The following is a 72089-nucleotide window of genomic DNA, read 5'->3' as shown; positions in this document are numbered from 1 at the left end:
ATTAACCTACCTACTTACCTACCTACCTGCCTCCCATACTTCCATTTCTACCTACCTACCCACAGTACCTACCTACCTACTTCCATTTCTACCTCGTCCCCCTTCTACCAACTGGCTACCTACCTACCTACCTCCTTCCCTCCCCCCTCCCTCCGATGCAGACTAAACTCTTGAATAGATCCACCATAATCCATCTTCACAGTGGCACCAAAATGGCCGCCTTGTCCCTGAATGATTATATACACCACTGCAGTAGGCTCAGACCATCCATTATACTAGATTATACCCGGAATAATCCCCCCTGCTATATACACCGGCCAATGGTGTGAATATCCATGCACGTCTCACTCGACTAAGGTACTGAGATATTAAAATTCAAACATATAAATTCATTCACATATATATTCATTCACATATAAATTCATTCACATATATATTCATTCACACATATATTCATTCACATAAATTCATTCACATATATAAATTCATTCACACATATTCATTCACATATATATTCATCCACATATAAATTCGTTCACATATAAATTCATTTACGCATATATAAATTCTATCTGTCTATTGCCAGACGCCATAATCCCGTAAGGGGTGGCCGTTATTTTTGAGTTAGTTGTTGTACGGGGAGGGGCACTAACCCTCTGCCAACCCACTTGCTGACACGTAGGGAACATGTATGGGTTGATTATATGGTTACCACCCGGCGTTGTAAATGATTTCCCGGCTTACAGGAAACCATTAGGCTTGTCACTCAATGTAAAGTCACCTGAAATTGAAAAGTGACAGGAATGATGAGAGAAACAGGAAGAGAAGAGGACAGACACAGAAAAAGAGTGATAATGATGAAGGCAGAAGTAAGCAGCACAACATCAAGTGAGTGGACGATGGTGAGAAATAGGAAGAGTGGAGACAGACAAAAAAAAGTGATAAAGATGAAGGAAGAAGTAGGCAGCACTACATCAGGTGGGTGGATGGTTGCCACCACCTACCACCAATATATAAATTCATCCACTTAGGCTATATAAAATCACATATATAAATTCGTTCACATAATATTCATCTGATTTATATACTTATTCATTTCTTATTCACTTCTAATTCATATCCATTCATATCTTATTCATGTCATGCATTAATTCATATATTATTCAACATCGATATTGAGTTACAAAATTATTTCACAGCGTATCCAGGTGTTTTAATATAGGTAATAAAGAATGTAATAATAATAATAATAATAATAATAATAATAATAATAACAGTGATAATAATAATGATGATGATGATATTAATAATAATAATAATAATAATAATAATAATAATAATAATAATAATAATCCTGCATCCATATAAGGGTTTGCTGTGACAATAGACGAGAAGAGAGGCGATGAAGGCTTGTATCTATCAGTCACTTCTATCTATTTGTTATCCATGTATCTATCAGTCAATCTATCTATTTGTTATCTGTCTGTCTGTCTGTCTGTTAATCCGTGTCTATCTCTTTATCTGTCAGTCTACGTATACCCGTCTATCTGTCTCTGTCCATATCTATCTATCTGTCTATCTATTTAACCTTATCTAGCTCTATCTGTCTGTCTATCTGTTTACCCTTATGTAACTATCTATCTATTTATCCTTATGTAACTATCTATCTATTTATCCTTATCGAACTCTGTCTATCTGTTTATCTATTTTTCTCTATCTGTCTATCTATCTCTGACTCCTTCCTCTTTACAGAAAACGCTTACTCACGGATTTTCTTTCTTTTTCCTCTCTTTAATTTGCTCTACTTTATTTCTCTTTGTATCGCCTACCTTTCCCTCTCTCTCTCCCTCTCTCACTCTCATCTTTAATTTCACACAACGTTTGCTTCCCCCTTTCTCATTCTCTCTCACTAATAATCTCTCTCTCTCTCTCTCTCTCTCTCTCTCTCTCTCTCTCTCTCTCTCTCTCCTCGTTCCATCCTGACTTCCTGCCTGCCTACCTTCTTACCTTCCTACTTACCCAGCTACCTACCTGCCTGCCTGCCTGCCTGCCTGCCAGCTAGCATACCTACCTACCTACCTGCCTACCTATCTACCTACCTACCTACCTACTACCTACCTACCTACCTACCTACCTCTCTCCCTTCCTCCCTCCCTTCCTGCATACTACCCACCTACCTACATACATACCTACCTACCAGCCTACCTACCTACCTACGTACCTACCTACCTACATACATACATACATACATGCACACATACATACATACATACATACATGCATACCAGCCTACCTACCTGCCTACCAACCTACCTACCTACCTACCTACCTACCTATACACATACATACATACATGCATACCAACCTACCTACCTACCCACCTACCTACCAACCTACCTACCTACCTCCCTACCCACCTACCTACCTACCCTGCCTGCCTGCCTGGAGTGGCCTGGAGGGAACACCATGGCAAGTGTTTTACGAGCAAAATTCTATACAGTTATTGTGAGGGGAGCAAGGAATTACCCTCTCTCTCTCTCTCTCTCACACACACACACACACACACACATGAATTATAGCTACATACTTCATTATAAAATATTGTTTACCATCATTACAGCTAAAATACAGCTTAATAACAGTAATAGTGGATTTTTTCTGTATTACTTATGCATGCCCGAAAAAATTTACGGGACCAACTTTTTTTTTTTTTCACGTAAGAAAGAAGGAACCCAAGGCCAGGAGCCGCAAGATTGTCCCCTCCAAGAAAACAAAAACAAAAACATGATAACAGAGCCAAATTCAACATCCGTTCCTTTCATTTTAAGATAATATTTCCATCACAGACTCTTTAAAAATACCATTATCTTTGTTTCCATACCGTTTTTGGGCCCACAGTCACCAAAAAAAAAAAAAAAAAGTCGAAAAACATGATTTGCGCTTATTTTGGCGTCGCGTATTTTCGAGTTTCGCGCGCAATCGCCAAAATTTTGGTTTTGGAACGTTCCCTTGAAATAAACGAACAGACGCACAGACAGACACATACATACATAGCCTGACTTTATTATTATTATTATTATTATTATTATTATTTTATTATTATCATAGTTTTGTTTTGTTGTTGTTGGTGCTGGTTGTGATATTATTATTATTATTATTATTATTATTATTATTATTGGAACCAGTCTCACTTCACCGTAGCGCATTTTTCGAACCTGACAAAGATCCGTAACCCCTCTCGGCCCACCTGATGGCCAAGTGTAGTCAGACTGGAGGGTAGATTTGACTAGTAACCAAGGAGACTCATTCCTACCCCATAACTAAGGTTAATCTTATGTACCACGACTTTTTATTCAGTATAGTAGTAGTAGTAGTAGTAGTAGTAATAATAATAATAATAATAATAATAATAATAAGCTTCTGGCTATAACAAGAATTATAAGTAACACTTCGTACCGTCAGAAGTTATGATAATAGTTGTGATGGATTCTTTCATTAGTAGTAGTAATAGTAGTAGTAGTAGAAGTAGTAGTAGGAGTAGTAGTAGTAGTAGTAGTAGTAGTAGTAGTGTTTTATTCTTGCTACCATCAAGCATTGTTAAATAGGTTAGGGGAAACGTCTAAAAGCGAAGGTGCCTGTAACACTCATAAACAAAATGAAATTAAAACCGCTTACACACACACACACACACACACACACACACACACACACACACACACACACACACACACACACACACACACACACACATATACACACACACACAAAACCGCTAACAAGAACTTCATCCATTTTCTATTCTCCTTCCTTCCACTTAAATACCGTTCTAACACATCTCCAAACCCATCCAAATTAATACCAAAAAATCAGAATTCCCACAAACCCATTCAAAAAAAAAAAAAAAACCCTCTCCCATAGCACTCCATCCCCCCGACAATCCCTCATCTTACCCCCGTGCATAGCCAATCGCTGCGTACGCCCCAATCAGTGCGTATTGTTGCGTAGGGGGGGAGGGGGGTCGATGGCAGTGGTGATTTCCTTTTTTGCATATGTTTAAAATTGTGTTGGGGGGGGTTGTGGTGTGTGTATGTGTGTGTGTGTGTGTGTGTGTGTGTGTGTGTGTGTGTGTGTGTGTAGGGGTGATTTGTGACGTGTGTGTAGGGGGGATTTGTGATGTGTGTGTGTGTGTGTGTGGAGAGCGAAGTATGACAGAGGTATGTTGTGGTGTGTGTATGTTGGAGGTTTTGTATGTATGTATGTATGTAAGTAACTACCTCTTCAGCTGAATAAAATCGTCTTTCAGTAACCTCAAAAAACACCAGCTTTCACAAAAATTAAAACTGAAATTCCCGCTAAAGAAACAGTAAAAAAATTGAACACAACCAAAATCACATACAGTAGGAGTCAAAAGTTTGTCTAATATTTCATCTCTAGATACTTTCCTCTGCTGGCTAACACTCCTAGGCTGTGAGAGGCTTGGTGTGTTTCTCTGCCCGAAGGTTATTTTCTGTGTATGTGTGTCTGTGTATGTATGTGTATGTGTGTATGTATGTATGCGTGTGTATGTATGTATGCGTGTGTTTATGTATGTTTGTATGCGTGTGTTTATGTATGTATGTATGCGTGTGTTTATGTATGTATGTATGTATGTATGCGTGTGTTTGTATGTATGCGTGTGTATGTATGTGTGTGTATGTATGTATGCATGTGTTTATGTATGTAAGTATATGTATGTTTATGTATGTATGTATATATGTGTATGTATACGTATTGTGTATATGTGTATATATGTATGTATGTATGTTATCTGTATGTATGTAACAAAACTGATCTCCAACAAACATTTTTAACGAAATTTGACAAACGTAACCAGTGGAGGGTCCAAAAGATGACAGTTTAGTGCAGATGGATGTCCTCTGAGGGGGTGTTTTGGCCGTGCTCCTGGGAAGGCTTCGGTAGTGAAATGTGGATGGAATGGTGCGTAGAGTTTTGTGGTTTTATAGTGTGTGTGTGTGTGTGTGTGTGTGTGTGCGTGAGAGAGAGAGAGAGAGAGAGAGAGAGAGAGAGAGAGAGAGAGAGAGAGAGAGAGATGAAACTACTAAGAGAAGGACGGAAGAAGGAAGGAAGGCAGAGAGAGAAAGAGGGAAGAAGGAAAGAAAAGTTTAGAGAGAGAAAAATGAAAGAGGGGAAGGAGGAAGGGAGGGAGGGAGAGGAGTAAGGGAAGAAGTTAAAGAAGAAGAGAAGGCTGGAGGGAGGAAGGACAGGAGAAGAAAGAGAGGACTGAGAGAGAGGGAGAGAGAGAGAGAGAGAGAGAGAGGGAGGGAAGGAGGAAATTGAGAAAGGAAGAGAAAGAAGGGAGAGAGGGAAAGAGACAGAAGTGAGAAAGGGAGGAAGAGAAATGAGAAAGGGAGGGAATAGAATGAGAGAGAGGGGAGGGAGAGAAGTACAGGAGCGAGGGGTGAAGAGAGGGGAGAGAGAGAGAGATGGAGGAAAGTGAGAGGGGAGGAGAGGAGGGAGGGAGGGAGGGAGGGAGGGAGGAAAGGAGGGAGGAAACTCACTCGCCACGGTTGGGAGAACTTTCAAATTGGGTCATTTCTCCCGAGCCTTAAGTCGATTGTGCGGAGAGAGAGAGAGAGAGAGAGAGAGAGAGAGAGAGAGAGAGAGAGAGAGAGAGGAAAAGGGTGAAAAGGAGGGAAAAATATAGAAAGCAAGAGAGAGAAGGGGGGGGAGGGAAAGGGTGAAAAGGAGGGAAAAACTTAGGAAGCAAGTGAGAGAGACAAACAGACAGACAGACAGACAGACAGAGACAGAGAGAGAGTATGGTTGTAAATATATATAAATCGCGTAGATAAATATTGCTTCTACCTTCTAATCCACAATTTAGGATGAAATAATAATAATAATAAAAATAATAATAATAATAATAATCCTCTATTTTTCCTCGCGTCCAGACACATTAAAAAAAAAAAAATTCTTATTGAACTTAATTATCTTAAAACCAATTTCTTTTCCTTGAGAGATTATGGTAGTGTATGATTTAGTTCTTATTTTTACTTTCCTATAAAATTTCCTTGACACTTTCTGGATATTTCGAAGGAGGGGAAGACCGAGGATGAGGTGATGGGATGGGGTGGAGTGGAGAGTTTGAGAGAGGGTTGCTTGATGGCGGAGGACAGGGTGAAATGTAGGGAGGGAGTCCTGGGTCTAATAGATAGATAGATAGGTAGGTAAGTAGATAGATAGATGGATTAGATGGGAGGGAGGGCGAGAAGTGAAAGAGGGAGAGAAGTGAAAGTGAGAGAGAGAGAGAGAGAGAGAGAGAGAGAGAGAGAGAGAGAGAGAGAGAGAGTTAGAGAGGGAAAGAAGTGAGAAAGGAAGGGAAAGTAGAGAGAGAGAAGGGGGGGGGGATGAGAGTTTGGGAGTGTGTATATTGCCAACCCTGACCCCCTCATGGTTGGCACAGCTCTACCACTCTTATTCCTGTCCGAGGCAGACGATTTTCTTAAGCTGAGAGTAAGAAAATGAGTCTGAGAGTCTTGTGGCAGTCACTATATCCCTCTCATGCACGGGATAACTCTTCTGCTTTCCTTTGTGCTCCTCTGTATTTTGCATTCCCTTCTCCACCTCTCCTCTCTCTCTCTCTCTCTCTCACACACACACACACACACACGTCTCCTTCCCTATACTTTCATCAGTTTTTCTCGTCTCTCCTTTTCTTTTCTCCCTCCATCCCTCACTTCTCTTCTTCATGCCCTTTCCTCCCTTTCTCTATGTTTCTCTTCTCTTCCCTCTCCATTCCTCCCTCTTCCTTCTCTTCTTTCACTCCCTCCCATTTAAACTTTCCTTTCTCTCTTCCTTCCTCTCCCTCTTCTCCACTCCATTTCTTCCTCTCCTCTCCTCTCCTCTTCATCTCCACTCCTTTTCGTTCTCTCTCCCTCCCCTTTCCTTTCCTCTTCCTTCCCTCTTCTCCTCTTCTCTTCTCCTTTCTTCCTCCTCTCCCCATCCTCTACTTCTTCTCTTCTTACCCTCCTCACCAAGCTCCTCTTTCCCTCCCATCCTCTCCTGCTCTTTCTGTCTCTCTCCATCTCATCTTCCTTCTCTCCCTGTCCTCCCTCCGCCCCCCCACACCGTTTCTTTGTGGTATAAAACGTCCTGACAAATTATCTTATTAGTGAAGCCGTGGCCAGCAGTGAATAGAGACGCGTCCTCCTGCCTGAGTATTGAGACCATCTATCATAAGGCGCCCGCGGTGTTCCTATCCCTGCCGCCAGCTCTGACTTCGGCTTATTTTATTTTATTTATTTATTTATTTATTTTTTGTTATTTGCGTTTGAGTTCCCCCCTTTTTTTTTGTTTCCTTGTCTCCATTTTCTTCTTCTTTTCCTCCTCTTCCTCCCTCTTCTTCTTCTTCTTCATCTTTGTATTATTATTATTATTATTATTATTATTATTGGTAATAGTAGTAGTAGTAGTTGTTGTTGTTGTTATTGTTTTATTGCTGTTGTAAGTAGTAGTAGTAATAGTAATTGTAGTAGGAGCAGTAGTGATAGTAGTAGTAGTAGTAGTAGTAGTGGTTGTAGCAATTGTTGTGGTTGTTCGTTCGTTCCTGCCGTGGTGTCGACTTTGGTTGTTAGTGTGATTTTTTTTCTTTATTTCGTCTTTTTTTTTCGTATTCCGTTTGTAAATTTGCCCAGAGATTTCGATTTTGGTTATTGATTTCATGTGTTTTTTTTAGTTTGTGGTTTTGCCTTTATTTATTTATTTATTTATTTGGCGTGGTGTTCGGGTGTATTGGCTATGGTTTTGGCGTTTTTCTGTTTTATACTTCGCGTCTTTACTTTTTTCGCGGTGTTCGTGTCTTCCGGCGATGGTTTTGGCTTTATTTTTCGGTGTGTGTGTGTGTGTGTGTGTGTGTGTGTGTGTGTGTGTGTGTGTGTGTGTGTGTGTGTCCCAGCCTTGACTTCGGCTTTATTATCTCCGTACGTTTTGACTCTGACTTTGGCCTTGTTTGTGTTCGTTTGTTCCTGACTGTGCCTTCGTCTGATCTCTCTCTCTCTCTCTCTCTCTTTCTCCACACACACACACACACACACACACACACACACACACACACACAGGTTGTAATACACAGAATAAATCGCTTAAGGAGGGGCACTGCGGCACCTCCAAAGCCATTTACAGTAAGACAGAGAGAGAGAGAGAGAGATTAACATAAGAATATAAGAAGAGAGGATTACTAGCAGGCCAGTTACCCCATGCTAGGCAGCTCCTAGAAGAGTAACTGAACTACTAGAATGAGACAAGGATAGCAAAGAAGAAGGCTCTCCCCCGCCCTCCAAACCCTCCAGTGGAAGCCGGCAGGAAAAAGTCAGAAAGAACACCACGCAGTATAGAAAAACTGGCGTGGACATTTTATAAGAAAGTGTGAAAGGAGAACCATGGTCCTTGGTTTACGTTCGATAGGAAATTCCGTAACACTGTTTTCTTGGCGATTCATTTTGCATAGTACAGTGTGATATTCCCTTTTATGATATTTACTTTGCATATTACACTCTGATATTCTCATTTATAATATTTATGTAATTCAAATATCGATGTTTTCCCCTTAATAACACACAAGAGGATACAAAGTCGTCATATGCAGGTTAAGTCGCTGAGGAGGAGGCGCTGAGAAATATCCGAAGCCAACTATACCCTGATCACTTCAGCTTGGCCTAAAACTGCTATTTCTCCATCTTGAATGCTGAGTTATAACGTTAGTGATAGTCACGAAGAAGTGCTACGGAGAGGAAAAGGTCATAGCATTGACTGTATACGATTTTTTTAGTTTATTTATTTATTTATTAATTTATGTATCGTCGTTGGGCTACGGGAAATAAGCTGCAAAGGGACGAAATTCTGGGCCAAGTTGAGATGAAAAGAGTATAGAAATATGAAGGACTCCGGTAAGCTGGCGTATGGAGTTTTTTTTTGTTTTCATTTAATTATTTTTTTCTTTTCTCTGTTTAGCTTCCGTAAAAAATAAGAAAAAGTGAAGAAAGAAAAGAGAAAAGAAAATTAGGTCTATGCCTACGCCCGTTTTCTTTATTTTTTTCCCTTCCTTTGTTCATCTTAAGAGAGAGAGAGAGAGAGAGAGAGAGGGAGGGAGGGAGGGAGGGAGATCTAAGCCGAAGCCCGGGCCGCCAACCGAACACAAACAAGTGAGTGTAGCCAAGCGCACAGCCTTACACGAAAACACAATTGTGACGCGTTAGGAGAGGGGAAAGGAGGGGGGGGGGAAAGAGAGGAGGGAAAAGAGAGAAATTGAGAGAGGAAAAGGGGAAAGAGAGGTGGAGGAGGAAAAGATACGGAAGGAAAAGAGAGATTGAGAGAGGAAGAGGGGAAAAGAGGGGTGGAGGAGGAAGAGAGAAGGAGGGAAAAGACAGGCAGTGAAGGGAAGATAAATTTAAAGGGAGAGAGAGAGAGAGAGAGAGAGAAAAGAGGAGGAAGGCAAAGAGGGAGAGAGATACAGATGCCGGAGAGAGAGAGAGAGAGAGAGGGAGAGGGAGGTAATATATCTCCGGTTTCTTTGACTCTCTCCCTCTCTCCTTCCCTCCCTCACTTCCTCACAGACCTTTCCTCCCTCCTTCCCCACCTTTTTATCACATTCCCTCCCTCCCTCCCTTCCTTTCCTCCATCCTTCCTTCTTTCCTTCCCTCCTTCCTTCCTTCTTTCTTTCTTTCTTTCCATCCTTCTTTCTTTCTTTCTTTCCATCCTTCCTTCCCTTCCTTGTTTCATTACTCCCTTACCCACATTCTCTCTCTCTCTCTCTCTCTTTAAATTCTCCACCTTTATCCTAGCTTCCCATATTATTATCTATACTGATTCATATTAAGTATTGCAGAGAGAGTGATGGCAAGAATGCAACCGTGTCGCATGCTGGTCAAGTATGAATGAGGAAGGAGTGTCGGTAGGGAAGAGTAATGCATGTGAAAGTGGAAGTGTGTGTGTGTGTGTGTGTGTGTGTGTGTGTGTGTGTGTGTGTGTGTGTGTATCATTTCTAGAACACATGATTGGACATATTACCGCTACGTACCCAATTTAACCCTTTCACTACGAGGTCCTTCCTAAACACAATCGCTTTGAGTTAGCGAGATTTAAATGCGAAATACAAGTTAGCGAGATTTAAATACGAAATACGAGTTAGCGAGATTTAAATACACGAAATACGAGTTAGCGAGATTTAAATACACGAAATACGAGTTAGCGAGATTTAAATACGAAATACGAGTTAGCGAGATTTAAATACGAAATACGTCGTCGGTGTGAAGGGTTTAAATGCCCTCAACGGTTGGTGTTTGAATGGTCACTAAAGCAAAATAAATAAATAAATAGATAAATACAATGAACCTACCCACCGAATTTCTAAATGTTTCGACCCCTTTCATTGTGAGAGAGAGAGAGAGAGAGAGAGAGAGAGAGAGATGGCTGGGGGAGAGGAGGGCGATAAATCTAAGTAATGGAGAGACTCTAAGTTACGGGAGAGAATGGGGAAGTGAGGGAGGGAAAGAGTTAGAAGGGAGAGAGACAGCGGAGGAAGGGAGGGAGGGAGAGAGAGAGAGAGAGAGAGAGAGAGAGAGAGAGAGAGAGAGAGAGAGAGAATGGGGGACAAAAAATTCTGGCGCAAACTTTACAAGGGAGTGATTTTTATTATCGTTATGGCTGGGGCCCAGAGCATAGAAAACGGAGAGAGAGAGAGGGAGAGAGATGTTGGTTCTCGTTATTTTGTGTACAAATTATGACGATCGAAGTAATAGTAGCGTAGTAGTAGTAATAGTAGCTGAAATAGTAGTAGTGGTAGTAGTAGTAGTAACAGTAGTAATTCTAGTTGTTTGTCTAGCATGGATCATTCGGTTTGCTGCCAGAAGACATTATAAACCTCTCCACATGCTGCACAAACACTTATACATAATACACACTTTGCATCTCTCCCTCGTCCTTACTCCTTTACCCCCTCGTTCTTTCTCTGCATTTATTTCAACAGGAGTCTCTTTGCTTCCCTTAATCGATCTTTCTCACCCTTTTCCCTTTCTTCATTCCGTTCCCTTTCCTCTCTCTTCCTCCCTTTCTTATATCTCCACCTTTGTCTTTCTCCTCATACTTCTCACCTGTAATCCTCACCTTATATCTACTTAATTTTTCTTTTCTTTCATTTTCTTTTCACCATATCCTCTCATCTTTTCAGTCAGGATTTGAATGAAGAGAGATATTTACAAGTCGGTATAATTTAATCACAAATCTTTAAATAGACCTAATATACATAACTTTATACAAACGTCCCGGTGATTACATACAGGAGAGGATGAATGATGTATGTATGGTACTTACAGAGGTAATACTGTACAGTGAATATACATAAATGCTGATGATGGGCAGAGATATACAGTTTAAATACATGACGTGGCACATACATAGGGGAAAATGTGTGTGAGTATGTATGGGTGTAAAGGAACGGATGTTGAGTATACGTGAATCATGGTGTATACAATCAATACATATGAAGTGAACATGAAATACAGTAGTCATGAATTTAAGTCTACATGAGCAGAAATATACATGAATTTCTGTGTACATGAAGCTATACATAATTGTAAGTAGGCTATACATCGACAGTCATACGTCATCAGGTATACGTGCACACAGAACACGTGAATGCGAGTATACATAATAAAGATTTACACGAGCAAGTATACACGGACAAAATATACATACATACATGACTCTATCACTTGCTTTGGTGTTTGTAAGGGAGTACACACAATATCCACATTTATACCCCCAGCTATACAGTTCTCACGGGCGGGGAGAACCTGAAGGCGTTGTTCTCCTTACCCTGTGGCGTGGGTGGAAGGGCTTGGGCGGGAGGTGGGGCGTAGGAGGCTGTATACTCGTGGGCGTAGGCGGCAGAGTCGTGGGCGTAAGGTAGATCATGAGCGTACAGTGAATCGTGGGCGGGATGCAAGGGCGTGGCAAGGGCCATGGCGAGAGCTGCGGTGTAGAGGTGGGGCAGTGTGGGCGGAAGGTGGGTGGGGAAGAGGGCTGGGTGGTGTGGGTGGACGGGCAGGAGTGGGTGGGGTGGGGGTGGTGGTGGCAGGGGTGGGTCGGGGCGGGCGTCGCTGGTAGCAAGGTTCTCGATAGTGTAGGCCTGGCGTTTGGGCGGGGCTTGGACGGGCTGGGCGGGATGGATAGGGTAGGCCAGGTGAGCCAGCTCGTGGGCTAGGTGGGTCATATCTGGTCCATGGTGAGATTGAGAGAGGTCCATGGCCACATCCAGGACTTCGTGGGCGTGGGCGAGGTGCTGCTGGAGAACGGGGTGGGTATGTGGGTGTGGGTGTGCAGGTTCTGGCGCCTGCACCCCCACCTGTGCCTCCGCCTGCATCGCCTGCTTCTCTGGCTTTGGTATCTTGAATCGCTTGCGTCTCCTGAGGAAGCTGCCGTTCTCAAACATGTTCATGGCGGAAGGATGCAGCGTCCAGTAGGCCCCCTTGCCAGGCCTGTCTGGCCGCCGCGGGATCTTGATGAAACAGTCGTTGAAGGACAGGTTGTGCCGCAGAGAGTTCTGCCACCGCTGAGTGTTCTTGCGGTAGTACGGGAAGTTCTCCATGATGAACTTGTAGATCTCCGACAGTGTACACATCTTCTCCACACTGTTCCAGATGGCCATGGCGGTCAGCGAGATGTACGAGTACGGCGGCTTGGCGTCGCCGTAGCTCTCGCGGCACGGACGAGGCATTGTGTGTGCGTGCGTGTTTGTGACCTGGCGTGACCTATGACCCTGCGTACGTGTGTATGTCAGGATGGCGGTGAGGCCAGTGAGGACTGGTGGTGGTTGAGGCAGCTTTAAGAGGCCTGTGTGAGCCGGACGGACCAATGGCCACGGCCCCCGGGGATGACGGACGCTTGTAATTGGCCGGGAGAGCGTGGGGCGGAGCGACCCCCAGTTTTTGTGGCTGTGATAGGCGCGGGAAGAGGGGGAGGCGGGACGGGGAACACTGGACGGACCCGCTCACTCTCATCTACACAACCTCATTAACACCACAATGAGAAATATTCACCCTTCATTACTCAACTAAATTTACCTCACTATTTACTCACACTTTTTTTCTTTTTTCTGGGACCACCACATCTCCACCACCAACACCACATTAATCTCCCCAGTCTCTTCAAAGGTGCCGCGCCTGTCAAGTGGAGATTTCGGTCCCTTGAGATCTTCGGCTTAGGGGAGTTATGACACCTGCGAGGGATCAAGTCCGCCACGAGATGCGACTTCGACCCCGCCCACACAAACACACACTTCGGTCTTGGCACAAAAGGTGGGATTATTCCGACCCTGAGCAGTCCTTCTCCCCGGAAATGCCTTTGTTTTGTTTTGGGTGCTGAGGTGGCGAGTGCTGCCCTTTGTGGAGGTCTCCAGTATGCTAACATGTGGGTTTTGTTGTTGTTCTTTGTGTATGCTTGGATACTTATGCATACAGTATAATCATTCATACACAAACCCATACGTAAATATTTGTACAGGATTTGTGAATGCGTTTGAATATATGTGGATAAATTAGTATACTTCATAATTAAATGCACAATAACCTCTCCACTATAATGATCTATTGCTGACTTTTTTTTTTTTTTTTTACTCTTTCTATACCTTTTTATTTGGCATAGGAGTAGGAGCCTTCTCGGAATGACAAGGACTAGATACAGCTTTCATTAATCCTACTGGGCACTCTACACGGAATAAATCGAATGGTGGCAGCAAGATTAAAGTAGTTATCTCAGTAAAAGGCTAATAGGATTTATGAATGTTATATCTTCAGTGTACAGTCCCTGTCAAAAGGCATCGCGTCTCCTACTGTTCTTTTCACGGCCTTAGAAGATCGGTGTGTTGGATCCTCAGCAACTGGCGATGATGACTTTATTTGACCTCAGATCAGTGTTGTAAGCGTATGCAGCAGGAAGCAGAAGCGACAAGACTTTTGATGCCCACTGTACATTGATACATTGGCTTACATCATAGTTATACAAACATAAATTTACAGTGCAGTGGTTTGGAATGGGTTGTTAATGTTCAAGAAACAGTTTTAATTCATTATTTTTCCCTTTCAGGTTTTACTATGGTTGTTACACTTTGCCAATTAACAGTTGCATTAACAAGATGTAACTTTAACTACAATTATGTAACTTTTCTCCCTTCACACTTTCCTATAAAATATCCACTGCAGTTTTGTGTACTACGTGATGTTATCTCTCATTTTCTTTTGCCGGTTTCCGCTGGAAGGTTTAGTGGGCGGGGGAGAGCCTTCTTTGCTATCCTTATCTGATTCTGCTTAAGTCACATTATTATATGAGCTGCCTATCATGTTCCAACTGGCCTACTGCAGTTACCCTTTATTCTTATGTTTTTATGTTCACACACACACACACACACACACACTCACACACACACACACACATATATATATATAAATTTATATATTTATATATATATATATATATATTTATATATATATTGAACAGAGAGAGAGAGTGAGACAGAGAGAGAAGGGGGTGAGGGAGGGAGGGAGGAAAGAGGGTAAAGTGAACAATGAGAGGCGGGGAGGAATACTGGACTCTCTCTCTCTCTCTCTCTCTCTCTCTCTCTTTCTCTCTCTCTCTCTCTCTCTCTCTCTCTCTCTCATATTAATCCTTTATTTAGTCACTCTTATATAGCAGCTCCTTAGCATGGGCAAGCAGGTGAATGCAAGTTACCTTTTTTTGTCCAGTTGTAAATTTATATGTTATTGTATTTTTGTACTTCCTGTCCATCTGCTTGTCTGTCTACAAATGTATTGTTACGGTACCTGTTATTAACCGTGCCTGCCATCGTGTGTGTCATGTGCGTGAAACAGTGTCTGTCAGTTCTGTGGTTAAGCCTGTCACTGTTGTATGTATTCAGTCATGGGTACACCTGTCTGTCTGATATAGTTGTCTGTCTGTTAGACCATTAGTGCTTGGTCAATACTCTTCTGTCAGTTGATCTTTCGTGTATGTCAGTGTTACTCTGTCATACTGCCATGTATCTGTCTATCGATATCTGTATTTTTGTCTTGTCTATCGATATGTCTACCTTTCTGTATATATATATATATATATATATATATATATATATATATATATATATATATATATATATATATATATGCGCGTAGATCTTTGTATATATGTCAATGTTTGTGTATGTTTTTATTTCAGTTCGTGCATTTAACCAGTACCATTAACCAGCAGTAATTAAGATGCAATCACAAGCAGACGATAATTATGATAAAGTTATATGCCATTAATTACGCATAACTAGAAATTTCTCAGTGTACTGTATATTCAACATTCCATCATTACCATTTTTTTTTTTTTTTTGCGATATTCGCTATTAAGGTTGCACAATTTAAAAACACCATTTTATCTTCGGAATAATGCTTTAAAATATTTCTTAACGTTTTTTTTATGATCTCTTTTTTGTCAGTTTATTGCACTGAATCAAAATAGGATATGTAAAGTAACAATGCAGCTTCATCTAGCGTTAGTAAGGTCGCATTTGGACTACGCGGTGCAGTTTTGGTGTCCGTACTGTGGAATGGATATAAATTCATCAGGAAATGTACAGAGAAGAATGACAAAAAATGATACATGATGTTTTTTCAGCCTTTCATATGACGACAGACTGACAAGACTAAATTTGTACTCACTCGAAAAGCGTAGAGTAAGAGGAGATTTAACTGAGGTGTTGAAGTGGATGAAGGGAATAAATAGGGGAGATATTAGCAAGGTACTTAAAGTGCACATACGGGATGGAACTAGAAGTAACGGTTTCAAACTAGATATATTCCGTTTTAGTAAAGAGATAGAAATTGGTTTGGCAGTAGGGTAGTAGACGAGCGGAATAAGCTGCCTCGGTCGTGATGTAGTTGCTGCCCCTTCCATTGAGAGCTTCATTCATAAGCCAGACAAGTACATGACAAGTACGAGTTGGATATTAAAAAAAAAAAAAAATCACTTAATAACCAGCACTAAATCATTCTTTTTCCTCTTCAGGTTTCACTACGATAGTCTCTTTCTCCATTCGCACGTTCCTATCAAATGTCCACGGCAGTTTTTCTGTACTGCGTGGTGTTATTCCTCACATTTTCCTACCGGTTTCGGCTGGATGACTTGGCCCGGGAAGAGGCTTTTTCTTGCTATCCTTGTCTTATTGTATTAGTTAAGTCACACTCTTGTAGGAGCTGCCGAGCTTGGGCCAGCTTTCCTACCACAATTTTTGCTCTCTTCTTATGTTCTTATTTTATGGTAATTAATGCATGCCAGAGAACGACTTTCATAGAGCTCTCTCTCTCTCTCTCTCTCTCTCTCTCTCTCTCTCTCTCTCTCTCTCAATTATCAATAGATGAAAAATGAGGAGAGAGAGAGAGAGAGAGAGAGAGAGAGAGAGAGAGAGAGAGAGAGAGAGAGAGAGAGGACCAGGAAGAAAAATTACAAAATAGAAGTTCAGAAATTCCTCCTAACTGCAAATTGAGGTTTGGAAAGACGAGTTTAAGCCAATATTCTTCTTAGTTAGCTACGCTCCCTTCCCTTCCCTCGTCCGAATCATGGCGCTGACTTCGTTCGGATAATAATTAATACTGAAAGAGTATAATTATCGATTATTTTATCTCCGATGCGAACTGAGCTCAAATATAGTATAGAGTTGTGTACCAAAACCGGGTTCGTTGGATTTTAAGTGATGGCTGAAAATTCTGGGTGTGTTATTAGAACCGAAGTCGGCCCTCGGGAATGGGACTCCGCCCAGCCCCCTAAATTGCGCGGGAAACCATGGTCACTGTTTTAAAAGTCGCTAAGTACCCAATTCTGACCTCAGTATTGTTCGGCAGCTGTTTCCTCCTTGTCCCTCCGCCTCCCCCCTTCTCCCGGGCCTCCTCTGGAACCACTGTGGAGGCGATATATGTGGTTTCTTAAGTACATTCCTCCGCGCTCAGAGTCGGTAAACATTTATACGGAGGGTCCCTGAGATGGCTGGAAGGGTTCGACGGTTTATCGCTCTCCAACTTTTTTTTTTTTTTTTTCATTCATACTGTAGACATATTTGTTAGGGGAAACTTATAGCTTCAGGGTATTTACTTTTACGAAAGATTCTTGAAGTGGCCTGAAGGGGATGATGGTATATATTATTTTGCTTTTCAGTTATTATGTTCCTCTTTAGGTATACTTTTTCGGGATAGCATCTTATAGTTAGGATATCTGTCTGTGTATTTATTACCAAGACACCTAATCCCAGAGTTTATTCAGAGTACCCGTGAAATAGGATCGTGTTTTAGTTTTCTTAGGAGATTACTTAACACCTGTTCCTCAGTGATTTATTTCGTCTCTTATTCCATAGTATTCTCGTGTATATTACTGATTCAAACTAAGTCGATAGTAACGTCTTGGCTTGGCTGACGTCTTGGGTCATTCGTGTTGTCTCCAGGCGATTACATGCATAGTTAGAGGAACAGAACGGAAGGGTTGAGAGATAGAGATACAGTAAGCATCATACAAGAAAATAGCAAGGAGTAATATGCAAAATAAATCGCTAAGATAGGGGTGTTACGAGGTCTTCTAAGCCAGTGAGAATACGGCTCCTTATTCTCAACTTATCACCTTCCCTTCCACCACTCCATACTGCCCTGCCTCATGTTATTTAAAATTAGTTTTGATAACTTTGTAAACCCTTTCATGCTCACATAACGTCACTCAGAGGGTATCAACTGGTCACGCCTTAAATGTCGGGAGAATAGCCTAGCCCTGGTCCCCTACGCTCCTGGTGGGACAAGAAAAGAGTGAATGAGGGTGTTGATCTAGGTTCTTGTCAACTAATTGAACCTAACCTAACCTAACACAGCCTTACCCTACCTAACATAGCCTAACAAATCCATCCTAACCAAACACTACCTACCCCAGCACTTGACTTAACCTATCGCAGTGTACAGATACGCTGATAAGTCAACTTTACGACTGTTATTACCACTATTACTACTACTACTACTACTACTACTCATAATATTAATACGATAATAATAACTATATTAAAAATGGTGACAATAATAATAATAATAATAATAATAATAATAATAATAATAGTATTAGTATTATTGTTGTTGTTTTTGTTAAAATGTATTAACTAGTGATATATAAGAAAGAGCAACGAGGAGTAAGTCAGTATATAATGTAACTCTCTCTCTCTCTCTCTCTCTCTCTCTCTCATATCCCTTTCCTCAGGCATTGTTTATTCTCATTATCCCTCGGCGCTCTTTCCAAATCCCCTCCCCCTCCCCCACCACCTCTCCTTCCCTTCCCTCCTCTTTCTTTCCCCCTCCTCTCCCTCCCTTCCCTCTTTCTCTCCCCCTTCCTCCCCCTCTCTACCTCCCCAGCCCCTCCAAGGTGTGAGTCAATTAGGGATGAGGTCGGTAAAGGTGTGAATGGGTCTTGCTTCCCGCCCTCCCACCCTCACCCGATGCGCTTCTCTTTGCTCTTTTGTTTTCCGAGTTGACAGACAGCTTGGCGCCTTAAGTAGAGGTGTTGCCTTTTCGGAGTAATTTTTCCCTTTTTGTTCTTTCTATGTTCTTTCATAGGTGTACACGTGCGTCTCTTAAACTTAGTGTTTTTTTTGTTTTGTTTTTTCACTTGTACAGCATATTTACCTTTTATTTAGACTGATTGTTTGATTGAAATGTTTGAAGACTTTGATTGTTCATGTTGTATGTTGTAAGATTTTCATATAAGAAAGCAGTAAGTCATCTAGACGAATTAAACAGTAAATTGATCCAACAGTTTCGGGAAAAATTTGCAAGTTTTTTGTGTAATTTGACAATAAAGACAATGGGTGTAACTTCCAACTGTGCAATTAAGGACGGAGTTTAATCAAGACACAACAAGAATCATCAATCAGTCAATCAAGATAGTAATAAGATTAATATACCGCATTTTTGCATACTCGAGTGTTGAAATTCATTAGGGCGGTATTCTCATGCAATCGTAGGAAGCTTACTAACACATCCTTACCGATTTATTTCTGGTTCTGCTCTGTTAGTATATTCTTGTGTGTTATTCATGCAGTCTGTGGCGATATTACAAACATAAGAAGCAAAAAAAAAAAAAAAATCATACATTAATGGGTAGTTTAGAAAATCCTCTAGAGATAGCAAAATATACTTAATAGATACCTCACCGAATTGCACCTTTCTTTCTGCGGGTAATACGTGGAATACTACATAGAATACAATACTGTGGAATATTGTATAATTCATCAGCATTCCCGCACAGAAGCCGTAAATAGTGAATCCAAAACGAATACAAAGAATTAAACAAAAAGCCTTACGGGAAGAATCAATAGTATCCATGAATCCAAAAACTTTATTAATTACAGCGCCTGAAACGTAAAAATGCAAATAATATTCAGGCAATGCGATATGACAACTTTAAATTGGCGCCAAGCAGTCTGGGAGGGCTCTTGACGTCATCAGTGTGGGTGTGGTCTGAGGCTCATCACCACCACCGTGCTAATTGCCTCAGCCCCTGCGTTATTAACACCCAGAGAGAGAGAGAGAGAGAGAGAGAGAGAGAGAGAGAGAGATTAGATCAAGCATATTTTTTATTTTCACTTAATATGGTTATTCTTATACATGGATAATTTACAGCATATTGTGACAGCAGAGTGAATGGTTGGCGAAGTATGTACAATTTATAAACATGACATAGAAAGGTATATAAATATGTTCCGTGCAGGATGTTCTATCTATCTATCTATCTATTGCCAGACGCCTCAATCCCGTTTGGGGTGGCCACAAACAAATCGCCTCCAAGTCGCCCTGTCCCCCGCCATTTCACTGCCCTGCCCCCAACTCACACCCCCCTCTCTCATATACCTCTCCACCCCATCCCTCCATCTCATCCTTGGCCTCCCCCTCCCTCTACCCCCCTCCACCTCACTCACATACACTCTCTTCGTCAGTCTTTCACCCTCCATCCTCTCCACATGGCCAAACCACCTCAGTGTTAGGAAGTGTTATAAACCACATACTGTAATAGCTTTTATTTTAGCTTCTTTTTCAGTGTGAAAAGATTGAAGTGTACTATATGGCTGCCTTGCCTAATTACTCATATATATATATATATATATATATATATATATATATATATATATATATATATATATATATATATATATATATATATATATATATATCTTTATATCGCTGTATAGATGAGAAAATATTACACAAAGCTAAAAAGAAAAAATATTTGATATTATTGGTTTGTTCTCGTAGCCCAATCACACGTGTGTGTGAATATATATATATATATATATATATATATATATATATATATATATATATATATATATATATATATATATATAATATATATACACACACACACACACACACAGTATATACACACATGTGGAGCGAGACACGAAGTGAAAGGGTGACGAGAGGGGAGAGAGGGGGGACAGAAGATTAGAGAGAGCGACAGGAATGGAGAGAGACAGAATGGGAGAAAGGGAGATAGAAGGGAGAGACGGAGGCAGGAGAGTGAGGTAAGGTGAGTTGAAGTCCTTAATTCATCTCTCTCATGCCATATTTTCACCGCATTCCTTACCATTACATCACTTCAGCAACTGACGTTTTTGCCACACACTAAAAAGCTTAAGTCTGCACTCACTAGAGAGGCGTAGAGTAAGGGGAGACTTAATTGTGATGTTTAAGTGGGTGAAGGGAATACATAAGGGAGATATTAGCAATGTACAGTACAGTACTTAAAGTGAGCATACGGGATAGAACTAGAAGTAATGGTTTCAAACTAGAAAAATTCCGTTTCGGTAAGGAAATAGGTAGAAATTGGTTTGGTAATAGAGTAGTAGACGAATGGAATAAGCTACCATAAGCATATGACAATTAAAGGGTGGTTATAGAGAACATGAAATCTTATAACCAATACTATAATTCATTATTATTCCTTTTCAGGTTACACTACGATAGTCCCTTTTTCTCCTTTCACACTTTCCTATAAAATGTCCACGCCAGTTTTTCTATACTGCTTGGTGTTCTTTCTAACCTTTTCCTGCCGGCTTCGGCTGGAGGGTTTGGAGGGCGGGGGAGAGCCTTCTTTGCTATCCTCAGGACCTCATCTCATAGTTGTTCAGTTACTCTTCTAGGAGCTGCCTAGCATGGGCCAGCCGGCCTACTCCAGTTCTCCTCACTTCTTGTTTTGATGTTCACAGATGCTTGAGTACAAATTTAAGTCATATGCTCTCTCTCTCTCTCTCTCTCTGTAGATGTGTGTGTGTGTGTGTGTGTGTGTGTGTGTGTGTGTGTGTGTGTGTGTGTGTGTGTGTGCGCGCGCGCGCGATTGCTGTATCTTATCCATGTATAAAAATAACCATATTAAGTGAAAATAAAAATTTCATATAATTATGTAATAGCAATCTCTCTCTCTCTCTCTCTCTCTCTCTCTCTCTCTCTCTCTCTCTCGCTCTCTCTCTCTCTCTCTCTCTCTGCAGGTGGTGATGATGAGCCTCGGACCACACCCACACAGATGACGTCAGGGGTCCTCCCAGGCTGCTTGGCGCCAATTTATTACAGTTGTCATATTGCACTGCTTGAAAATGATTTGCATTTTTATGAGATTAAATATTTCTAGATCCTCTCTGATTATGTAGGGATACTATTGACTCTTGTATTTTTCCTGCTATTGATGTTAGACTTACCGCCGCCTCATAGCCGCAACTGATTTAACATTTTCTAAAAAATACCCCTTACGTCTGTTTTCCTCCACGCCTCTGGAACTACTCTCAAACTTAGTGATTAAATAACGTTGCAAGCGGCTGACGTAATTCTTCCTTGATTTTTGTGTATTATTTCGTCCGGACCTGGAATTTTTTAAAGATTTGGCTTTATAATTTCTATCAATACCTCTTCCTTGGCGTTTTTTTTTTTTTTTCTTAATACTAATTATACTGTCTCCGTTATCATCGTAAATGACCGTTGCTTGAGGGATCAGGTCGAGATTTTTCTTGATAAACACTGATACGAAATAATTATGAAGGATAAAGCATATCTCCTTTTCTTCAGTGATGTTATCTATTTTGTTCTAAGAGGTCCTAGCCTATCTTTGTACTTCGTGCGGTTCAGTTGATAAAAAGTTTATTTTTCTGATTCAGAAGGAATCTTAGAGTCAACCTCGCTTTGCTTTCTGTATCACCCTCTTTACGTTCCTGTTAAAAATTGAGTCGGTTTCGTAACTGTTCCTTTTTTTATTTTCGGTAAATTCCCGCCCCCCTTTTTTTGCCTATTATATAATTTAATCTGTTGTTTAACCATCTCAGCTCTGAACTATTCGTTATAAACACATTTGAAGCGATGTGGCCTTTTGTTTTCTATATACGAACCCATTGCTTTTCTCACTGACTGAAGGACAACTTTGAGACCTCACCTGAATTTATCTCATTTCCTGTCCTTCACCTCTGTCCTGACCCTCCCCACTGACCTCACTCTCCTCAGCTTGCCCATGACTTACGGTTAGACTGGTTACTTCAGGGATAGTGACGGCACCAGTGAAAGACTTTACCGGATTCAAAGGGTTAAGATCAGCTGTCTCTTGTTCTAGCTGTTTTTACAGGAAAGAGATGGTAAAGGTGTGGACAGACGCTAAGAGGCTCCTATGTCAACAGAACTTAGCTCCTTAACTGAGGCTTTTGAGCCTGTGGCGGGTTGTTAATCCATTGTCACTGCATTATCGATGTTTATCTTCCATAGTTGCTCCCCTAGATACATATGTTACCTGCCGACTCACAAAGGGTGGATGGACACCTGAATCAAGTGGCATCATCAGGATTTGAACTTTGACGCCAGCAGCTATAGTGCTAACCATTCGGCCACTGCTGCAAGGAATTTTCTCTTGTCTCTTGTTCGTCCGCCAGAAACAATTCTCAGATATGAGAGAAAGCATATTGTAAGTTATTTTGTTTTCCAGAAAGGTAAAAAGAAAGAAGAGTGCAGAAAATTCACGTTTCTTGTCCTCCCTGTACAGTAAATAAGTTAAAGAGACAGGCCCCTGGAGCAGCCTTCTTGTAGCTCCTGAGGGGATAATGAAGTTTCCTTAATAAGAACATTAGAAGAGAGGACAACTGCAGCAGGGCGGTTGGCCCATGCTAGGCAGCTCCTAAAAGAGTAACTGAACTACTAGAATGAGATAAGGACAGCTGAGAAGGCTCTTCCCCGCCCTCCAAACTCTCCAGCCGAAGCCGGCAGGAAAAAGTTAGAACACCACGCAGTAAAGTAAAACTTGCGTGGACATTTTATACGAATAATTAACGTCGTTATTGGGGAATAGTAACTTGAACAAGGAAAGTTTCAGGAAAAGGTGATGAGGAACATCAAAATTCCATCGAGGTTGAGGATGGTAAAATGGTAACTTGATATTTAATCAAGAATTCATCGTGTAAGTATTGTACAGTACGCTTTTGTCAGTAAACATTTGCTCGCGGAATTTTGTTTAGTTAGATATGTATTATTAAGTTTTCTGTTGCATGAATTATAGAAAATGGATTACATAGGGCACGAAGGTGACTATTCGCACGGTCATATTTCAGTTGTACGGTTACATCATTACTTCATGCAGCTTATCATTTTCTGAATAAAAACAAAACTTGTTTTTTATTGTTTACTTTTACTGGATTTTTATTAGTAATGATGCGAAGTAAGACATTGTGTAAATAACCATTGTACCTACGTGAAGTCGGTGCGATTAACCGTACGTCGAGTGTACACAAACACAGGCGAAGGGTGGTGGTCGGGAATGTAGTGATTCACCATATTACATCTTGTATATCGCCAGGTTAGTGTGGAAAACGTATGAATTGTGTGTAATGTGAGACCTTGTGAATGTAAAATCAGAAACTTAGGTGACAGGAAGTCGGAAAAGTTGTGTAAGCATAGACGAGCGGAAGTGGGTCAGGAGTGGAAAGGGAAGCTGTAATATCAAGGGAGATAATTGACACATAGTAGCCACATAGTTCTTACTCACTTAACGTTTTACTGACACATACCAAATTGATGCATAGTTATATGTGGATTTATGTGGAATAACTGAGACAAAATTGAGAGGTGAGACTGAGAGAATGGGAATATGGATGGGGTATATGTGTGGGAGTAGGTGAGAATAAGGCAAAAGAAGAGTTTGTGTTGATGCATGCAAGAGATGGAAGGAGAATACAAGAGAGTATGGATCCATTGGGTCAAGGATTGTGTGGGTAAGATTGAAAGTTGGACTACAAATGTGGGCGATTGTGTGTATATGCGCCAATGCAAGATCGTGAAAGAAGAGTTCTGGACAAAATTAATGTGGAAGTGTGCATGGAAAGTTTGAAAGGAATGAGAGAGTATTTTTGATTGGAGATATGAATGGAAAAGTAGGGAATGTGAAGGTGGATGGAGTAGTTGGAGAGGGGTGTGCCTGCAGAAGTGGATGAGAATGGCAGTGCTCTAGTGGACATTTGTGCAGGGAGGGGGTTGCTGATAGCTAATATCCCCTGTAGACAAAAAATAATCTACAGGTATACATGGCAAGTGATAAGAAGGGTGAGATGGTGAACTGAATTAGCGGAAGGCAGTGACTGATTGTGTGTGTGTGGATGATAGAATGAGAATGTACCGGTATGTAATGAAAGCAAGAGCATACAGAGCTGGGGGAGTGGATGTTCGGACCAACACTTGGTGGTGGTGAAAGTCAAGGTTCAAATAATATGGAAGAGTAGGAAAACTGAAGGACAGGAGGAGTTGTCCATACAAAGAGGGTAGAAGGGTTGGAAGAGGATGGAAAAAAGGCAGAATATAAGAGGGAAATGGAGAAGCAATTGGGTAAATATGATGTGGAGGAGATGGGGGACATGGAAGGTGTGTGCAAGATACTCATAGAAGAAATATGTGCAGTGTTTAGTCCCTTAAACCTGAGGTCACACTTTAATGACCTCGTCCCAGGTCTTTTTTGGTCTGCCCCTCACAACTCCACCCCTAATATTAACGCTTCTCACTTTCTGCACTCATTTATCATCCCCCATCCTCTCCACATGCCAAAACCACCTCAGTTTACCTCTCCTTATCACAGCACCAATACACTCCAGTCCCATCCTACCTCTCAACTTTTCCATCGTAAACCTCGCCCCCCCAGGCCTCGCACTCAGGGTGCACTGCACATCCACCTAATCATTGTCACATCTGTATGTTTGAGCCTGTGAATATCCTCTTCCATTAATGTCCAGGTCTCACAACCATGTGGCATTACACTCCTAACACATGGTAGGAATACGTCCATGAGGAATATATTTCTGGGGAAATGGGCCCAAGGAGGAATATAGGCTCTATGGGTAAACTGTGGGCCCAGGGGTCTTCTTCCACAGAGGGAGTGGTCATCCATGGCTCCAGGCATTGTTGGTATTGACAGTCATAGGGTTTTACTCGGGAAGTGCTTGGTACCCCCACTGTTTATTTTATATAGGAAAACTGGAGTGTTAGGGGAGAAGCAGCTATGGCCAAGTAGAAACAGAAATACCAGGAGATCCTTTTGGTGTCAGGCAATAGATAGATCTTACCCATTTAATGTCTTCTCACCCCTCATAAAACACTCATGCAGTAGAGAGATCAAATGATAGACCTGCCATATTTATGACTGGTAGTGGCATGGTGTTGATTTTAATGAATTGTGGGTGGCATCCTGCCTTTCACCCCATGTGATAATAGGAACAATATCTTTTTACTCAGACATGATCAGTGCTCTTGTTTCAAGGTGAAGGCTTCATGTAAGAGTGCTGATTAAATCTGCCTCACTAAAAACAGGGCTAAAGTAATTAAATAATTTACATCTGTCTTCTCCCGCAGACACTACAAGCCTCCTGTCTAAGTCGCAAAGATGAATGCCACACGCAAGCCTCCCCCACCCAACAAACCTTCATCACAGCTCACTCGGGAGGAAAATGAGACCATTTTTAGGCTACTCGGAGCAAGATGTCAGGTCAGTATTGAAATAGGTGTTGATTATTATATTTCATGTAACACCAGACTATATTATTCAGCTGAGATTGGGTCATAAAAGCCAATAAGTATTACCAGTATCACTATGAACACTCTAATGATTGGTGCAGCTCTAATACAATACAATCCGGTATTTCTTTCCAGCCAGCACTTTACAGTATTTTTTTTTTCTTTAGTTCTCATGTACTTACTGATGCATCACCAAATATTTCTTGTGAATAACATAACATAGTACAAAATATAGCAGTATATTTTTCCTCTGTATATGCAAAACACTGTACAGTATACTGTACTGTAGAGCAGCCTGTATAGCAGTAGGAAATATCACTACAGTACCAATATAATATGATGATCCTATCTGTGTACATTGTTCCTGAAGATTCTCATTGTAAGTTGCATGGAAGCAGGAAAGGCATTTGGTTACTTTCCTTCAACATTAAGCTCACTGGGACACTTTTGGAGCACAGTACAGTTGGTGTCCTGTGTCAGGGAAGATTGTAAGACAGTATTTTAAACATTTAGTCACAGTATTCTTTATTCTTGCTATAGCAACAGTATGTGTGTGTGTTTAGAACACAAGTGAGCTAAATCATAGTTTTTCTTTGTACCCTGGTGAATGCAAGGCAATTTAAAGGTAAAATTGTACAGCATGTACGATGAGTGTATGGGAAAGTGGGGTATAGAAGCTGGGACTGGCAAGGGATAGAGTTAGATGAATGCATGTATGGCAGAACACGTTTCTTTAGTTGACTGACTTGCAGATGTATGTGAAGTACCGTAGTTGTATTGAAAAATAAAAAGTATGTGCGGATGGTTATAAATGTAAAGTGAAAATATGAATTTGAGAGGCTGTAAATGATCCATCTCACTGATTATGTTGTTGATAATTCTCCCACTTCTGTATTTTCTTTGTTTTTTGGATCCCACCTTACCCCATATGTAGGTGGGATAGGTCATGATGATGACAGTCAGTTTTCTTGGCAGACGTTGAGTACAGCAGTAGTGCTGGTGTTTGCTACAGATGGGCCACACCACAATATTTGGCACAAGCGACACTGTGGCGTGGCAACTTTTACTAAGGATAATGTGCGTCGTTCATACTATATCCAGGTGGGTGAAGCACCTTTTTCCCTTTACTTTGAGAGACATTGTATCATACATGCCTTTGTGAGCTCTGTACTGTTAGGCCTGGTCCTCTCTTAAAATTGTGTCGCTTAACAGTTTTTCATTATACAGTTGATGATTAGTTAACATCTGTTCTTCACTTAAAATTGCCCATTATTCGTTTTGAAGTTTTTTAAAGTCTGTCTATCTATCTGTCTGTACCCAGATACCATAATTAAAAAAGAAAAAAAATGAGTGTTTCTCTTTGTCTTTAACACCCCCAGTCATGAACTAGAAACATGTCTCACTTAAAACTTGTATCACTGTAAGTAGCATTTTGGTTGCCCAGATCCAAGACTTTAACACTTGTTGCAGTTGGTGCTTTTGGATATTTTATCCAGGCTTTCACCAGAAGATTTTTTGTTCAGCTGGAAGATATCCTAGTATCAAAAATCATCAGCAACTGTCTCAAGTCCCCTATTCTGTGCTACTGGTACACCTAGGAATTTATTTTGGTTATCACCAGTTGATCTTGCTCAATCAAAGGAAGTCCCAGATGCCTCTTGCCCAAGTAATAGCTTACTTACACTGAGGGTAACAACCATGCCATCATGCAATGGTTTAAACCCTTAGGAAGTGGACTAAGGGCTTTTCTGTCTTGTAAAAATGCTGCCAGGGAAATACGTCTGTCTCCTACACTTGGCCTTTTTTTTTTTTTTTTTTTTTTTTTTTAACTCCAGGTGTTAAAATTCAACTTTGTATAGAGCTCTCAAACTGGAGTTAGGTCTAGCCTTCAGTACAGGTGGTCTCATCTGGGCCAGATAACCAAAATAAACATGCATTACTATATTCAAATGGGTTAATGATCTGGACTAAGGTAGCTGGCCTCAGGCCTCCCTACTCTCCAAAAAGAGAAACATCATCATCATCATCATCTAATCGTGTGTTGCCCCACGAGGAGAGTAGGAGCCCAGAGCTAGGCAAGTTAGTCCTGACATTTACGATGAGAGTGACCAGCCTCACTCATCCCTGAATGTCATTATGTGAGCAGGAAGCCCCACCCACCCATTGGATATAAACCTGCCTAGGTTCAATCTGATTGGAGTGCCTTAATTACCTACTAAACCACCAGGCACCGTAATTTGGTAACATGGCTATCACTCAGCACAGTAAATGGTTTCCTGGTGTACAAGAAACCATTAGGCTTGTCACTCATTGCAGAGTCACCCATAGGCAGAAGGAAGAGGAAAGAATGAAGGAAACAAAGACAGAAGAGGGAGAGTAGAGTCACCCGTAGGCATAAGGAAGAGGAAAGAATGAAGGAAAAAAGACAGAACAGGACGAAAGAAAGGAAGAGAGGAAAGGGCAGTCACCCGAGAGCAGCACTACATTGAGTGAGTGGATGGTGAACGCCTCCACCTACCACTAAAGGGGAAACAACATATAAAAACACTGGATAGATATGGGACCATCAGAACCATAATATAGGGCTTCGCTGAGGTCAAGAATGAAGCACCTTACAAATGAGAAACCTTGGTGAATATCTGACAGGAAGGGCTACTCCAAGAGAGACCTCGGCCTGTTAAAAAGAATTAGTTGTTGTTTTAGAAAAGATTTTAGGAAGAGCTGATTGCACCTGATGGCTGCTGCAAACACTGATTGTTGGAACACCACCTGCAGCAAAAAGGTTAATAAAAACTACTTAACACCTTTTTGGATATATGTAAAGTTACTGCACTTTTCCTTGTCATATTTTTAACCACATTTTCCCCCTTCTCAGGTGTACGATGTGATAGCAGGCAAACGTGTGTTTGAACAGGAGCTTTACAATCAGTTCACCTACTATGCCTCCATGCCGTTCTTTCACCAGTTTGAGGCCGAGGTAAGATTGGCTTTCCTTCTGTCTTCAGGCTCACCCCATTCCTACCTACCAGCCACTCCCTGAAAACAATGTAGGTACATATTTGCTCATTCAGTTATCATCATTCATCATCTAGTCAAGTGTTGCCTCATGAGAAACATAGGAGCCTGGGGCTAGGCAAGTTGGTCCTGACATTTAAGGTGAGAATGACCAGCCTCAGTCATCCCTGAGTGGCATTAGATGAGCAATAAACCCCAGCTTCCCTTGAATATAAACCTGTACAAGATTAATCCAATTGGAGCACTTTAGTTACCCACCAAACCACCAGGCACCATATTTTTTATTTTTTTCAATACGGTGTTAAAAAAGGAACCTAATGGACTGCAGTATCTAACTCGGACCCCATATTACTTGGACAAAAAAATTTGGTGAACTGATTTGAGAAATGAGCATGAGTTGATGTATTGCATGCCATCTAATGTACACTTTCCCTAGACAAAATTCCCATAAAAATCACCATGCACATTACTGAAGGTCATGGTTTGGGATAGACCTGTGGGTTGAGTTGACTGGTGCCCACACACCTTTGTTCACCAGAATGATGAAAATAATGATGAAATATGAGAGCCAAGCCCACCAACAACCAGAACCAAATCAGTTGATGGCCCTACTAATTACTGATATGGATTTTAATAATGCAGACTTAGATGAGTGTGCATTATCATAAATACATCATAAATAAACAATAAACTAAGCATTCTTTAGGCTAGATATTCAAACACATGGGGCATGGAGTGATTGCACTACATCAAGTGCATCAGTAGATTATAAAGAAAGGTCAGCTATCCTCTGCTAGCAGATGCAAGGCAGAGGTGAAAGATTTGTATATTCATGTATTTACGCTTTAATTAAATCATTTAATGGAAATTGTTTTCCCTGACAACTTACTGGTGTATGTTGAGTATGAGTAAATAGTAAATTAAATTGGGTACTGTAAATTTTATTATTGCCAGGCTGTCTCCTTTGTGTTATGTAACATGCATAGCTAGTCACCTGCTGTCTACTCATTTCCATCTATGCTTCTCACTCTCATTTAATGAATAACAATATTCGTAGTGCCTGTAGCTGAATAAGTATTCAGTGTGATTGAGACTGGTCTGTGGTGGAATGTCCTTTTATTGATTGCAGATCCATGTTTAAAGTGAATTAATATTTTTTTAATACAGACAAGATGAAGATGTATGGGAAAGATGTCATCTAAAAAGACTTTCGGCACTAGACCTAAGCCTGCCCCAGATGTAAACAGGTGTCTGTCTATTCAAGAAAAGGCTGTTTGAAGTTTATTTGCTGTAACCAGGGAAAAAACACATTTTATGGTTTTTGAGGCTATTAAAAAAAAAAAAAATGCTATGGGAAAAGCGGTTACTTAGGAACGTATATCAGCAGGTGTGTCTTGTATAGTACTGTATAGGTGAAGATTTTAAATGACCGAGGTGGCCATGATAGCTCTATCTTATGGTAAAAAACATAATTTTTCTAACCTTTTCTCATGTTTTAGTTTTCTGTTTGTAAAATTATTTGGGAGAGTGTCCTGCATGCTCCCTTCTGCATATTGCAGTATGCATTAACAAAGAGTTAGTCCCAGACCAACTAAGTTATGAGTCTTATCCTGCTCTTTTTAGTACCCCTCTTAATTTTGCCTTGACACTGACTTTGGACAAAAGTGTCATATAATGCTAGCTCATCCCACTTACAAGAAAACCATAAACATAACATCATAGCTATGATTTTTTTCTGTTTTGAGGTCAACATGGTATTCAGAGTTTCCACATGCCTTTCCCAGTGTTTCTCAATGTTTGCTCTGTAATAACATTCCTGATAACAAAACCACAAAATAGATAGCCTTTATCACCCACCCATCCAGATTCATCTGCCCTCTAGTGTTGATCATTTTATGTGAGGTGATGGGGAGTTTTGAAGGAAATTCCTGCTTTTGGTGTCAGTTTGTGGTTTGTTTGATTTTAGTAGACTCAGGTGATGCATAATGTGAAAGCATTTTGTAAACTGTTGCATAATATTTTTAAACTGAAGAAACTAATATTTATTAAGAATACAGTGAATCAAGTAATATCCTTTTTGAGTGGTATATTTTGTAAAATGACACCATAATTAATATACAGTATTCTAATCTTTGTTCTCATGCTTATCTCCTAAACCTTGTAAGTCTTTTCCATGTATTTTTATTAACACAAGAGAACTACTTGACATGCTGTCTTGTGTGTCTATTGTATAAAAAACAACAAATCTGGTGAATGTACAAGTGATAACAACAGAGTGCAGAAAAGCAAGCCACCCATTTGTAGCATAAACATCATGACCATGCAGCGTTGTATAAGTGATAGTATTCTCTGCTGTGCATGTCCTGGTATGGCAGAGGAAATGGATACAACTGATGGACTAACAGTTGCAGTTGGACATAAATCCACTCGCTTGTCTGTTCGTGAATCTACTCGTGAATCAGCAGACATTAGGTTGCGATGGGATGGAGAAGAAAGAGATATTCCGTTGATTGTTAAGCTTGTCGCTGAGAGCCTGGGGAAGATTGCCAAGAAAGAAAGACCAGTCCACTCACTTCGTGAAAGGCGAATGGGATTCATTGGTCTGCCACAGCTGCAGATCGGCATGCGACTCGGACTGGTTCGAGCCTGTTCTCGTTCCCTGCCCAATTTAAATAGGGTCAGTGTAGAGGATGTTCTTGTTGCCATAGGTTGATCTGGACATAAATTGATGGACTGCAGACTGAATTTACCTTGTATCTGCATTCCACCATCTTTCCTTTGGGGGATAGGGAGGATGTTGAGGGATATTTGTAGATCCAGCTGTGTACAGTTACCACCACATGAAGGTGTCCATGCTAAATAATAGTTCAGAGGATATGCAGTAATAACGAGTAGAAAGTGATTACTGGGAGGAGAAGAGAAAAATTAGGGATAGAGGAAAATAGAGAAGTGGTGAAGATGTATAATAAGAAGAGAAAGATGTGAGCAAGAAGAAATGCTCTGTAATCCTTTACTTGGGCACAAAAGATCCATTAAGTAAATAACTAAGGTAATGTGACTACCGGTATCATTTTAATCAATTTAGGTGACATCTTTTTAAACTTATTTTCTAGAGTCTTATTAGGATAATGTAAAGGTATGTGTCTTCAGAGAACATGCTGTCAAGACTGTGCTCAGAGTCAGATACAATAAAGAGAATGTTTCATGAGGTCATAATTAAGAGATGGTCAGTTGGCACATTTTTGTGAGTAGATTTAAGTGAGTAAATATGAGTACAGTACTGTACATCTTTACAGTACTGTTGCTCATACAAGGTAAAATTGCCTATACCTTTTTAAATTTTATTACAGTGTTCCTTGTGATGTCCATTTTTGTCACTATTGTATGACTTAAAAATTGTTCCCTGTTCTGTCTTCCTTACTCTTTATATACAGTAGAGATGCATATATAATTTGTGGTATTGTTTAGTATTATTGATGTATCCTTTGATTTATCTTTCTATCACACTGTTTTCTTCTGAGTACCCCCAACCCACTTCCCCCAACAGTACACAGCTGTGTCAGAAGAGTCCCCTGGCTGCTTTGCCTTTATAGTACTCTGTCTCCTTACTTTAGTTTCCCTATTTCCATGCATTCTGTAGCTTCATGTAAATCATGCATTTACATGATTTTGCATCATATTCTTTTGAACACTACAAAGTACAGGAGCTAGTAAGATACTGGACAAAAATGAATTAATGTGAGTACCATACAGTCAGCCCCATTGCACAAATAACATTGTTGTGCAGATTATTATCTGGTTATTCTGATTTTTATCCGGTTATATTCTGCCCCTCCCCCCTTTTTTCAACTTTTCATTATTTATAGTCACCCTACCTTATGTTATATGAGTTTCTTCAGAAGCATGCTACTTCCACAGGACCACATGATTGGACTCAACTTTGCAGATGAGGGCGAGGCAAGTGCATTCAATCAGGCCATCAGTGAGCGTCTGGCGGCCAAGCAACGCAAGAAAGAAGGTAAAATAAGAACAGTATTGGGTATTCTGTTGTATTACAGTTACTGGTTAGTCTTTTCTGGATGATGAAGCCTTTTGTGTAAATATATTCCAATGCTTCCTGCCTTGATGTAGATTATTTCTATCACCCTTACTAAAATTTTCGCATTATAATAAGAGTCAGGAGATAGCAATAATAAAATTGTAAAATAAGTTTTCTGATTGAAGGGGTTCGTCTCATCCATTCTCACCTCACCTTTCATCATTTTGCCCAGATTCAGAGCTCCATTGTGAGAGTGGACTGTAGCAACGTTCAAGACAGGCGCAATACTCTCTCTAAATCTTACCACAAAATCATCATCATCATCATCATCATCATCCAATCCTACATTGCCCCATGAGGAGGGTAGGAGCCCAGGGCTATGCAGTTGGTCCTGACATTTAAGATGAGAGTGACCAGCCTCACTCATCCCTGAGTGGCATTATGTGAGCAATAAACCCCAACCACCCCATGGATATAAACCTTCACCGGCTCAATCCGATTGGAGCACAACAATTACTCACTAGACCACAAGGCGCCAGTGTTTGGTTATATGGTTACCACCCAGCGTAGTAAATGGTTTCCTGGTGTACAAGAAACCATTTGGCTTGTCACTCAGTGTAGAGTCACCCACAGGCAGAAGGAAGAGGAAAGAATGAAGGAAAGAAAGACAAGAGGGAGTATAAAGTCACCTGTAGGCAGAAGGACAAGGAAAGAATGAAGGAAAGAAAGACAGAAGAGGAAGGAAGGATGGAGAGGAAAGGGCAGACACCCGACAGCAGCAATACTTAACCATATATATCCTTACCTCACTGCACCTCAGTACTCCCCACCTTATGTCACATTACCTCCATCCCAGTACAGAGTCTTCAGAGTGAGCAGTAGCAAGACACAAGACAAAAACCCTCACCTTATCTCACTTCACCTCACCTCACCTCACCTCACTTCTTGCCATATTACTCCCATCTCAGAGCATCTTCATCAGAGCAAACAACAGCAACATTTGAGGCAGTTGCCCTCACCTAGTAGAAGCTAATCTAGCCTAACTCCAGCTGATCATATTTCATCTCACCTCACCTTGCTTCATTTTACCGTGTCTCAGAACGCCGTCGTCAGAATGAGCAGCATCAACATGCAAGACCCAGTCCCTCACAGCAGCAGCAGCAGCCACAGCTTCAGCAGCAATCACAGCAGCCATCCTACACCCCATCCTACACTGGGTACCAGAGGGATAACAGGAAGAAGGCCAGTAAGAAGACTACCAAGAATAGGAGCAAGTTGAGGTAGGAGTTACTGTGTCATCATCACCTTTATTATGTTCATTGTCTTAATATCATTGTTGTCATCATCATCATCATCATCATCATTGCTGTTGTTGTTGGCATCATCATTGTCATCATCATTTAATGCTAAATTTTTTTACCATCCACTTACGATGTAGCGCTGCCAACTTCTTCCTTCACCATTACCATTCTGTTTCTGCCTCTTATCATTCTGTATCTCCCATTCCTTCCTGTCACTTTTTATTACTCATGTTTCCACTTCAAGTGGCTCTACACCTAGCGACAAATATTGCGTTTTCCAGTAACCTAGGAAATCATTTACAGTCCTGTGTGGTAACCATATTTCCCGATGACAGGGTGAAGTGGAGCCAACTGGGGTGCCACTTTTAACTATGCATCTGCCCACTGCATGATTCACCCATACATTAATGCAGTAAGCTCATAGTCAGGTCCATCAAATAAATATAACACATGAAGAACTCAGAACTTACATAACATGAAATGTAGGCCCTGGCCCAAAAATGACATTTTGTACCATGTACGAAGCTATTTAGAAAGCATGAGGTACATGATAGCACTGAGAATCATTGTGTACCTCCTCCCCCATACCAAGCCTACAGTTCATCATAAGTACAACAGGTGTGTTTATTAATGTGTTAGGTTTCCTTATGAATGGTTTGTACTTTTAAAGTCAATGCAGGGACGATTAGGGCAGGCTTGGGGGGTCATTAGTAGTGACACTGGGGAAAGTTGGGATGAAATCTACTTTTTATATACAGTAAAAGTCCTTTATTCCGACCACCAATAATCCAAATATCCCAATACTCCGAATTTTTCGAGACACCGCTGTAGTTTTAAAGAATGCTGTAGTGATAAGATAATTTTAGGTGCATTAATAAATTTAAGTTATTGGGTGAAAATTAAGTGAATTACAGTAAGCTAATGTTGAGTGAATTGAGTGAAAATTAAGTGAATCAAGTGGAATTTTTCTCTGGGCTTTATCTATGGATTTGTTTGGCTTGGACTTGCACTTGGACTTGGATGTACTTCCCTGCATCTATTCAGCTACATTTATATGCATTTCCAGTGAGTAAGACAATAACCCATATCATTTTAAGTGTTTATTTAATAACCATGTACATATTTCTAATGTTTTCAGAGGTCTCTCCCAATAGTCCGAAAAAAACAACATTTCGAAAGTCCTCAGTCCCCTGCCTTTCAGATTAAAGGACTTTTACTGTATCTTCTGTCATTCGTATAACACAGAATTTCTATAATGTGGTATGAGGTTAGAACCATAATGTCACAGTACCACAATAATGATAATCAGTGCCACTCAGGGATATGTGAGGCTGGTCACTCGTCTTAAATGATAGGGCCAACTTGCCTAGTCCCAGATTGGCATGCTCCTCATGGGGCAACACAGGATTAGATGATGTATGTATGTTATTATTCATACAGATATTATAACCATCCATCCATCCATCCATCATCCAATCCTACATTGCCCCATGAGGAGCGTAGAAGCCTGGGGCTAGGCAGTTGTTCTCGACATTTAAGATGAGAGTGACCAGCCTCACTCATCCCTGAGTGGCATTACATGAGCAACCAACCCCAACCATCCCTTGGATATAAACCTTCACTGGCTCAATCCGACTAGAGTGCAATAATTACCCACTAAACCACCAGGTGCCAAAATTTGGTTATGTGGTTACCACCCAGCATAGTAAATGGTTTCCTGGTGTACAGGAAACCATTTGGCTTGTCACTCAGTGTAGAGTCACCCACAGGCAGGAGGAAAAGGAAAGAATGAAGGAAAGAAAGACAGAAGAGGTAGTGTAAAGTCACCCATAAGCAGAAGGACAAGGAAAGAATGAAGGAAAGAAAGACAGAAGAGGATGGAAGGAAAGAAGGATGGAAGAGAGGAAAGGGCAGACACCCAAGAGCAGCACTACATCGAATGAGTGGATGGTGAGCGTCCCCACCTGCCACAAGCAGGATGAAAAAATATTTAGCTCTTTTAATACTGCCCTAGTCAAATGATCAGTCTAATTTGTTTGTCCTATGCAGCAAGGAGGAGATAGGGATGCCAACTGACTTCAAGCACATTACTCATGTTGGCTTCAACCCTGATACTGGCTTCTCCCAGTTCAACGTTGATGACAAGCTTCAGGTCTTCTTTAATATGGTTAGTGATGTTGTCTTCTTACATTTTAATATATTTGTAAAGCTATTTCTGAATGCCTGAGATTCATTTGCTGTCAGTACAAATGATTCCTACAATAATACCAATATTATTTTAAATTTGTGATAGTGTTCATTGCAGGATAATGGTGTTAACTGTTGTTGTGTTTGATGTAGGGATGGTTACATATTTGAGCTTAGTATTGTTGTAGCTACAGTTTACCATATTGTATTGTCAGAATTGTAGTTGAGTATACACTCAGTTATTTTTTGTTTGTTTATGCCATTATGTAGTATATGATGAACTTAAGACAGGGTATTTGATTGATATATTAATTTCTGATATAACACACTGTCGGCAGGTTGGTGTGAGTCCACAGCAGCTACGTGACACCCAGACACGAGAGTTCATATATGACTTTATCGAGCGCAATGGAGGTGTCGAAAAGGCTGTGCGGGAGACTCAGCGATACTCCTCCCTCCCCCACCCTCCTGGCTCCTCTCACCCTCCATCCTCATTTGCCTCCACTCCCCCTCCCCCTTTACCCCCTAATGCATCACTATCCTCCCCTCCACCACCTCCCCCTCCAGCTAAGTCAGCCCCTCCTCCCCTTCCCCCAAGCTCCCGGTCTGCACCCCCTCCTCCACCGCCCAGGGTAACCAACCACCACCCACCTCCCCCACCTCCCCCTTCATCAGCACCCCCTCCCCCTCCCCCGGTCCACCACAGGGGATCCATGCCTCCTCCACCAGGGCAGGTCATGGCAGGTAAGTGAAGTGAATACAGACGATCTAGATTACAAACAGGGATGAATTCCATAACCCTTTGATGGTGATCCATGATCCCTCCAGATAATTTTATTCTGCATAGGGGAGAATTTTGTAGTGAGGGAGTAATTGAAGGGTATATCTAACCCTTCCAGTTGAAAAAAATCTCTCTTAAGCTGAATAACATTATTTGACAGTGTTAAGGATGGGATAAGAAGATGTCAGTTGGTGGAAGAACTTAGCATCACAACTTTTTCTATACTATTGATACTGTAATTTGGGAGAACTGACAAATTAATATGATAGGTAGTAAGGGAACTTAAATAGGAAATACCTGGTATATGTATAATTGTTGTAGAGTTAAATTTAAATTTAAAAAATTAACTTATTACAAGGACTTACTGTATGGTTTCCAATGTCGGTTCATCAGCCTCCCTACCCTCCTGGCCTTCCCCCCCCCCCTTTTTTTTTTTTATATAACTGGTTTGTTTTTAACTTGCAACACTGGGACACTCCCACAACTTGTTTAGTAAGTTTTGGGTCTGTGAAATTCAGTGAGCCATAGTTATAAGGAAGGAATGACTATTCTTAGTTGCTACTGTAATCAGACTGACAAGTGGAATGGGATTAGGAATATTCATCAGGATTTAAAAAAAAAACAGTTGAGCTGGGATGGTAGGCCAATGAAATTTTAGAACAGTCACATTATATTAGGTTTATGATATATGAAAAATTTTGCAGACCATATGTTGCATCTTTTGATTTACCCATATCAGAACATTTAAACCAGGTTATACTTTTAAAGCACCTCAGAACGGCATATTTACTACCTCAGTGAAATGCTTACTATGCCCATGTTGTAAGGCTTGGAATATTTGAGGGATGATGTACAAGAAGCTCCTGTTGTAAGTTGTTGGTTATAATGTTTTTAACCCACTTCTTTAATAATACAGTAATCCCTCTAATATCCGGACGCCCAATAACCGAACATCCCCACTAACCAAACCTTATCGTCCTGGGATCAAACATTCCCAAAATGGTCCGAAAATCCAAAAAAATTGGAAAAAAAATCGATTTTTTGCCGTCCGTAATTTGAACTTGCCGCGCGCGCCGCGTGAGAGCATTGTTTTGGTTCGTCATTCCTCTGACGTCCGATAGAGCGCCGCTGCATCCTCCCCACTTCCCGCCTGTCTCTCACCGCGACAAGACCTACGCTCTTCGTCATGGCTGCCCACGTGCTCGCTTTTGTGGTGGTGCCGTACTTGCTGCAAGGCCTCCTGCTGCTCTCTGCCCTACTCTTAGTGTGTGTGATGATGGCCCCGCCTCCTGAGAAAAGGAAGAGAGTGGTGTTGACTCTGGAGAAGAAACGGGAGATATTGGAGAAGGTTGATGCGGGTTGGTCTTCCTCTCGCATTCTCCGCGAGTTCAACCTGGCCCGGTCGACTTTGTTTGATATCAAGCGTTCCCGAGACAAGCTCATGCAGTACACGGCTGACTTCTCGTCGAGAAGCAAACGCAACGTGGAGAGGAAGGTTATGTTTACTCCCAAGTATGCAGAGATCGACCGCTCCACGTTGATTTGGTATCGACAGCAACGTGCAGCTGGTGTGATGGTACGTGGAACGGAGCTGAAGGCTGCTGCTGAGAAGTTTGCAAGGCTTCACGACGCCCAGACTTCAAGGCATCCGAGGGTTGGCTCTTCGCGTTTCAATTTGCGACATGGCCTTACTAACCGTAAAGCACATGGCGAAGCATTGGACGCTAACGAGGATGGAGTGGACGAGTTTCGGCACAAGGTGAAAGGCTTGATCGACAGGGAGGGCCTCACTCTCGGTCAAGTCTATAACGCTGACGAAACTGGCCTATTCTATAGCTCGGGTGCCAACGAACACTCTCGCCGATGAGACGGAGAAGCGTGTACCTGGCCGCAAGCTTTCTAAGGAACGGATATCTGCTTTGTGTTGTGCCAATGCTAACGGCATGCACCGGCTTAAGCCCGTTATTGTTGGCCGTGCAAAGCAGCCCCTGTGCCTTCGTGGGGTGATGGATGTCCTTCCTGTCGTATGGTACCATTCTTTGAAAGCATGGTTCACAGCTGTGATTTTCAAAGACTGGTTTCACCATCACTTCGTCAAGGAGGTCATACATTACCAGACGAAGACACTGGGAATTCCTCGCGACCAGGTAAAGGCTCTCCTTCTCCTCGACAATGCACCTGCCCACCCGTGCGACAAGGACTTGGTTGCTGAGAATGGCCGTATTAGGTGCATGTTTCTGCCACTCTAATACGACTGCTCTCATTCAACCAATGGACCAAGGAGTGATCGTGGCAACAAAGCGCCTGTACCGTCGGAAGTTCCTGGACGAGGTGATGGTGGTTCTCGAGGACGAGGACGAGCGCAGGGAAGGACGTGACACTCGAGGCAAGCGGACTTTGGAAAACCTTCGCCGCTACAACATCAAGTCTGCGCTGTACAACTGGGCTAGTGCATGGAAGGAAGTCCCTGTGAAAACTCTTGAAAATGGTTGGTCTCGTCTGCTTCTCGGAACAGATGTGGAGTACGATTTCCTAGGGTTTGACGTGGATGACTTCCATGCACGGCCATGCGTACGCACGGCGACGATGTTGGATGTGGACGATGTTCGTGAGTGGTTGGACGACGACGAGGGCGATCCTGGGTATCAGACGTTGTCTGATATCGAGATCGTCTTCGGTTGCTGGTGTCAGTCCCGAACTTGAAGATTCCGACGACGAAGGCGATGATGATGCAGACTCCGCCCAGCAGGACACTACTCCAGCCATCCCCAAGCTGAGCGCACTCCGGGAACATCTAGAGTTCGTCCTAGACTACCTGGAACACCCGGACTGCGACAGGGAGATGGGGCCCTTGGGACTCTGTGGAGGAAGTGCGTGCTTTCCGGCAGCGCATCATCAATCGCCAGAATCGTCGGTCCTTGCGTCAGTCAACGATTGACAGTTTTTTCAGGCCCGTGACCCCCGCTGTGCCAAGCCCTGGTTCCACTCCGCGTTGCCTCCCCAAGACAGGCCCTCATGCTCCGAGCCACAGCCCAGCACATCAGCTACAGTGGAGTCACCGCTCGACGTGAGTTTGCGGCTGTCTTCAGAGTCTTCTGTAGTCGGTACGCCATCACCACTACCCACCGATGCACCCCTTGACGCCTGCCAGTGATACTATCGGGCTCTGACAGTGAATAAACAGCAAGAACTTCTCCACTAGACCACACGTGGGAATTTTGAGTGTTGTGCAGTGAAAACGGTGTGTTGTGTTAAGGTTTTCAAGTTGGGAGAAAAGACTAAGTAGAAAAGAAATTTAACGTAACTAACCTTCTTTGTTTTGGCTTTGGAAACTTAAAAACTTGGGAAAAGTTAATGTGCAACACTTAAATTTAATGGAACATTATTTGGACTAAAGTGAACACTGTGAAAAGAACGGACTTCTGTGTGTTAGTGACTAAGTTCAGTGCAAGACTTCAGGAAGAGTGTAGTGCAAGTGCTTCAGGAAATCGTTCTTACTGTCAGAGTCCGAGAGGAGGCGGTTATTCATCGAGGTGGCCAGGGACTTGCTGTAAGTAGCCAAAATGTTTCATGTTGTACTATTTTCCATACTATATTTACCAGAATGTTTCATATTGTATTTTTTCCCATACTATACCTACCAGAAAGTGTCATACTGTACTTCTTTCCATACTAAACTTACCTCATGCATGTGCAGTAGGAATGTGTTTTTCAGAGTTCGGTTAGGTTCGGTTCGGTTAGGTTCGGTTAGAGTCCATAAGTACCAGAATGTTTATTAATGTATGAACATACTTCTAAACCCACATTTTATGTGTCTATTGCATTTATTTCAGTCATTTATGTGCCTTATTGGTGTGATTTGGGTGTTAAATAGGTGCTATGCATGTCCGGAGGGAGTTGTATAGGTGTTTCTCTGTGTTAGGGTCCGTAAGTACAAGTCCATAAGCTGGGGCCCAATATCCGGACAAAACCAATATCCGAACCTACCGATGGCTCTATTGATCCGGATATTGGAGTGATTACTGTACCTATATTTTTTCTCCACAGGCCCCAAAACCACGCTAGTACCACTTTTTTTTTTTTTTTTTTTTTTTCCCATAGGTCCAAAAACAACCCCACCACCATCCACTTGTTCATGTTTATTCCTTTTCTTTCTCCATAGGTCCAAAAACGACTCCATTACCACCCATCCCCCAGTCCAATGCGTCATCCATCCCCCCACCCCCTCCCCCTACCTCTACCATCCCGTCCCTCAAGGCTGCTGCCCCTGCCCCGCCACCCCCTCCCCCTCCTGCCCCTGCTCCTCAGGCTAATGGGCCCCCTCCCCCACCACCACCCCCACCTCCCCCAACCATACATGCTGGGGGGGTCAGCAGTGATGGCAGATCGGCCCTCCTGGAGGAGATCCGGATGGCACCCACACTCAGGGTAAACAGACCATGTGGTGTTTTTGTTCTGTATGTTTGGGTGGTCCTTCTTTGATTGTTAATTTTTTCATATACAGCACAATATATATAGTTTCTCTCTCTCTCTCTCATAAAGTTTCTGTCACAACGGAGGTGTTTTCCTTGTTTTCACTATGTACTGTATAGCTAGTACAGTAGTTATATTTATTCGTTTTTTTTTTTTTTTTTTTTTTTTTTTTTTAAATACTAAAGTAGGTGGGAAAATGTAAGTGGTAGTATTCTGCTACATCACTTGTTTAGATGAAGTTCACGTACATCACAAGTATGCCTGCAAGTAACTGTTTTACTGTAGTGTGATGTACAGTCGGGGACAAAAGTTTGCATACTGTTCCACTGCAGATACATCACTGTACGGCATGTCAGTCACTTTCTTCATCATATCAAAGAGAATCAAGAACATGCCGGGCATCTTAGAACTTGGGAATATTAGCTAGCAGAGGTAATAATAAAAAGAGGTGATATATTGAGCAAACTTTTGACCCCAGCCATTCCTGAACTGTTTCTGCACTAATGTATTGTGCAATTCTTAATACTATTGTTATTTATAATATGGTGATGTTACTATTCTGCAGTACCATTTCAGTAATTCCTTTTCCTGTTACTGCTCAGATTATAGTTACTGCTGTTATTGTTACTTCTACCTCTATACCACTGTGTTGCTACTAATAGTGTTATTGTTCTCCCTCACATATACTAGGAGTAAAGCTTTTAATGTTGCTGCTATCACAGTGAAAAAGAATATCAGTCTTGTACTGTAGTTAGTACAGTGATAGTGTTATATACGGTATTTTTCATTAGTAATTACTCAGATTATTATTATATAGCACCAAGATATAAGGATGAAGTATTTTAAACATGCCAAGATTAAAGTGTGAAATATTTTAAACTCAGCAAGATTTTAATGTGGTATGCAATACTTTAAACTAACAGAAATTGAAGGATGAAATGTTTTAAGCTCACCAAATTTAAGTTGAAATATTTTAAACTTTCCAAGATTTAACCCACATTCTTCAGGGGGTATAAACTGCATTCCCCATCTTATAGGTAAAAATGCTGAAATTGTCCATTTTCAGCCATTTTCACAATCATATCTCAGCAACCATGCCATTTACAACTGTCAGTTAATCATGTCATATCATTTATAAAGGCTCCAACATGTTAACATGCATCAGTCTTGGTCACCTGTTGGTGGCCGTCTATGCTAATTGATCTCTGGCAGCCTCCTTATTCAGTCCTTTAATATCTGAGGTGACACTCCATGACCTTGTCCCAGGCACTCCCCCCCCCCCCTTTTTTTTTTTTTTTTTTTTTTTTTTTTTTTTTCTAAGCCCTACCCCTACCATTCATACACCTTACCTTCTGCACCCTGCTGTCATCCTCCATCCTCTCAACATGCCCAGACCATCTCAGTCTATTCCTCATCATCACAACACCAATACGGTATATTCCAGTCCCATCCTTCCTCTCAACTCTTCGGTCACAATCGTAGCCCTCCCAGGCCGTGCATTCAAGGACACACTACCCTTCCATCTGATCATTGTCATTTTTGTACTTTAACTACCAAATACATTAACTCCCAAAATACACTCCACTAGAATACTCACTAACCCTTCCTCTTTCCAATGCAACTTTTCCCAAGCCTTTAGTTGGAGTTGTTGAGGAAATAGGAGGTGAAAAACAGAGGTAACCTGCCTGTGTGTAGAGGCTGCATCTGAGTGTGCACGAAGTTATATAACTTATTATGTGATGCTGCAGAATGTGGTGAAATTTTTTGGCTTATCAAATGGAGCTAGGATTCCAGGGGCTTGAATGATGAGTGAATGGAAGCATGGCCCATTGAACTGGGCAGACTTAGGCTGTCTGGATGTTGCTACTCCTTACCCTGCCCTAGGGTGGGAAAGGAGGTTTGGATGATGATGATGATAACTTATTAGTTATAAGCTATATAACTATTATGACATAGTGCACGTATTGTGCATGTTGTGATGAGGAGGGGCAGATTGAGATGGTGTAGGCATGTGGAGAAGATGGAGGACGACAGTTGGGTGTGGAATGTGAGAAGTGTGTAGGGTTGCAAGAGGGAGAGCGAAAAAGACCTGGGACGAGATCACAGAGTGTGACCTCAGGGAAAAGGGACTGAGTAGGAAGGCTGCCAGAGATCGAGCAGCTTGAAGAGCTGCCATTTGGTGACCAAGGCCAAGACATGGAAGCATGTTGGCATCTTTATAAATGATATGACATAACAAATGAGGTACAGTACACAGTAAGCTTGTAACACTGCACCATTGTATGTCAAGTTTTTAACAAAACTTGGGTGAATTGCAATCAGATTCCTGATGAAAACAATAGAGTATATAATAATAATTTGCAATGCAACAATGTATTGTGAGTATTGCACTTAACAAACCTAATATAAGCTTCAGTTTTGTAAGCAGAGGATGTAGTACACTTTGAACCTGATGCCAAGGAATCCCTCCTAATGTCCTTTTTTGTAGAAGAGTCCAAATTTTTTCTCCCACCCCACGTATTGTCAGTTATTTCAGTATCTGGCAGTTTTCAGAATGTATTTACCATCCAGTGATTTCAGTGTTAACTGAAGGAACATACAGTTGCTTCAGGTTATAGTATTCCTTTTCCCCTGCAATGACTCAGGCCTACTAGTAGTGACAGTGCTGGTAATACATGTATAAATGAATACCTTATTCAGTACACAGCCAGCTGCATGGTTCAAACAGTGTGTACTGTATTCATTCATACAATTATTCATGCCCTGTAACTACCAGCTGGACAGTATTCCAAAAATTGCAAGGGAGAAAGAAATGCTTAAAGGCAGTTGTTCATTTCAGTACTTTATACTAAAATTATTAGTTTTTCTTACATATGGTACTGGATAAATCGTGAATTGTAAGGTATGCTGCCATTTTCAAAGCACTGCTGCACTTGAAGTATCTTTCTGATATAAATTATGTTCTTTAGATTTGGTGTATAATCTTGCAACTCTTCTTACTTGATTCATGTTGGCATCAGAGGGGCATTCCATTTCCCATTTTCTGTAGCTAAATTTAAGGTGGATCTTTCTTCCCATTTTCTTCAGCAGTCGAGTAACCCGCATGGCCCACAGGTATATTCTGTAAAAACACCGTCCATTTTGCTTTGTTTATGTATTGCATGCACCTTTCTTTACAGTGTTGCTTTTAGTAGTAGTTAATTCTGTTTCTTCAGAGTAATGTAATTTTAGGTTGCAGTACAGTTTCTTTTTCTTTCTACTGCCAAATAATTTTATGCAGCTTAAGAAAGGCCATGCATAGCAATGGAACTAGAACCGCTCCCCATTAACCTGCTTAATAGGAGGCCTCTTTCCTAAGCAAAATAATCTCATTTGGCGGTACCAAGTACTGTATTAAGAAAAACATGGCATCATTGTGAAAAGCAGTTATCTGTACTATCACTTGCCTAATGACATTGACACTTTTAGGAAACAAGGCTGGCTCAACTGACATCTTGATCTTGTGGGATAAGGAACTGCCTAATATTTGTTTCTTATTTATGATGTATATATTGTAGCTATTCTGTTATTTAAATTTTTTTTTAGTATTGAATACTGTTATATGGTAGTTTGCATAAATAACATACAAGGGAGGATTAACTTCTTATGTCTGATGATGTGTCTTGTACTGTATATAATTTTTGTTTCCTCTACACCATGTCATTTGATTTGGAAGACTGCCTCTTAAATGAGAGATTAGAGGCTATAAATAATTCCTTCAGTTTTAAAAGGGGAAAAATACATCAGATTGAAGGTGTTCACATATGCAGAAGTAAGCAAATAAGGTGTTAGTGAGCTTCCTTAACTGATGGGAATCTATTTTCTCATAATTTGCTGGTGGTGTCTATTACTGTACTTAATTGCTTTTATTTTCTTATTCTTTTGCCATGTATTAGTAGAGAAGTTTGTTGATAAGTTTATTTATTATATTCTGATCATTATTTTCATACAGTCATTTTTGTTGCCTTCTTTCTTCAGCAAAAAACAGTGCTTTAATGTGCTGTTTCACCAGTGTTTTTCATTTTGCTGCTTTTTATTTGACTGTTTCATAATATTTGCTTTTAGTCATGCAATATTGTTAGCTGCTAAAACATTCTGGGTTACCAGCTCTTAATATAATAGCTTTGATTTCAGTGTCAGTTGTACAGTATTCTGTTACCTTGTCTTGTTTGTAATATATCATTCAGTGTTTGCAGATTAACTCCTTCAGTCCAGTGATGTATTACCTTTTATGTTCTTGCTAGCTCTAGACTGTTTTATTAAGTTTAGGAGACCACCCTTTTAGTTGTTGTTGTGATCAACCCCGGTCTGTCTAGCTGAGCAGACCCATCATCTACAGGCAAACAATTGCCCCAGCATGGCTGTCCCGTGCAGTGAACTGATATTCCCTTGTGGTTGACAGCACCTCGCCACAGTGAGGTGCGAGGAAGAGTGTGGAGGTCAGGTACCTGGGTGGATGCTGCATTTGTGTCTCCACCCAGTTAACAAGGGCATCATAGTAGGCCCCACTTCATCCCACAGTGTGGTTATATGGTCACCACCTAGCATTGTAAATGCTTTCCAGGGTTACAGGAAGTCATTAGATTTGTCACTCATTGTAGAGCCACCTGAAGTGGAAAGAAGAATACTAGAAAGTGACAGGAAGGAAAGGGAGAAGTGGGAAGAGAGGAGGCCAGATGCAGAAATAGAATTATAAAGGTGAAGAAATAAGTAGGCAGGGCACTACATCAAGTGAGTGGATGATCGTCAAGGGGTGATGATGGAGACTATTCTTAAACTTCACCAATGTGAAAAGTATTTCCTGGGATGAATAAAACAATCTGTAAGCAGCGAGAGTAGTGAGAATAATACATCATTGGACTGAAGAAGTTTAGAATATCAGAAGGTTGTATGCCAAATTCATCACCTTCGTACAGTATGAGTGTTTCCGCAAATGGGTATTTGAATGTGAATCATCTTAAACATCTGTACAGAAGATGCTAATAACCTCGTAAATCCAGTGACTGCCTCTTAAATTTACTCCCGTTTCCTCCAAACATCAAAATCCATCACTTCAGCAAGATTCATAGGCTTCTAACCCCTTCAGTACAGTGATTTCTAATATTTTCTCCTTGCTCTCTTCAAACAGTTTTACTTAGCCTCTAAAATCCCTCCAGCACTGTAGGGCAGAGCCGTGCACATGATTTTTGGAAGGGGGGTAAAAAAAAAAAAAAAAATCATAAATAGTTTACTCACATTATTTCATTCATTCATTATCTAATGGGTGGTAGGTGGTGACGACCATCATCCACTCACTTGATGTAGTGCTGCATACTTCTTCCTTAGCCTTTATCATTCTTTTTCTGTGCCTGCCCTCCTCTCTCCCTATTTCTTCCATCGTTCCTGTCACTTCTTATTGCCTTTCTTTCCTTTACATGTGGCTTTACATTGAGTGACAAGCCTAATGGTTTCCTGTAAGCCAAGAAACCTAGTACTGTACAACGCTGGGTGGTAACCATATAATCAAACCATACGTGCTCCCAACATGTCAACAAGTGGGTTGGTGGAGGGTTAGTGCCCCTCCCCGTAAAACAAATAACTCATGTCAAATGGCCACCCCTTACAGGATTATGGCGTCTGGCAATGGATAGATAGATAGATAGACATTATCTAATCCTGTGTTGCCCCATGAGGAACACATGAGCCTGGGGCTAGGCAAGTTGGTTGTGACATTTAAGATGAGAGTAACCAGCCTCACTCATCCCTGAATGGCATTACATGAGCAATAGTCCCCAACCACCCTTTCAGTTTTTTAGAACTTTTTAGCTTTTTTCTTTTATTTTTCTATCGCATAACCTTCTTAACAGGATTTAATTAATTTAATTAGTTGCATTTTTAGTATAATTTTCATTCAGATATTTCATTCATTCCAAATGGGCAGGTTATCCTCTCCCCCCTGTATGCACAGCCTTGCTGAAGGGGTAATCAAATTTTTATTTAACATCCAGTTATGAATGTCTTTCCCAGATAATCTAAATAAAGTCCTTTGGAGGTTGCAAGACTAAAATGAAAACATTATAGAGGTGTTTATTAGGCGTATAATTATTTTACAGCACTAGCTTCAGATTCAGTTCTATTGAATTTGTGGATAATTGATGATTTGTTGTCCCCTCCTCTAGTCCCTTTATCTCCACCCCTCCCTTACCCACCTCCTCTCTCCTTCTCCCTCCATCCCATTCCACCCCTTCACCCTTCGCCTTTCTTCGTGCCTCTTCCCTCTAACCTTTCCTAGCTTAACTTTCCAGATGCTTCCCTCTCCCCCTCCCCGTCTCCTTGCTGTCTCCTCCATACACATGCTAGACCCCCTACATCCTATTCCTGTTCTGTAACTTTTTTCCTCCATCGCACAGTTTAAGATATATGAGAGGTGGTTATGCCTTTTTTTTTTTTTCTTTTTTTTTTCAAGATGGTAAGTATGTAGAAATACTGTAATCAGTCTTGGAAGACTATTTTTGTACTGTATAAAATTGAATGCTTATTGCTCAAATGTATATTGGTATTTGTTTGAGGATGCTTGCTTTGTACAGTACTAATTCTTAAGTTTTGAGTTTATATCCATGCTGTGTGAATGTGATCTGGGATATCTCCATTTCTAATATGTGTCCTGTCTAAAATTAGCATCTGATGTAATTTTTTCTTTTCAGTCTTATATACTAAATCTCAGGACCAGTACTGCATCATTTGTACTGTACCAACCTAAGTACTATTTAATCCTTTGGCTGCAACAAGCTTTTTTGAGTTGAATAAAACCTACTGTTGTAAGATTCTGTAACGTCCAAAATGTTGTTTCTCTGTAAAATAATGCTATGATATTTCAAGTCATTTTTGTAACTTGCTCTTTGAGCATAATGAAAATCATCAGATGTTTGGTGCAGTAATATGCAAAGTATGCAGTTCACAACCCATCCCAGCTCAGATCCCACAGTCCCTCTGAGTCCTGTTTATGTCAGCCCAGATCCCACACTCCCTTTAAGTACTGTTTAAATGTCAACTCTTATCTCACAGCTCCTCTAAGTACTGTTTAACTAAGTCCATCACAGCTCAAAGACCACAGTCCCTCTAAATTCTGTTTAACAAAACCCATACCAGCTTAGATTACACAGACCTTATCAAGTCCTTTTTAACAAACCCATCCTAGCTCATATACAACAGTTCATATTTTCTGCTCATCCATTTCATCATCCTACCCTAACCCAGTCCCTCCACCACACCAGACCATCACCCACACTTCATCACCTCTCCTGTCCACTGCCAACAGAAAGTGGAGCCAGTGGAGCGACCACCACCCTCGGACAACCGCAGCAGGCTCTTGGACGAAATCCGATCAGGCATCAAACTTAATCCAGTAAGTGAATGTGGTCTCTTAACCCCTTGGGTCATTTACTTTTTATTTCCCCCCCCCCCCCCCCTTTTTTTTTCTGTCACCAGATGATTTTGTTCAGAATAGGAGATACTTTTTATTTTAAGAGTTAATTGTGGCCTTCTTTAACCTCATTATTATCAGGGGCTCTTCTGAAGTTAAATAACTTGTCAGGCAATAGCAAGAATGTAATGCAAAAGACTTTTTCATAGTGAAGAGGTTGCAGTTCTTAAAAATAGTTTAAGAATTAACAAGAGCCTAATTTTCATTGGTGATCTAGTGATTAGGACACACCATTTGGTATGACAGCCTTGCATAGATTCAAATTCCAAGAGGCAACTTAATATTTTTTAGTTATGTATATCCACAAGTGGGAATATTCTGTGACGTACTATGAAAGAAGTATAGTATACTACAGTAGCCTGACCTTGGGCCCCTGCATCTCAGAAGTGGGTAAAATGGGATTGGCTGTTACTGCTACCTGCCTTTGCAGGTTGAGGAGCCGAGCGAGGAGAGCATAAGTACAAGATCGGAACCCAAACTGGAAGGCCTGGCACTGGACTTACACCGGGCCTTGGCAAGCCGTGCCATTGCCATACAGGACGATGACGACTCAACGACTGATGACGATGATGATGATGACGACGACTGGGACGATGACGACACCTGAGGCAACGCTCAGGGGCGGCGGGAGAAGACAAGGAGGAGATGAGGTTTGGAGTGATAGGGGTAGGTTGGGGGAAGTCTAGTAGTAAAGAAGAAGGTGGAAATTGTGATGAATAAGACTTAAATACGGAAGGTTCTTAGTATAAGTGACCTATTTTGGCTTTCAGTTTTGCTACTGATTCCACAGTCACTTACAGAATACTTGCCTGTTAGAGTTCCATGGCTGACTGTAAAACTGATATGCTGTTCAACAAATTTACAGTACGAGTTGTATCAAGGAAGTTTTATTATAGAACACATCATGACATCTAATGAGGAATGCCTGTACTATACTGTATGTGGTTGTTTTGGATGTGAGAAGATAGAGTTGGGTTGGAGGAAGAGTCAGAGTGGGAGAGAGATTTTAGTGAGGTTATGAAACAATGAGGAAGGTGAAAGTTGTGAAAAAAAGAGAATTAAGTAAGTAGATGTACTGGCATGGGTTATCTGTGGATGTGAGAAGATGAAGGAGGAGGATTAATGTGATAGGGGCTGTAGAATAAAGAAGGTGAAGATGATTGTGATGTACAGGGATGAAATTAGTGTGTGAGAAAAAAGAACTAGGTTGGAGGAAGGGAGAGAAGTCTGGTGTGAGGAGAAAGATGAAAGTTGTGATAAAAATAGCAACAGTCATGAAGGGTTGTCTTGGAATATAAGCAGGTGGCGATGGCTCAGAGAAAGAGAGAGTTTTAGTGTCGGGATTATGAAGTGATGAGGAAGGTGAATTTTGTGATAAAGAGGACTGAGATAATGAAGGGTGTGATTTAGCATTGTGATGATAAATATGGAGGCAAAATAGAGAAATTAAGACATTTTAGCAATGAAGAATTATATAGAAAGAAATGGCAATGATGAGAGGGACTTGTACTCTAGAGGTTGACAGTTATGATACAATAATGTGATAATTAACCTATTCAGTAGTTGCACATTTTTAAAACTTTATGCTAAGCCCTTTCAGTACAATGAAATTTTTTATTTCATCAGGCTACCGCCAGATGAATTTTGTCACCCTAGGGAAGACCTTTAGCAGTGAAGCAGGTTAATGAAGAGTACCTGTATATCTAACCTCCCATTTCAAAGTCTTCCCAAACCTGAATAAAATTATCATGTAGTTACAAGGATTAATGAAGGCTGCATCCAGCCCTTCCCTTTCAAAGTCTTCCCTAAGCTGAATAAAATTATAAGGTAGTAACAGATTATTTTAATGAATGCTCCTTCCATTTCGAAATCTTTCCTAAGCTGAATAAAATTATCAGGTAGTAACAAGTATATGAGAGAGAGAAGAGAGAGGTATATGTGAGCAGGAGAAGGGAGGTTAAGAGACTGGTGAAGGAGAGTAAGAAGAAAGTGGATGAAGAGTTTGGGAGATATCTGAGTGTGAAATGGAGGGAGAGTAAGAAATTGTTTTGGAAGGAGGTAAAGAAAGTAAGGCAGTGTGAAAGGGGAAATAGTAGGGGAGCGAAAGATAGGAATAATAGATTGTTGGTGGAGAAGAGAGAGAAATTGAGGAGATGGAAGGAGCACTTTGAGAATTTGTTGAATGTAGAGAGTGAGAGCAGTGCGAGTATAAGTGGTTGGGGAATGGCTGGGAGAAGAAGAGATGAGAGGAGGGAGGAAGAGATCAGTAGGGCGGAAGTAGTGGAAGCGATGAAGAAGATTAAGTTGGGAAAGGCCCCAGGAATTGATGGAGTGTGTGGTGAACTGCTTAGGTATGGAGGTGAGATTGTTGTTGAGTGGATATGGAAGTTGTGTAGATTGGCTTGGGAAGAGGGAAGGGTTCCAGAGGACTGGAAATCAGGTATAATTGTTCCTTTTTACAAAGGAAAAGGGGAGAGAGAAGTATGTGGTAACCATAGGGGTATTTGCCTTCTTAGTGTGACTGGTAAAATATATGGTAGAATACTCATTGATAGGGTTAGGCATATGACAGAGGAGATAGTTGGAGAAGAACAAGGGGGATTTAGGAAGGGAAAAGGGTGTGTAGATCAGATATTTGTTCTAAGATGTTTAGTGGAGAAGTATCTAGAGAAGGGAAGGAAAGTGTATGCTGCCTTCATGGACTTGGAGAAAGCTTATGACAGAATAGATAGGCAAGGTATGTGGAAGGTATTAAGAATATATGGAGTGGAGGGGAAGTTGTTGAGTGCTGTGAAGAGTATGTACGAAGGAGCTAGGGCTATGGTGCGAGTGGATGGTGAGCTGAGTGAGTTCTTTGATTTCAATGTGGGACTGAAACAGGGTTGTGTGATGTCTCCATGGCTGTTTAATATATACATGGATGGGGTTGTAAAGGAGGTGCAAGGTAGGGCAGTGGATGTTGGGGTGGCTCTAATGAATGAGGGTGAGATTTGGAAGCTTCCAGTGTTGCTGTTTGCTGATGATACAGTATTGTTGAGTGAAGATGAATGAGAGTTGCAAGGTTTGGTGAATGAATTTGGGACAGTGTGTAAGAGGAGGAATCTGAAAGTTGATGTAAACAAAAGTAAAGTTATGGTGTTTGAGAGGAATGAAGTCACAGAGTGTGCAGTGAGGTTGGATGGTGAGAATATGGAGAATGTGAGTGCATTCAAGTACTTGGGTAGTGTGATGAGTAAGGATGGAACTTTGGGGGATGAAGTGCGTGAAAGGGTACAGCAGGGAAGGAAGGTTGTTGGTACACTGAAAGCAGTGATGAGAAATAGGGAGGTGAGTATGGAAGTTAAGGAGTCACTGCATGATAGTGTTGTGATCCCTACCCTGACGTATGGAAGAAAGGCGTGGACCTTGCAAGAGGGGAACAAGTCAAGAGTGAGAGCAGTGGAAATGAGTTACTTGAGAGGAGCATGTGGAGTGACGTGGAGGGACGGGTTGATGAATGAAGAAGTGAAGGAACGCTGTGGGGTGGATGTGGTTGAGAAGATTAGGAGAAATACACTGAGGTGGTTTGGACATGTGAAGAGAATGGAGAATGAAAGACTGACTAAGAGGGTGTATGTAGGTGAGGTGGAGGGAGGGAGAGGGAGAGGTAGACCGAGGATGAGGTGGAGGGATGGAGTTGAGAGGTATATGAGGGAGGGGGGGGATGAGTTGGGGGGAGGGTAGTCAAATGGTGGGTGACAGAGTGACTTGGAGGCGTTTTGTCTGCGGCCACCCTTTGCGGGATTAGGGCGTCGGACTATAGTTAGATAGATAGATAGAACAAGTATTACACAAAAATTACAAACTGCACTTGGGCTGAAAGAGTTAATACTACCAGACTATTTTATTCAGCTCTGGGAAGACTTTTCAGACTGGTAAGCGTTAGATATAGCCACAGTTACTGGTAGTCCGTTCACTGCTAAAGATCCCTTCTGCGTTGAATGAAATCACCTGGTGACGCCTTATTAAAAAATAAACATGTACTCAAAGTGAAGCTGTTAATGAATGTGGTACTGATGAAAAAAAAAAAAAACATAGGGGATAATGATGCAGATGAAAACGATATTATTTAATCTCTTCATCCAGAATATGTAGTCTCCCCGAAGTTTCAGGAAATGAGTGTACAGGGATATTTGGACATTGAAGTGGAGTAAAAATTGTATTGACAGTATAATAGAAGTGTGACAGTACGGAATTAGCAATAGATGTGAATAATATGTTGATGAGGACTATTTTTGGAAGAACTGTGCCTAATTGTTGTTGAAGACTTTAGGATATTATCATAGATTTTTTTTTTTTCTTTTTAATAGGTAGTACTTCAGTATGCTTTATTCAGAGTGGGGTGTGTATGGGGTAGAACATTAGCAGAAATATATTTGATTCCTGTATATATGAATCAGGATATACGACACATTTTAACACTTTGTATTGAATCTGAATGGAGTGTATAATGTGAAGTTCCGAAGCATCAGTGTCATTGTGGGTTATTGGTTTAGGTATATTTTTATGATGCTTATTATAGGCTTTCATTCAGCAATCTTCTCATTTATGTGCACCAGAATCTCCTTTAAAAATCTTCATATGTGTAGTTTTTACTTAATCTTGAAATTCTTGGCGTTGCTAAGTCAAGATTTAATTCGTGTTTATCTCGTTCTAGTGAAGTGATGGATTTATCTGTTATGGTTTGTTAGTTACTAATTATTACCATGGTGCTGAGAGCATAATTGATTTTCCCATGCACTTTTTTTTTTTTTTTTTTTTTTTTTAATAATAATAATATTTGGGTAAGGTTAGTTTAAGGTTGATCATATGAAGCATTTATCTTCAAATCTTATGTAAATATGTATGTACATTGTTCAGAGTCAGAATCAAATGTATAGTTATTACAGTATACTGTATATTCATTTGTTTGACACTTGGCTATCAGCAGCTTTATCTTGTATTTTAAAGTACATATAAAAACTATTTATATTGTACTTGGGGCTGTCACTAGATTGAATAATATAATTTCACATACTCAGAACCAGTATTCAGGCTGTTATTTGGTTATATCTTATTATGCCATTGTTGTGAGGAAAAAAAAATGTTTATTCCAGAATTAACCTTGCTACAATTGGTGGGTGTACCATCAGGAATTGAAACTGAGATGTTAAACGTGTCTTATGAAAGCCATCTTTTTAGTTCTAATCCTATGTTTGCTGAAGTTTCCATTAACTGAATGTAATTTCTTAGTTTAGCCGAGCTGTTATCCTAAGGATGTCATCAGCCTGTGAAGGGGTCAACATTTACTGACAGACTTTGACAGTTGGTTTTGAGTATATGATATTATGCAGCACATTGTACATTGACAAGTTATTGTGTGAAGATATAGGATTCTGCATCATCTGACATTGTAGGTAAGTGATTAGTTCAGTATCAGCTGACCGCATCTAGTTTTAATGATGTTCAGAAATAAATTTTAGGAATGAAGCCAAATATTACAAGTTGCTACCAGTATGCTATAGAGTGCTTCCTCTCAACAGTACAACATTGATCTAATATATAACTTGCTTTATTTATTTACTATATGTTGACGCATGTAATCCTACGCTCCTCATGGGGCAACGTAGGATTGGATGATGGATGATGGATAGACACATGTAAAATAATGCAGACTAATAATGGTATACTATATACAGTAGACACCCAGCATTTTGCAGTGCTCTTGTATAGTGACACTCCAGTTCTGCTGGAATTTACTTGTATGTAAACTTGTGACTTGTTGTTTCTAGGAGCCCATCCTCTATCCCATCCCCTTGGCTGGAGGGAAATATAGCCAGGCCTTCACACCAAACAAACAGCAGTTATCTAATGTTAACTCCATCACTGATAGAGGTCTCCCCATAAGACTTGGTAACAGCTAGTCCCACATTATCACTTTAAGAACCCTTGAGGAAGAATCCCAAGACAGATGGAGGTAAAGCAAGACCAGGGAAAAGACTCTATACATGAGGTGTCTTGGCACAGACTAGGGCTGTCTAGTGCCTTTAGTGAGCTGACCAGTGCATGAAAGACATCAATGTACTCTGCAGGTCTCAGCTTAGTGGCACTCTCCTGGAGTGTGGCAGCTTCTGATAAATGCCACAAGTCTTCACTGTTTAAATTGCTCACACTTCTGCTGACTAAGTTTATATATGAATGATTTCACAGTTAGTTAGTTATTTATTTGAAATTGTAAATGTTGAAAGTGTGTCGAGTGCTAGTGAATTCCATAGTTTGGAAGAACTGTCGCTTTTAAGACAAAAGACCAGGTTGTTGTTGTTGTTATGATTATAATTATTATTATTATTATTATTATTATTATTATTATTATCATCATCATCATCATCATCATCATCATCATCATTATTATTGTTATCCAAGGGGTGGTTGGGGTTTATTGCTAACTTTATGTCACTCAGAGATGAGTGAGGCTGGTCACTCTCATCTTAAATGTCAGGACCAACTTGCCTAGCCTCGGGCTCCTACTCTTCTCACGGGGTGACACAGCTTTAGATGATGGATGATGGATTATTATTACATTGTCCAGAGCAGAGTGATGTTGAAATTCAGTGCCAGTGTTTTCGAGAGCAGGAACGAGAAGTTCCTTTATATTATTGTGTTCATTGCACTGATGGGATCATATAGCTATGGTACTTCTACTCTTTCTTGGCCTGAAATGAGCAAAAGCCCCAGTCTCAATCCAGTGCATGTGAATAAACTATGTTGAAAGGGGGAAGGTCTGTGGCTTTGAGGCTGTGATGTGGTTTGGATCCCACCAATGAAGTACAATATGATGAGGTGATGAATGTGGACTGTATTAGTCTGGCTGGCTTAAAGCAAGTGAAGATTGGTCTTGTCCTGTAGAACCAACCATTCAAGGTACATTTATCCAAGGAGTAAGATGTCTCTTGCAAATTAGAGAGGTGAATGGAGGCCTCCTATATTTTGCTTCTATGTGACCATGTGTCCAGTCAAGCCAAGATGTCGATCAGTTGCAGATGTAATTGTGAGTAGTTGACTGAAGGGCCTCAAGACTTGGTCACTTGGTGTGGACATATCATGCAGGTGTAGTCAGGTCATTACTGGATGTTGTTTAATGGGAGAGAGTAATGCTCCAGTGTGCACGATTTTGAGTATGGATTAGCCAGGTCAGTGAGCCAAGTCAAAGGCCTGAGGTGGCCAAAAGTTGGATCATGAACATATGAGATCATGCAAATCAGTGAAGATACCATGATCTGAGTACATCAGCAACCAAGCCACCACAGAAGACCCACTTCCTCTGTATTGAGAGGGGTGAGGACATAAGTTTCAGGTGGATGTAAGTCTGCTGTGATCATGAGCCATGCTTGGTATCCGTATGTCATAGCCAAGAACTAGTCCGACAACTTACGTCAAAAGGCTGTTCAGCGTTCGCAGCGACTGGGTAGAGAAAGGTCATGGGTTGAAAGTAAGAACCTAGCTTTTCTGAGCAGTGTAGAGGCACTAATCAAGTCTTTCCCCCTTGGTGACACTTCCACCTGTGACAGCAAGTATGAAATTCTAAAATAATCAGGACTTAGAGACAGAATAGCATGGGTTTGGCATCAAGAAAGCAACGACTTGTGAAATCCATTTCATTTAAACAGCTTAACAGGATAGGATACAGGAACAGCTCTGGGGCAGACGGCCCTTGGATGGATTATATGGCTGGTGGACTAACTAGAAAACTGATTCCCTCCAGCCTGGGGTGTGGGGTCAAGGATGAATAAAAACATAGCTGATATACTATATATACTGTACCTTAAATTTCAGAGCTACCATATTATCACAAAGTCATGATATTAGATTTTATTGTTTTTATTGTTACTTTCATCAAAGAGGTACAGTAGTGCTAGAAACCATGCTAAAATAACCTTACTTGTTCACATCCACTCTTTAGTTGTAATAAGCATTCTACACAGAACTGATCAAAGCTTCTACAGTCATGATTCATTGATTAATGTTAATACTTAGTAGCATACCCAAAGCTCATAAGATAATGGTACTTTTTCCCATTAGTTAAGGTATTGTATTGTAATACAGAATTGGCAGTTATGAAGATTTTACCATCACTTGTACTTAAGGGAACCCTTGGACAATAACAAACATCTCTCTGTGTTACGAAAAGTTCTGATAATTATTTTTAATGTCAGGAAATGTTTAGTTTTATGTGGTGGATCTGAAAGCATAGTCAGGAATCTCTCCTATGTGATGAGTTTTTATTGCATGTATTATATCCCTTTAATTTTTCTGTTGTTAACCAGAACTGACTCACAGATGTATAGATATCATGAATGTGTGACATATTTTCATCTGAGGCTGCATCTAAGATGGGTGGGTAGTTATGTAAGTTAGTGGGCTGCTTCCAGACTTTTGACAAACATTGTGGGTCACATACATAATGGAGATTGATATCTTTGATAACAGCACCATATCATGTTGTTATGTTGTTATATGCAAGAAGTGAAGAAGATAAAACTGTTATGAATGGAGCACAGAGTAATAACTGCCCTTTTTTTGAGTAATGCAACAGACAGTTAATATTCAATGTAAATAGTTCTGCAGATACATAATAATGATGGATCTTAGTGCCAGAAGTATGGTCTGGATCTGTCTTAGTTGTATAACCTCTCAACTCTCACCGTTACCCAAGTGTATGTTTTTAAAATTGGAACTTTGTGAGACTGAAACCGCTAAAATATTTTGCTCGTTCTGATTGCAGTAACAGATCTTATTAAACCATTGCCAGGCTAGAAGAGGCCCTCATGCCATATTTGCTCACCTTTGGTCCAGGATGATAGTTACACCTGTCATGTATGCAGTTATGTGTGCAAACATAAGTTTTTATTGTTGCATTATATAGTAATTCCTCATTTAACACTTTCACTCAATACATTTTTCACCATGAAGCTGTTCATTATCACTGGATTACCTTTCACCTTTCACATAACACATCATTATTCATTATTGACCCTGTGACTACTGGGATTTGAAAGGCATGCTTATGTCTGGTACAGGGATACAGGGATATTTCAGTACATGTACTTCATATGTAGCCACCAGGAGAAAAAGCATGAGTGTACCAGCACTGTATGCCACCCATAATTAGAAGTGGCCAGGATGTGAAGGATCAAGGTTAAAACAGCTCAGACCAACATTTACCTCTGTATCAATAATTTTTGTAAACTGTTTGTGGACTTGTAACATTTAATGCATACAGATACACCTAGTCACAGCGTCAGGTACGTTTTGGTACCTTAACATTATTTTTAAAGTATCAGACAAGATAAGCTTTTTAGGTTAACATAACCCTCACCTAAAGTTATTTTCATGAACCCCATCAGTTTTTAGAAACATATCCACAGTGTTAAGCAAGAAATTATTGTACTAACTAACAAAATATGCAGATTTAGTGGATACAATTACACAGTATACTGAACTAATGAATATATTAATTTTACTGCATCCATCAAGAACAAAACCTCCACACGCTTCCTCGCATGTTGCTGTGGTGAGGTGTCACCTATAAGGGAACATCAGTTCACTGCATGGGACAACCCTTCAGGGGCAGTTGCTTGCCTGTAATTGATGGGTTTGCTCAGCCAGATGGACTTGGTAACAACAGAGAAACACACGTACAGTTTAAGGATTAAGTTTTCACATGTCCTGAGTACATAATTCTCAGTGGTCGTATTCACCTGCAACCAGTCTGTAAAAGCAAAGGTTAACATCATTGTTTTAAAATGGAGCAGAAAGTGGAAGAGCAGGTATCACCATTATGAGAAGCCTGTCTCACTCTTTTTAGTTATATTCATCCCTTGGACAGCATCATTTCACTGTAACAGTAAGGACTTAGCTGCTATATTTGAGGCACTTTGTGGGGGAACTGTAAAGGTGCTACAATCAAAAGTGAGAAAATGGATGACAGACTATGGAAATTTGGAGATATGGGACCTTCAGAGTTTCTCAGCAGAGCACCTTATATGTTGTTTATGATGCTACTCCGTGGAGGAACTCCAAAGTCACCATAGGCAAAAACATTCATTATCTAACTTACATCTTCTCAGGGTATCAATTTTGGTACATTGGGAGTTCCTTCATGAAGTGCCTCATATTGTAACACAAAAATTACCCATAATGCCCATGGTTTGGTGTTTCACTATATTGAAAATAATAAAACAATCAATCCTAAGAGACATACTGATCCACAGTTTACTGTACAGTATAATAATGGACAGTACTGTTCATTTCCTGTGTGTTGAGTATACCCAGCCTTGTGGTGTTACTCACCTAACACAGCACACTCCACCACAAGCAATCTGTTCAATTTGGAGACTGTAAGTACTGTCAGGGACAGATGTTTGCCTCATAATTTTCACCTTATCTTTATGCTTGCTTATGCAGGCTAATATTCTTAATCTGAGAGGCTTGGTATGTTCCATCACAAATGAGTCTCATTGAAATATGTCAGGGAGAAAAATGATGGACATGCCCTGAGTGTGAAATAAGCTCAGTGGAATAGTAAGAGAATTGTTGTCCCTAGCTGTACAGTATTTTGAAAAGCAGGATTGTTTTAAGAAAACTGTATAGTGACATTGGATATGTTCCGTGAGTAATCATAAGACCTTTATGTACCATAATGCTGCATCATGTATACATACTGTATATCAGATGAGTGTACTGAGAGCACAGTACTTTGTTTAATCATATAGCAGACTTAGGGTATAAACCATACATTTTTTTACCATTCATGTTCCATTGTAAATGTCAATTTTTAAGCACATTTATTATACATTTAATGCAAAGCACATTAACATCACTCCATATTCGACACAAGAACAAAATTCTTGTTTTGGAATTGTTCAATATGTGACAGTATCAGTACCAGTAATGGAAAGTAAAGCAATGAACACGTACCTCTCCTCATTGTGAATCACTTTTCCCTTCTCATCATTAATTTTATTCAGTACTTTGTGACCTGTTGTTGATTATGCCCATACATCCAAATTTTCTGAATGTAACCTTCTGACCAGTACTTGGATTGCCTTTCTTCTGCATGCCTGTGGTTTTATCAGACAGCTGCTGTTATATCACCAGGTCACATCCCAGCCAGAGAAATAGGGTTTAGCATACTGTAAATAATATGAAACTTAATGGTAGAATCAGTAATAGCCATTGAATTTGGATGTACAGGTTGGATAGTATATTGCATTCCAGGCCTGGAATATCTTGTATGTTGTGGGGACAGCTCACGAGCTTAGCCATTTTGGCTGTCCTTTGACACTATTAACCCGTTAACTGCTCTATACAGCCTGGGCTGTTCCGAGTGAGACTGCTCAATACAGCCCTGGCCTCGCGCATACATTTCAAGTATATCGTCACGGTGACCAAGGCCGACGCATGCAAGCATGTTGGAGCCTTCAAAACTGAAAACAAAAACGAAAACCATACATTCCAGTGTGGTATCAGACACTTCGATGTTCTTCCACGGCTTTACCAAGGTAAATATTGAACTGATATTTCATTACTATATACTTTGGCATGTATTCTCTGAATTCTTAAGACAAAATTTGGCCTTTGGGATATTTCAGTTTTACCCCTATGTCTGAGCACCACAGACACCTCCAAAAATCCTCCATGAGCAGTTAACGGGTTAATCAACAAAGCAATCAGTGGCTGTGCAAAAGGAAACATCATAAAGAATGAAAAGGGTTGTAGGAGTCAGAAAATTATGCAAGGCAGTGGTAGACATTGGTAATGCTAACTAAGCCGTATCCACAACACATGAGAATCCATAAACTAAGAGTTAAAAGGGTGTAGCATGTAGGCCAGCCTGTATACAGTACTCTGTGAGGGGAAGGATAGTGTATTGTTCACAGGGGGATTGTTAATGAGTTAGGACAGAAATACACTAGATATTTCTGTTGAAGCCATCATCATGGTGAGAGGATCTGGTCAGCTTATTATTTCTAGTACTGTACAATATTCTGAGAATTTCAGTACAGTAAGTCCTCATTACAGGTTACCATTTTATACTTTGATTTTTCCTATGAAGTATATAGCAAACTACTGAAAAATACTTGTTAACTGTATAATTATGATTACAGTCTTGTGTAAGCAATCTTAATGCTTGTGATGTTGCAGAAAAAAAAAAAATTTCCATAAAAGGCAATTTTATTACATGTCATTTTCTCCAGACATTATTCTGCATTGTGGAATTACCTATGAGATGAGTGATGATCACAATTCATCCTTACCATGAGATGTGAAATTATTAGCCTGAAATATGTGAGATGCATAAGAGCAATGCATTATTACATTACATATATACGTATATAAATCGTCATCATCATCATCAGCCGTTTGAGTATCCACCGCAGGACCAGCCTATTCCGACCAAAGTCGAGATGATATATATATATATATATATATATATATATATATATATACAGTATATATATATTTTACAGTATATGTTGGCGCACATTTTTTTGTTTATTCACATTTTATGTTAATATGTGAGCATTGTTGTATCTGTTCACAGTATTTGCTCCGTCTTCTTATGAGTCTGCTATCTGCCAATATACCAGTCTCCCATCAAAATATGTTAGTTTTTCAGTATGTCACCTTGTTTGACATGTACGTTTGCTGTTTACCCCATCAATCTAGCACTGGTGAGGAGCCTACATGTGGTGGCACTGTGCACCTTGGGTGGAGTAGCTGCTGCATGCCCCAGGAGCCAAGCTTCCTTAAATTTCCCTGCACCTTGCCTTGGGAAGAGCCTTGGGCTGACCTTGGTGTGGTGCTTTCTGCCACAATGGGGTCCCAAATCTCTGCATAGTGTATGTACAATATTGTACCTGTAGGACAGCCCGACAGAAGCAGTTGCTTTCCTGTGGTTGACAGGTTTGCTTTACCAAACTGACTGGGGTTAAGCAGCAACAACAGCAGCCCCATCATTCTGATGAGATTTATTATTTTATTCATGCTGATACCGGATGATTATATACACCTAATTATAGACATATCTCACTCAAAGAATTAGATACAGCTATCATTAAACCATTCACTACTGAGGGGCCATTATATGTTGAAGAAACTAGTCTAGTAGCAGCAAAAATACACCATATAAATATTACATCATAAAAGTGAGGGGATTAAATTTACAGTTCATTCATATCATTTATATGAAGGCCCAAACATGCTTGCATGCATTGGCCTTGGTCACCTAATAGCAGCTGTCCATGCTGCTTGATCTCTGGCAGCCCCCTTATTCAGTTCCTTATCCATGAGGTAACACTTTATAGCCTCATCCTGGTCTTTTTCTATATGCCTCTCACAGCCCTACCCCCTGACATTCACACCTCTCACCTTCCATGCCCAGCTGTCATCTTCCATTCTTTCAGCATGCCCAAACCATCCCAATCTGGCCCTCATCATCATAACACCAGCACACTCCAATTCAGTGATCTAATGTCTTTCTGTTTGTTCTTTTCTTGTGTTGCCAAATAACTAGTTCTAAATTTATTCAGAACTACAAAAATTTTGGAGCATCTAATTTTATTTTACCTAATTTTGTTTTAAAACCCTCATGAATAATTGTCTGTGGTGTGGATGAGTGAATTATTACTGATGATAGCTGTTGTTGATGTAATACTGTATGTATTAAGTTTGTCCTTTACAATTCCTCTGATGATATATTTCAACCTACACTAACATGCCATAGTGAGTTCTGTAGATATGGAAACATAAAGGCAAAAGTAGTTTCACTCTTTACAGTACAAGGTTCAGTGCTGATGTGTGTATTTGTGTCCACATGCTCTATTTTATAGATTTTCTTGCCTAAATTTTTACTCCCTGTCAATAAATATGTTCTTTCCAGGTTGTTTTTCCTCCGCCTACTTCTGTATTTCATTTATGTGAATTATTATTGGTCATATATATATTTTTTTCTTATTTACCTCAGCCATTTTGCATCCACTTTTTAAAATTTATTTCTGACTCATTAACAATTTTTTTCTTTTTTCTTCTTGTCATCCCTTCTATGTCTTCCCCTATCACCATTTCTCAAGTATCCTGTCATTCAGATATGTGAAACCCCTCTTTAACATTTTCCCACCTTCACCACCCTTTACTCTTTAATTTTTTTTGTCTAAACATCCATTCTTATCTTTGTCATATTCCCTTTTCTCTTTTGTTTCCCCTCCTCACTGTTTCTCATTTCCCTAAGTTTTCTTCACCACCTACAGTACTTCTTAATTTATCTACATAACCTGTCCACTTTACTTGTCATTTCTCCTTTTCTCATTTATTGTCTCCCTACATACAGCAGTTTCTCACTTCTCTCCCTCTTATTTCCTCCGCCACCTGTTACATATCCTCTTTATCTTCCCCCTCATTGCTATATCTTATCATTATCCTTCCTTCTACTCCTGTTCCTCCCACTCTTAATCATTTCCTCCTGTTATCTCCTCTTCCACCTCCTGTTATCTCTAGCTCTCCATGATCCCTTCTGTTTATTTGTCTCTCCTCCATCCTGTCTGTTTATCTCTTTCTCTCCCATATCTCCCTTCTGTCCCTTCTGTTCATGTCTTGTCTCTCACCTCCCATTATCTCCTTCTCCCACCTCCTGTTATCTCCCTTAGGTTCAGTCTCTTAGTATGGTTCTTTCTCTCTCTCTCTCTCTCTCTCTCTCTCTCTCTCTCTCTCTCTCTCTCTCTCTCTCTCTCTCTCTCTCTCTCTCTCACACACACACACACACACACACACACACACACACACACACACACACACACAGTTGGTGTATGTTTTGCAGATATGAAAATTGTAATAAATACTTCAGTAATATTGTGGCATTTCATTACGTTCGAGACAGGAAATGGTAGATTCTAAGGTTAGGATAGGAAAGGGTAGAATTGTAGGTTAAGACAGGAAAGGGAGGGTGGGGGGGAGAACTGGAGGGAGTGAGAAGGGAAGGAGGGGGTGTATTTAGGAAAAAGGATAAGGAATTGAAAAAAGATTAAGTGTAAGATAAGGAGAAAGAGGGTTGTAAGAATTTAGGAACTGAAAGGGTGATGATAAGTAATGTACAGTACAAGTACATGAAGCAGTTAATGGATGTTAACATAAATTGGAGGAGAAGAAAATGGGCAAGGAGAGAGAGAGGGTAGGAAGAAGAAATACCGTAATGAAGGAGAGAAATGTCTATATTGAAAAATGTTTACAAATATGGGGGTGTGTCAAATGGAATTCTACATAGTCATTCAGTTAATTACAGGATACTGAAATAGAGTAGTGTATATGAAATTATAGGTTGCCATTATGTGGCAAACAGTTGTTTAGGATGTCAATGATAAGGCTGTAGATAAGATTGCAGGCAGAGGGAGGTACATTATCTCTGTGACTTACAGGCATTTCTTCTCATAATGTGAGGCACTGTGGCTGCAGGTGAATAGCAAATAATTTGCTGGTAATGCAAACATTGGAGTCAAGTTTCATTAATCATCTGCATCAGTGGTGTGGTATGTAGGGTAGTCATGCCTACCAACCCAGAAGGCTTCCCTGGTGCTGACAAAAGTAATTTTTGTGTTGGTTGGCAGCCCTGAGCCAAAGTCAGGAAGTCACCACCTCTTGGCAGGGGGCGTGCAGTTTCATCCCATCCATCCTCAGGGGCAGGTGTAGCCTGTCCTGGCTGCCCTAGGACTCTTATTCAGTCAAGTGTTTTCTGGAATCACAGAAAGTATATAAAATCTCATTCTACTGCATTCTTATATTGTGAATGAACATTGGGTGTATATTTACCATTTTACTGCAGACATGTTCTTGTAGAATATAAGAAAGTGGTTGTAAAATGTAAATTTTCCCTTTTCACAGGATCTTAGTGGTGATATTATGTACTAATCTGAAGCATGTTGTATATGCCTGCCAGTATCCTGGTGACAGTTATTATGGAGGGATATAATTGGTTGTTTGTCCAAAACAGTAATGGTTGCCTGTATGGCATAATTTCTTAGGCTCCAGTTATCATATAAAAGGAATCTTATCAAACAACTGCATGATCTAATAAATAAAGTATATACTGTAAATAATAATCTCACCAGATGGTACTGTATTGTGAAAACTAAACATTCTTCAGCAGCAGGTCATTAATATGAGCTTATCAGTGAAGTTAATCCCTTCAGCTCAAAATGTCTTTTAATTTTCCTCTTGCTACTGCCAGTCAGCTTTATTTACTTGAGGCTGAGTACAACATTGTCTTTCTTAACCCTCCAGTATGATAGGCTTGTTGGAAAATGAATAAAATAATCTGGTGGTAACAAGAATACCTTAATACTTATAAGTACTGTACTGTACATCACTACAGTGAAGGGGTTACTTGCAAATCATTGTTACAAAATAGTATATCAAAAGTGCTCAGTGTTAAACTCCAGCTGGATGACAAATTTTTATTTACTTCACTCTCGCTACCACCAGATGATTCTATTCAACTTAACATTCCTGAACTCGAGGTGCATGACTTTGAGGTTGTCATTATCGTACCCAGGCAACCTACCATTCAAAAGTGCGTCCAATTTCGTATAATACACGAATCATATTTGTATGCACGAATATATTATACACGAATATTATTATACACGACCATATTATACACGAATCACTTGCATCTCATGTTATACAAGAAATAGGGTGCACTTTTGAATGGTAGGTTGCCAGGGTACGATAATGACAACCTCAGAGTCATTTGCTGCAACTATAGTACTGGAGGAGTCAGTGGAAGCTACTATATATGTAATCCCTCTAGATAAAAACTTCTTCAAAAGCAAGATGTTAACCCACTGAGCATGGGGAAGTTCCCCCCCCCCCCCTCATTTGATGATTGTATCTAGCCTGATAATACTGTTTGAACTGCTGGGGTTAGATGTATCCTTAATAAACCCTTTTGCTACAAGACCTTGTTAAACCAAATAGAATCATTTGATAACAACAATTTACTGTACTATGAAGGACATCTCCCAGATGCAAATGGTCAAGTGAGCCAAATAAACACACACACACACACACACACACATGCAATTTGTGAACATGCTTTGAAAACGATCATGTGAAGCACCTCATAGAGCCATGTTACTGTGTTAAACTAAAAAGTATGAAGTGAGCAAGTCCCTGTCATAATTTTTGACAATCATTTATCACATGCATGTACAGTAACTGTTAGATCTGATAAACCTGCATTTCACATTACAGAATAGTCATCAGTGATACAGAAAAGTCAGACATGTTCTGTCATGGAACGCTTCAGAAATTGTAATTAAAAACTGGGGTCTGGTCTACATATCCTCACTCAGTTTTAAACACTTGATTCAAGATGACGTCCCTTTATGGTTTAATCTTCCTGCTACCAGATGATTTATTCAACTTTGACCTCTTATATTCTGAGAGATCTACTGAGTCAGTAACATATATGGCCCCTCCAGGTCAAAAAGTCTCCGAAACTGAATAAAACTGACAGACAGTAAGAACGGAATAAGAAGACATTCCAGGCTGAAAGGGTCAGTGACATACATTATTCTATTTACTTTTTCTTGCTGCATGTAGACAATTTTATTAAGTTTTGGGGAGACCTCATCTCTTGAAGGGGTTACTGAAGGTCATCCGTATTCCCTCCAGTTTGAAAAATACAGTATATCCAAAACTAAATAAAATAATTAGGATTTAGCAAGAGTAAGATAAAGTCTCTGGGCTGAATGAATTAATCCTTTCACTCTGGTGATGTACCAGTATTTTGTTCATGTCATTTTGCTTTACATTGCAATAGACTTTTAAATTTGAGCGTTTACTATAGCCTACATAAATCCCTTCACAACAAGATTTCTCCTGTAAGCAGAATAAAACTGTCCAGTGGTAGCAAGAATAACAGGAAAAATATGTCCATGCAGTAAGTGGGTGAATAATACAGCCCTTTATCCTATGCTGTAGCCTCTAGCACTAACAGGATGAAAGCAGCAACAGAAAGTAAATCATGGGTACACCAAAGACCCTCTTCGATCCTGAGTGAGGAAGCCAGCGCCAAAATACACTCAATGCTTGGTCCCAAAACTCAGGTGAGAGGCTTAGTACACTGTTTGAAAAGATTCCAAATAGCATGCAGTTATTCCTTATTATAAGCAACTTTTTTTTTGACATTGTGATAGCCATTATGACCACAGTAAATTGCAGAGAAAAAAAAAAAAAACTTCATTGCCATCTGCAATTTTGACTTGCCAATTTCTTCCAATCTTATGGAAGAAAAAATATTTTTTTCAGCACATCCCTGACCTATAATGAGGACTGCTTATAAATTTAATATAAACCACCAATAAATTCAGTAAGAGCATAAGCACCTTGTATCAAAATGACGTGGTTAGAATTTTTTCACCTGATACCTGTTCAGTGTGTTGATAAGATTATAGTGCCCTGATTTCATTAGCTCTTTGTGAAATAGTGAACTCAGTATGGTATATCTCCTAAGGCTGTAGCTTTCATGGTCAACTGAGAGTGCTTTACTGTGAACTGTTCTCTAAGGGTGGACTGTAACTTCTGGTTAACTCCATCAGGGCCTTTTAAGCTGTCACCAGATAAATAGAAGCAGTCTTCATTAACCCAATCATTATAGTGTTGTCTTCTGTTTTATTCTGACTGATGCTAGATAGTTTTAACTAACATAATTTGGCAGGGACTTTAGTCCACTTGTGGCTTATTACTGTAGTTCATTGGTAGGATAAAAGTGCTCAGCATGCTTTTCACAGTATTTGCTTATGGCTAGCATCATATTCTAGTGTTAAACTGTTGTTACTCATCTCAGCATACTGATGGAGAGAAGGCAATTGTAGGCCAAGTTATAGTTAACGGAGTATGTACTGCACAGTATTCGTGACAGGTAAATGTTTTATTTTTATCACCTGTACAGACAGCACTGTCTTTTACCCCTTCACTATGAAAATAGTCCCTCATAGCTACTTAAATATACCTGGTTCCAGCAAGAGTTCAGTATTTATGAAAGGGGTAATAGAGACTTCATATAACCTCTTCAGTACACATGGTCTCCGCTAAGTTGAATAAAATAATCCAGCAACAGGAAGAATAAATTTTAAAAAGATGTTATAGTACTGAAACTGATGTATAGTAAAACACAGCAAGTTGAACATTTAGTACTTATTCCTTTCAAAACTAAGTAAAAGAATTTAGCATTAGCAAGATTAAATTTAAAAATACGTCACAATTGAAAGTGACACGTGATGAAACGTCATGATCAGAATAGTTACTAATTAGTCCTCTCCTAACCTGTCCCCGACCCAGGCTCTGACCTCAGCTGTGGTGAGGGTGGTGGCAGCTGACCCCCCACGGTACAATGAATGGAGAGATGTAGTGATTGGTGTGGCTGTACTCACAAAAGACTATGCTCGTAAAAGCTATTATATAAAGGTAAATCATATACTGTAGTCACAGGTAAAAAGTGATTACTGGCCACTTTAAATCTACAGTACAGCAAGTCCGTGTATTTTTTTTTTTTTTTTTTTTTAAACATACAGTATGTACAAAATGATTGCTTATTAAAGTGTCTTTGCTACCTTTGAACCTGATTTAAATACACAAGTAAAGCTATGTGTAACTATTTAGAAAATAAAAGAATTGAGGTGAATCCAAAGGACAAGTACTAATCTCCTATTTATACAAAGTAAATTTTACCTTTGCAGATATTTGATTTGATTACATGGGAGGCAGTGGATGAGGCAGAGGTCAATAAAGACACTCCCTACCACTTCTCCACTCAGCTCTTTCATCAGGTGGAAGTCAAGGTAAATGACTGTTTAACCCCCTCAGTCCTGTGACATATTTATTAGTTTATTCTTGATATCTGTAGATAACTTTATTCAGCCTAGAGAGACTTTCAAACTGGAAGGATGAGATATAGTTTTCATCAACATCTTCACCAAGTAGAGGTCTTTCCTAAGCTGAATATGATGATGATGTGTGGTGTTAGCAAGAATAAAATGTCATCAGACTTTTTTTTTTTTTTTCTCATATATATATATATATATATATATATAGGAAAGAAGGAAGTAAGGGTCAGAGTCCCACAAGACTGGTCCATCCATCCATCCATCATCTAATCCTACGTTGCCCCCTGAGGAGCGTAGGAGCCTGGGGCTAGGAAAGTTGGTCTTGGCATTTAAGATGAAAGTGACCAGCCTCACTCATCCCTGAGTGGCATTACGGGAGCAATAAACCCCAACCACCCTTTGGATATAAACCTTCACCGGCTCATTCCGACTGGAGCACCTTTATTACCCACTAAACCACCAGGAGCCAAAATTTGGTTATATGGTTACCACCCAGCATAGTAAATGATTTCCTGGTGAACAGGAAACCATTTGGCTTGTCACTCAGTGTAGAGTCACCCACAGGCAGAAGGAAGAGGAAAGTATGAAGTAAAGAAAGACACAAGAGAGAGTGTAAAGTCACCCCAAGTCAGAAGAAAGAGGAAAGAATGAAGGAAAGAAAGACAGAAGAGGATGGATGGAAAGAAGGATGGAGGAGAGGAAAGGGCAGACACCCGAGAGCAGCACTACATCAAGTGAGTGGATGGTGCACCCAAGAAAATAACAAGATAACAGAGAGCCAGATTCAATAACTGTTCATTTTGAGATACCTGAACGCCCTGCATTTGAAAGACTGGAGGTCATAGGCAGTAGGAAATACAGACAGAGGAAGACAGTTCAGCCTAATGCCAGATGAATTTTTTCAGCTGAGAGAATCTAGGACTCAGTTGCTTCAAAAAATATCTTGAGTAAACATTTGTATGCTCTTGATATATACAGGAATTATATTTTATCTTACACCAGACAGTTTTGTTCAGTCAGGAATAATCTCACCATTTGTAAGGTTAATGGTATGTATGCCAATTTTCAGTTGGTGACACTCTTGAACTGTATCCATGAAGGGACAGTGGGGTAGAATGAAGGATTGTAGTTCATCCAGAATAGACATGAATCATCTTTTTTTTATGGTCATCATGAATATATTACTCAGATACAGCATCAGTCTATAGGAAGGTAGATAAATAGGTTGTCAGCAGTTACTTTACAATTAGATCTTATACAGTGTTCATTTTATCCACTAACCACAAGGTAAAATGAAGGCAAGTAGCCTAGGCTACTGTACAAGGGTAGGTGGCAAGTTGTGAATGACAGCCTTCGCATGTACTATACTCAGCTTGGACAGTTGGTATTATCACCCAAGTGGTCATATGTGAAGATGTGTAGCATGAAAGAGGGCTACTGGACCACAGGGAACAGACCCTCAAGTGTGTGTCCAGAGTCAGAAAAAACAAAACAAACAAGTAGCAGCAATAGGAGGAAAAGTAATGGGATGTGTCAAAGAGGTATGGAAGAAGTTCTGCTGCAATGACTTTGGATTAAAACAAGTATTTGACATATATATAAATATATATATATATATACAGGGTGACCTCCCCCCAAAAAAAACATTTCGAAAGGCTGTAGCACTGGCAATAGTGAGGCGGGAGGGGTGGGGCTAGGATCTGTTGGTAGCCCAACCCCAACTGTTCTCAGTCGCCAACATGGCGTGGTCGGGAGCACACTGTGGATTCGCTGTCGAAACATTCTTCACAAACAACCATTCCATGATCACCGTGCAGAGGGCCTTGCAAAGATGTTTCAGTATTCCACGGAACCAAAATGTTCCAGATCGGAAAACCATCTTGCAGTGGTTTGAGAATTTCAGGGCAACAGGCTCAGCATTAAAAAGAAAATCTCCTGGTCGACCTTGGAGCGCTCATACGCCTGAGAATATTGAAGCATTGAGACGATCTGTTGTGCAGTCTCCGAGACGTTCTGCGCGGAAACATGCTTTAGCTGTAGGGATATCCTGGGAAACTGCAAGGAGAATCTTACACAAAGACCTTCACTTCCATCCATACATCCAGCGGAGATAACCACTGTTCCACCCGACATGCCCCATCGAGCCATGGCAGCCTTCAGAAATCGTCTCCATGCGTGTATAGACAATGACGGCCACCATTTGGAGGATGTCATCTTTAAAACATAATGAATAAAAATTGTATTGAATGAAGTTTCATGTGTGCAAATACTGTAATATTTTGATTATTTTTTATCATTTTTTTTCATTTACCTTTGAAATGTAGATTTTTCTGGGTTACCCTGTATATCTATCTATCTATCTATCTATTTATATTTATATTTATATAATATATAGATAGATAGACAGATATAGATATATACCTGTATATACTGTATACAAATGGTAGCCAACTAGTGTTGTACAGTATTACTCTATTTTATCATTATTGTATTTTATGCTTCACTCTCATCTATGTCAGGACCAACTTGCCTCGTCATGGGGCAATATAGGATTGGGTGATGGATGGATGGATTCATCTTATACTCATGGGAAAGTTTTTAGGATAGATAGCTGAGACGGATTATAACGCAGTATCTGGCTCTGTGGCGAAAATTGGGCCGATGGGGGTTACTATGCAGTATCTGGCATTTTGCAA

At 40.4% G+C, this 72089-nt stretch overlaps 3 protein-coding genes across 3 annotated transcripts; 2 read left to right on the top strand and 1 right to left on the bottom strand.

The window, feature by feature from the left end:
- Positions 1-11821: 11821 nt before the first annotated feature.
- Positions 11822-12772, bottom strand: LOC145402198 (uncharacterized). Its single transcript, XM_080274317.1, has one exon. The coding sequence runs from the start codon at positions 12770-12772 to the stop codon at positions 11822-11824; it is 951 nt and encodes a 316-aa protein (XP_080130443.1).
- Positions 12773-26007: 13235 nt separating this feature from the next.
- On the top strand, positions 26008-29178 carry LOC145402197 (actin nucleation-promoting factor WAS-like). Its single transcript, XM_080274316.1, has 3 exons — positions 26008-26109; positions 27114-27239; positions 29014-29178. The coding sequence occupies exons 1-3, from the start codon at positions 26008-26010 to the stop codon at positions 29176-29178; spliced, it is 393 nt and encodes a 130-aa protein (XP_080130442.1).
- Positions 29179-31467: 2289 nt separating this feature from the next.
- LOC145402196 (uncharacterized) lies at positions 31468-50348 on the top strand. Its single transcript, XM_080274315.1, has 9 exons — positions 31468-31830; positions 33072-33171; positions 34292-34472; positions 36543-36660; positions 37019-37424; positions 41624-41889; positions 45022-45048; positions 49271-49357; positions 49866-50348. Exons 1-9 carry the CDS (start codon positions 31468-31470, stop codon positions 50040-50042), a joined length of 1725 nt encoding a protein of 574 aa, XP_080130441.1. The 3' UTR covers positions 50043-50348.
- The last annotated feature ends 21741 nt before the right edge of the window (positions 50349-72089 follow it).

The sequence above is a fragment of the Coenobita brevimanus genome, chromosome 57 (assembly GCF_032717465.1).
Source record: "Coenobita brevimanus isolate Jiangsu-jjx chromosome 57, ASM3271746v2, whole genome shotgun sequence".
Lineage (NCBI taxonomy): Eukaryota > Metazoa > Arthropoda > Malacostraca > Decapoda > Coenobitidae > Coenobita > Coenobita brevimanus.
This window is presented reverse-complemented; position numbering and strand designations above follow the sequence as displayed.

What these genes read in the sequence shown, in the direction of transcription:
- LOC145402197 (XM_080274316.1), top strand. Translation starts at nt 26,008, where the DNA reads ATGAATGCCACACGCAAGCCTCCCCCACCCAACAAACCTTCATCACAG. An exon ending in TACTCGGAGCAAGATGTCAG is followed by an intron (nt 26,110 to 27,113) that starts GTCAGTATTGAA and finishes TTTTCTTGGCAG; the next exon opens with ACGTTGAGTACAGCAGTAGT. An exon ending in GTCGTTCATACTATATCCAG is followed by an intron (nt 27,240 to 29,013) that starts GTGGGTGAAGCA and finishes CCCCCTTCTCAG; the next exon opens with GTGTACGATGTGATAGCAGG.
- LOC145402198 (XM_080274317.1), bottom strand. Translation starts at nt 12,772, where the DNA reads ATGCCTCGTCCGTGCCGCGAGAGCTACGGCGACGCCAAGCCGCCGTAC.
- LOC145402196 (XM_080274315.1), top strand. Translation starts at nt 31,468, where the DNA reads ATGACCATGCAGCGTTGTATAAGTGATAGTATTCTCTGCTGTGCATGT. An exon ending in AAGAATAGGAGCAAGTTGAG is followed by an intron (nt 34,473 to 36,542) that starts GTAGGAGTTACT and finishes TGTCCTATGCAG; the next exon opens with CAAGGAGGAGATAGGGATGC. An exon ending in GGATGGCACCCACACTCAGG is followed by an intron (nt 41,890 to 45,021) that starts GTAAACAGACCA and finishes CATTTTCTTCAG; the next exon opens with CAGTCGAGTAACCCGCATGG.